We start from the raw sequence: 71,614 nt of genomic DNA, 5'->3' as shown, positions 1-71,614 counted from the left end.
GGATTAGAACACAGTTGTGGTAATAATAGATTGGGCAACGGAGCTGCAGGGTCATTCTGTGTTCCAGGAAAGCACCAACCTCTCTCCTGGTGCTATGAGGAAATACGGGAATTCCTTGGCTCACTGTCCTGATCTTTCTTCTCACTCCAGAAGAAAAAAAAAAAAAGAAAGAACAAACAAACAGCATCCCCCCCCCAAAAAAAAAAACCCAAACCCACAAAAAAACCAAATAAAAACCCAATCAAGCAAAAACAAGGAAAGAAACAACCCCCCAAAAAACCCACAAAATCCCAAACTTTTAAAACTGACTCTCATATAAAAAGCTATCACAAGTACAACCGTCAGCACTGGTTTGCTGATAACACTTCCATGCTTTTTGATGATAAGATCCTGATGCCTTGTATTAATCTGTGATTCAAAACCAATTAATCTCTAGTTTCCATATTGTAGCCATACTTTCATTCATAGAACAATTTTTTAAAATGTTATTTAAATTTTACAGTATCTTTTTCATACAGAACCCCAGCACAGAACAGAATTCCTCAAGGCAAATATCCATGCAAACTGATGAAAGCAAGACAGTCTTCACTTCATTCACATTTTATACAAAGCTTCAGTCTGCTTTCTGCTGGTGTATTCCCCAGTTACACAGGCAGTCAGTTGCATGTTCTCATGTTAAGAACAGCCTTTTGTATAGCTGTGTGAATTAGATGTCAGTGGCTTAAAGCTCCAATGCAAAGATAGACTGAGCATCAGGTAATTAAATTCACTCTAAAACTGCTACTCTAGTTACATAGGTGGTACATAAATGTGCAATTATAAACAAGTTTCTAAAAAATGCAATTCCTGTTGGCTGAGTTCCTTGCAAAAGTGCATGAGTCTGTCATGAGTGGCCAGTGAGATACTCACAAGCCCACCTGGATGCATCAAGAATTTTGCTTCGTTTTCCTTATATGAGTTTGTGTATACTTTTCCTTGTAAAGCTATAAAAGTACATCAGTATTAGCTTCTTAATTTCCAGTTATGAAGTGTACAAATGATGAACATGGTGCTATATAGTGCACTTTAATGCACTATAAAGTGTAATACAAGTGGTTCAGACCTGAGGATCAATGCATATGATGTTTCTGTGTATGTAAAATGGGATGAGGGCAAGAGATAGGAGTCTGCTTTAATGTCCAGCCGTTTCAAGGGAGACCTGCAGTGCTGGCCTTGCCAAGTATTTTAGTTTAGAAGATCCCAAGGAAGCACAGGATATGATCTCTCCAAAAATGACAACCAGCAACCTCAGACAGAGTTCAAGGTATAATTACCCTACCTTGATTTTTTAATCCCACATAACCCTTCTGCCAGAAGCTGTCTGGTGACAATAGAAGTTCATACTTTAGTGTCACCAATGCTGTCTTGATCTCTCAGAAAATAAAACTAAACCTAGTAATGCTCAATAAGCTCAATTCCTATTTGGAAACATCAATCAACTGGCTTCAAAAGCAGTATGCTGTCAAAGAGAGAAAAGCAAAGAAGTACAGGGAACATTCAATACTTAAGTAATCCTTCTGCACCGTATGATTATTTATAGTCTGTCTCTCAGGGTTGCTGAGAGGCAACTGCTAGGCCAGCTGCTTTCTTCCTTCACCCTCCCACCTACAAAATGCCAGGGCTCTGTCATCAATCCCACCAGTAAGAAAGTCCCCTGAAAGCCACAGTGGACTGTATGTCTGGTCTTCAGCAACTCCTGCTGCACTGCTAGATGCTCGAGCTCACTGCTGCATCTTTGCCAGTGTCTGTTACTGCAGCACTCACCGAGCACTCCCATGAGGAACAGAGCACACTTTGGTTTTGCTTACAGGAAAATCTTTTAACAGATATCTCTTGCTTACAGGAACTGGATTTAATTCTTCTGCTTCTTTTTCTCTTGCTCTATGACTTGCATTCTAAGGATAAATCATTACTTAAACAGCAGCGTGATTTACAGGCTAGGGAAAAGAGAAGAAAACAACAAATAGGAAAAAGATTTTATCCCTGCTTCTCAAAGATTAGTTCATGGGCTGGGACACAAGGATACTTGCTGTGCTCACTTCAAAGCATATGTTTGATCCTGAGACCCTCATATCCCAAATAAATCCCTGAGTTGGATATATCTGAGCTACATAGCAAAAATCTTCAGTTATGGTACTTGCAAGCAGGAGAAAACATGCAGGAGATCATTCCCTAGTGGAGACACATTCAGTCATGGAGCCCTTGGGACAAAAGAAAACACAAACCTGAGCAACAGCACTAATAATTTCAAAGACAAAAAAGAATGGACCTGATCCAATCTCACAAGGCACAAGGTGCTCCTCACACTTCCTCTGTCAAAAATGTTGGTGATATTCTTCCACAAATAAAACACTTCAGCCTTTTATTTTTATTTTACTGTAACTTTTATTTTATAGTCTTTACATACATGTGCACAAGCAGGGGTAGAGGAAACTGTTTGTTAAACAACAAAAACACCTATCTGTCTAGTGGGAGAAGCTGAGAGGATGATACCTCAGCCCTCACCTCACATTAGCTGTAAAGCTAACTAACTCTTGACACCTCTCTGAAATGCCCTTCCACTAGTGAGTGGGGAGCAAACAGGTGGAGTCAAAAATCCATCTGCAGGTACAGGGCTAGGAGCTCACCGCAATCACAGAGACATGGTGGGATGACTCATGTGACTGGTGTGCTGTAGTGGAAGAACATGGGCTTTTAGCAAAACAGGCTGGAAGGAGAGGAGAGAGACTTAACCTTTTTGCAAGAAAAGGTCAGGACAGCATGGAGCTCTGCCTGGGGATGGATGATGAGCCAACTGAGAATTTGTGGGTCAAGATTAGTGGGCAGACATTGTAGTGGCTGCCTGCTACAGACCTCTTGACCAGGAAGTAGATGAAGCCTGCTTCGAATAGCTGGGAAAAGGCTCACATTTACAGTCCTTAGTCTTCATGAGGGACTTTAACCATTCTTGTATCTGCTGATAGGACAATACAACAGTGCTCAAATAATCTGCAAGATTTTTTGAGTGCACTGATGGCATCTCCCAGTAAAAGTAGCAGAGCAAAAAGTGTTTAGCTGGACCAGATACTTGCAAACAGGGAAGAACTTGTCAAACACATGAAAGTCAGAGGCAGCAATGGTTGTAGTGTACATAATATGGTGCAGTTCAGGACCCTAGGAGAAGGGAGCAGGGCAAAAAGCAAGATCACAAACTTGGATTCCAGAAGGGGAGATTTACAACTTCTTCAGTTATCAAGGGTAGCCAGCAAGGATTCACTAAGGGAAAATCTTGCTTGACTAATCTGACAGCTGTCTATAATGGCATGACCAAATGCACAGATGAAGGGAGAGCAGTGGATATCATCTCTCTGGACTTCAGCAAGGCTTTTCATACCGTCTTCCATAACATCCTCATAGGTGAACTCAAGAAAAGCAGGTTAGGTGAGGTGCATCAGTAAGTGGCTCGACAACAGAGCTCAGAGAGTTGTAACTGAGTCTAGTTGGAAGCCTGTGTCCAGTGGTGTTCCCCAGGGATCAGTACTGGATCCAGTTTTGTTCAATTTCTTCATCAATGACGTGGATGAGGGGATCGAGTGCACCCTCAGCAGGCTCACTGATGATATGAAAATGCAGGGGTCAGGCTGTGCTGCTATCCAATGAAATGTGGACAGGCTGGAGAGCTGGGTGAAGGCAAACCTCATGAAGTGTAAGAAGGACAAGTGAAAAGTCCTGCACCTGGGGAGGAATAACACTAGACACAGGTCCTGTCCTGCTGGAAAGCAGCTCCATGGGGGAAGACTTTGGAGTCCTTGTAGACAGCAAGTTCTCCACGGGACAGCAATGTGCCTTGTGGCCTAGAGGTCCAAAGGCATCCTGGGGTGTATTAAGAAAAGTGTGTACAGCAGATCTAGGGAGGTACACTACCCAGGGGGGACTACACCTGCAATACTGTGTCCAGTTTTGGACCCACCAATTCAAGAGAGACAGGAATCTGCTGGAGAAATTCCCACACAGAGCTACAAGGTTGATAACAGGACTTGAACATCTCTCCTATGAAGAAAGACAAAGAAAGACTGAGAGACCTGGGGCTGTTTAGTCTTGAAAAGAGAAGGCTAAGAGGGCATCTTATCAATGTCTATAAACATCTGAGGGGTGAGTGTCAGGATGAAGGTGATGGTCTCTTTTCAGTGGTGCCCACTGATAGGACAAAGTAAAATAGGTACAAGCTAGACACAAGGAGGCACTTTATGCTGAGAGTGACAGGGCACTGGAACAGGCTGCCCAGAGAGGCTGTGCAGTGTCCTTCTCTGGAGACTTTCAAAACCCACCTGGATGGGTTCTTGTGCATCCTGCTCTAGGTGTTCCTGTGTTGGCAGGAGGGTTGGACTCAACGATCTCTGGAGGTTTCTTCCAACCCCTAACATTCTATGATTCAGACACTTGTTTGGAAGAATCCCATGGAATATGACCCCAGAGAGAAGAGGGGTCAAGAACAGTTGGCTGACATTCAAGGGTTACCTCCTCCAAGCTCTAGAAATGTCTGTCCCAACAAACAGAAAACAAAGCAAAGTGGCAGGAGGGCTGCATGGATGAACATGGAGCTCCTAACTGAACGCAGACAGAACAACGGAATCACAAGATCATTACTGTTTGGAAAAGGCCTTTAAGATCATTATCTAACTCTATCAGGGCCACTACTACATGGTATTCTTGAGCACTGTATCTAGATGGCTTTTAAATACATCCATGGTTGGTGATTCAACCACTTCCCTGGGCAGCCTATGCCAGTCTTTAATAACCCTTTTGGTAGAGAAGTTTTTCCCAATGTATAAACTAAACCTCCCCTGGCATAACTTGATGCTATTTCCTCTTGCTCTATCAGTTGTGACTTCTGAGAAGACACCAACACCCACCTCTCTACAACCTCCTTTCACGTAGCTATAGTGATAAGGTCTGCCCTCAGCCTTGTTTTCCTCAGACTAAACAACCCCAGCTCCCTTAGCTGCTGCTCATAAGACTTATTCTCAAGACCCTTCACCAGCTTCATTGCCCCTCTCAACTTGATTCTATAAAGACTGGTAGAGAGCAATTACTCCTAACTTCAGGAAGGGCGATAAAGAAGATCCAGGAAACTACAGGCTGGTCTACCTTAAGTCCCTGGAAAGGTGAAAAAAAAAACCTGGAAAGCATTTCCAAAGACCAGAGGGATGAGGCAGTGGACAAGAGTAGTCAGCATGGGTTTATGAAAAAGAAATCATGGTTGACCAACAGGACAGCCTTCTAAAATGAGGTGATGTCCTGTGAGGGTCATGGAGCACTGGAACAGGCTCCCCAGAGAGGTTGTGAAGTCTCCTTCTTTGGTGACTTTCAGCACCCATCTGGATGTGTTCCTGTGTGACCTGTGCTAGATTCTATGGTCCTGCTCTGGCAGGGGGTTGGACTTGATGATCTCTGGAAGTCCCTTCCAACCCCTAACATGCTGTGATCCTGTGATCCCCTATTTCATGAATGAGACTGGGGAAAAGACCTCAGCTTTTGAGAATGTTGAATATCCTTGGGCTGTCCAAGACAGCATACTCTTGTTCCTGTGTCACCTGAACATGTTCCAGGTTTTGCTTACAGTTACACAATTTTTATGTAAAAATACCACCCAGATATCTGCCCCAAGGCTGGACAGTTATGAGTGCAAGGTGTGTGGGAGATTATGGGCAAGTTGCCTAGGACAGCAGGCACTTCCAATGTTTTGTAATTTCACCCCTGAACAAGTGCAGAATTCTGAAAAACTAGCCAAATATTTGGAGAAAAGTATGTTGTTAGCCTGGCAATTCCCAAGCCACACACCATGATGTGCTGGGGCTTTACCAACACCTACAAGGTCCTTTTCAACACTATTCAATGTCTAAGCCTAGGTTTCTAGGCTTAAAGACAGACTGGCAGCTGCCTTGGCTACTAAAACCCCAGCAGCAGGTGCTTCAGCTACACCAAAGAACCAACCTGTGCCAGTATCACCCTCGTGCCATCAAACTATAGAGGGGTTGAAAGCATCTGTATCTTTGGGGTGACAGGGGTGTTCCAACAGCTAAATGTATAGGAAGATTAAGTGAATCTAACTGGGAATGAGTAGCACAATATCCCATTGCACCTGGCCCAGAGGCTTCATGCTGCCTTGGCACAGACTACGTTAGAAGAGGGTAATTCAAGGACCCAAAAGAGTAACAATGGGATTTTGGTATAGCTGCTGTGGAGACAGAGGGAAATGGAAGTTGTCCATTTTACCCAGTCTCTCAGAGGACCCAAGAGGAATCTTCTGTGGTGGTGTTGATGAGGGTTAAAGAACAGCAGGTGCCAATTACTACCACAATGGTGTACCAGTGGCAACATCGCACCAACCAAGATTCCCTGATTCCCATCCATAAGCTGATTTGTTGATTGGAGAACCAAGGGGTGATCAGAAAACTCACTTACTCTTCAACAGCTCATATGGCCAGTGCAAAAGTCTAATGGGGAATGAAGACTAATAGTAGACTACCACAGCCTGAAGGTGGAAGGCTGCTTGTGGAAACCTATACAAATTGTCAAAGCCGCTGAAGGAAAAGGTGAACTGAGTCAGTTTGCAAAAGTGAAAGCATCTAACTGGCTTTAGATACTGCTGAGCAGGAAAGGTGGCCAGTGCTCTACTTCTGTACTGATTCATGGATGGTGGCAAACGCCCTGTGAGAATGATTATAGCAGTGGAAGAAAAGCAACTGACAGTGCAGAAGTAAACACATCTGTGATGCTGAATTATTGCAAGATATCGCTGACTGGGCACTGCAATCAAACAAGACAAGAGGTTAAAGCCTCTGTGGTATGGGGGACAATGGTTGAAATATAAATATGGAGTGACCTGGAAAATTGGCTACATCACAATCCCACAAAGCTTCCAAGGCAAGTGCCATGTGCTAACAATGGTGGAAGCTACCACTGGACAGCTCAAAACCTACCCCTTGCCCCATGCCACTGCCTGGAACACCATCCTGGGCCTTGAAAAGGAAGTCTTATGGTGACACAGTGTCACAGAAATAATCAAGTCAGACAACGAGACCCATTTTAAAAACTGCCTCGTAATACCTGGACTGAATAGCACTGTATTGAGTGGGTGTATCACATCCCCTATCATACAGCAGCTCATGGGAAGACTGATGGATACAATGGACTGCAAAGGGAGCTGGGACCTTTACTAACTAGGACACATGTTAAGCGCAATCCACCTGTTTAGTTAACACCACAGGATCTGCCAGTTGAGCTGGCTCTGCTCAGGCAAGACTCCCACATACTGTAAGTCCCTGTAGTGGATGTGAAGAATATGTTAGGGAAGACGGTCTTGGTTAGTCTTGCTTTAAGTGAAAGCAAAGGATTGCTTTGGCTCAAGGACTTTGCACGTGGTGGGTGATGCAGGAGGATGGAGAAGTCCATTGTGTACCACTAGGCAACCTAATTTTGGGTGAGAACAACCAGTGAATTATATTTTATGATGTTAACTGTTGAATATCTCTGCTGGACAAGACATATGTGGTATGGAATATGGGGAGGATAATGTCCTTGGTTCAGCTAGGACAGGCCTAATTTTCTTCACAAGAAGATGGGCAGCAGCACATCCAGGACAGCCAGCTGAGCCAGCCAGTGGGGTGTGCTCCATCCCACACAACCCCCCCTCATATAAAGGGGGCCAGCATGGGCAGTGGTTGGGGTTGCCTGGCAGCAGGTTTTGACACAGGTAGCAAAGCAGTGGTTGCATTCAGTGAGTGCATTGCGTCTTGCATTATTCATTTTATATATTACTTTTTAAAAAACTGTTGTTGTTATTCTAGTCCTTCATTCACTGCCTTTTCTATTAAATTCTCCTGATCCCAACCCACAGGGTATTGCATTTGCTCCACATTCCTCCTTCCCATCCTACTGGGGCCACATGGGGCTGCAGCTGAGCTGAAACCACAAGAGGTGACTAGCTTGGTGGTTAAGAGGAGAGTAATTAGCGCTTTTGCCTCAGCTTCAGTAAAGCCTTTGATACAGTCTCCCATAACATCATAGACAAGATGACAATACAGGTTAGATTACTGAAAACTGGTGGAACAACCACATCCAGAGTGTTCTGATCAGTGTCACAAAGTCCAGTTGCAAGCAAGTCATCAGTGGTGTATTGAAGGGGTCAACACAGGGCAAATAATGTTTAACATCTTCACTAAGGACCTGGACAATGGGACATAATGTGGCCCAGCAAGTCTACAGACAATTAAAAAAAAAAAAGTGAGTAGTCAGTGGCTCAGGTAGGCCTCAAAAGGCTGTGGAAAAGGGCAGAGAGAAATCTCAGAAAGTTCAACAAGATTAAATCAAAGTGCTGCATCTGAGGACCATATGTCAGACAGCAGTACATGCTAGGGGACAGTAGAGAAGGGAAGGATAAATCTGTTTTGTTTGTCTTTTTGGCTTACAGGAACTTCAGCACCTGGTAATAGGGAAGGGGAATGAATATGTGACTCACAAATAGCTGCTTGGCTGATGAAATGGCATCAGTTATGCTAACCAGGAGTTGGGAGATGGAGGTACCAGTCACAGGGCCAAGGGAGTTGATCCTTCTTCCCTACTCAGCACCAGTGAGGGCACATCTTGAGTGCTGGGTCCAGCTTCAGGCTCCCCTGCAGATGAGAAACATGTACTTACTGGAGGGGATCCAGTGAAGTGCCACCAAAATGATGAAGGATCTGGAACATCTTGCATATGAGGAAAAGCTGAGAGAGCTGGGACTGTTTAGATTGGAAGAAAGAAGGCTAATGAAGAAGAAAACCCTAATGAAGGTGTTGTAACCGTTGTTCCCATACCCGATGGGAATGAAAGAAGCAGCAGCCAGGCTCTTTGCAGTAGTACCCACAGAGAGGACAAGAGGCCCATTGCTTCTTGTCCTGTGAAAACTAAAACACATGAAATTCAATCTGAAGACAGGTGTCATGGGCTGATTTGAATCTGCTAACAATACTCAGTACCGTGCCACCTCATGACAGCGTCAAAATTAAAGTGCTGGCTAGAACAAAGCATCATAGGGCTTGAAGTTCAGATTATACCACGAGAAGTTTTCTGTTCTGGTTGCTGCTTTTGGTGTCTAGGTTTGGGGTGTTGGTCTTTCCTGCTGGGCTGGCTGCTGCATGCTTGGGTTGGGGGAACCCTTGGAGATATTCAAAAGGTGTCTGGACATGGTCTTGGGCATGTGGCTCCAAGTGGCCAGGAAGGGGGTGGACCAGATGACCTCCAGAGGTCCCTTCCAACCTCAGCCATTCTGTGACCCTGTGAATTCAAGCTATGACTTGTCCTCTATATATCTATGTTGTTCCTAACGTTATTACTCTTTTTAGCTTTGTTTCCTGGGGCCTTTAGCTGTTGCACAAAAATGTCACATGAAATTCCCAAAGGAATTCTCCGAAGAGTGCAGAGATTTGAAATCCAGAAAGCGGATGGCCTATGTCACCTAGAAGCTGTTATGTAAGAAATGTTTTGTGTCTTTGGCTATGGAAGGAGTATTCTCAAGTTAAAACCTACTAGGTGCCATTTAGGCAGGTGGACTCTTAGAATGCTAACACAGAGTCGATGAAAAAAAACCTGATTGTGTGTGATTTAAGAACTGACCTTCCTTGTGCTGTTTAAACTTCTGACAGCTAAAGCTGAATTTCCTTTTCAGTAACAATAGTCAGTCTGTGCTCACTCTGACACTTGCTTTATTTTCAGAACTGAAGAATCACTCACGCATCTGAAGACTTCTCTGTTTTATGCAACTATTGACCCCCTACAGACCTTGCCTAAACTCATTAAATCAGCTATAAATTCTTTTTTTTTTTTTAAGCTGGTACAACAGGACACCATTTTGGTTAAATTGATAAATTTTAAAGAAACCCTGGACATTTTTTATTTCTAGACATTTACATTATGATCATGACAATAATAATGAAGTGCTCCACTTATTTATTTACCATAGAAAGGTACTGTTTTACACTGTGCTTCTTTTGAGTCCCACTGAATTAGTAAAGCTTTTTTTTTTCAGATTTCAGAAAACAAATTTAATAATGTAAAACTTAGATCCTAACACATATTTAAAACTAGACAAAAGTATATAGATATAGTATAAAATATAATTTAAGATTGACCAATTCAAACTTTGTGACCTTCATAGGTGAAGGATAAGTATGGTCATTTTAAAAAGTTGGGGTTTACATTTTTTCCTTGAAACTGACAACCAAATTTTATTCTGGCAGCCTCTACATAGAAAGGAAAAAGTTCTGTGTGAGTCCAAGGATTAGAAAAGTTAAAACATGGATGAAGAAGAATAAGCACAAGATTCCCAGAAAAAAATCTCATGGTAGAAGGCAGAGAAAAAGAAGAATTATTAAAAAGAAAGAAAAGAAACAGTGACATACCTGTGGCACATGGCACTGTGAACAAAGATACCAGACTGCATCACCGATGGATGACTGTAACATGACTACAATGACTTTTCAAGTATCTATGTGCTAGAGAAAGCAGTGGCAGAAGAAAAATCACCTGTACACAAGAACAGTGCTTGTCATCTTACCAGCAAATGACAAGGTGTTCCTGGACTTGTGGCAAGTGCTTGCTGTACCTCCTGTATCTATTGGCAGACTTAAATTCTCCTCTCTCCTACCCTGCTTTCATGGCAACCTTCTCTGTGATTTCTATTTCAACATGCCAGTAGGCAGTTCCTTCTCATTACTCCATTTTCTTAGTCCCATTCTTCTTATCAGCAATCATCCTTGTGTTGGTGCCTGTTGTGTTTCTCTTCTTCTGGTCATCAATATTTTCTTTTTTTTTTTTTTTCTTTCCCTAACATAATTTTACAGATACCTTTCCAGATACTAGTTCAGTTTAGGTTGGCCAAAGCCATGTATCTTTTGCTATTCCAAACAGTCTCTGCTCCCAGTGGTTGTCCTGAAGTATCATTTCAATTACAATAACTGAGCCTGTCCATTTGGCTGAATGTGTGGCATACAAAACTATGCAATAAAGATAATTTCTACTGCTTTTGTTCATTCCATTCCCTATTCAAATCCTTCATCCTCTTGGATACATTTCTCATAATTAGCACTGAGGATTGCACGTTTGTCAAGGCCTTTCTTTGATGACTAACAATGATGCCAGTCTAGCTACCCACTCCACAGCTCTTTCCCATTGCACAGCACTGACTTCTCCCATGTGGCACAGTCCAGTCTCCAGTTGCCTCCCTTCCTCCTTGGAAACTTCAAACTAATTTAGTATTTCCACAAAGACATCTCAGTTAAAGGCACTTTTCATCAGGGTTACGTATGTGGAAAGCAGCAAATAAGGGAAAACAGAGGTCTTAAAAAGAGAAGTACCATAGAAAGCATACTTAAAATATTTACCTAGTAAGCAAAAAATACTTAATATAGCAACATAATTCTGTTCTTCCTCCTCTTCCTCTACTAATTACTGTTTGTTTTCATTCACTCCACTTGACTTAAATTAGCTCCCCAGAGTTGCCTCTTGTATTTGTTTTGTAGCTATTATGTCTGACTACATACTGCAATACACTGCAAGCAGGGCAGATGACAGTAGAGAAAAGCAGCTGCTGATAGGTTTCTTATATAAAATGAAGATGAACATCTGGAGCAAGGTCACTAGTGAATAAGTAGCATATTCCTGCAGATGTGTATCTGATGAAAGAAACTGATTCCTTTTAAGCCAGATAATAGAAAACAAGAAACAATTATTTTCTCTGATGAGCCAACAGCCTGCTAACAGGGATGAGGCAGCTCATCTAACTCTTACTTCAGTTTCTCTGGAATATTCTGTACACTATGTGCATCAGCATAGCTCCATCCTCTGCCTGCTGAAATGACTTGCAGGAAGCCCTCTGCCAGGAGCAGGAGCTGGGATTGCTCTCTCCGAGCCTGAAGACGCACAGAAGCTCTTCCCCACAAACACCACGCTCAGTGTGCCGGGGAGGCAGAGGATGTGACCCTGGCGGATGCAAGCTGAAACTGCACGTGTTTTCTACCCTTTGATTTGCGCTCCGACACTGACCGGCCGAGACAACACACAGATACAGTGAATGGAAGGGAAGGGAAGGGCTTCCTGTTGCTTTAGGCATGGGCTGATGGGAAGCTCCACATATCTGTCCTCCGTCAATTTTAAGAACACAGGTCAGCTGCCATTCTCTCTCTGGTCTGGGGAGCAGTTTCTGCTTCCTAGTGGCTACTGCTTTTTGTGCTGTCAGCTTTCTTGGTCTCTGACCTTTAATTCTTATCTGTTCAACAACCACTGCTTCACATTTTAAATTACAGCACTGCAGCTATTCTTTCTCTTATGTGTATTGTATAACAGCAGCAAAGAGTAATCTAAATGTATGCTTGTGCTTTTAATAACTTGAATTGTTACAATGTCACAAATACATTAAGACCCAGACAGGTCTGCAATTAAAATACTATACGAATATTCGCATTCACTTGACCTAATTTAAAAGACAGGCTTTGATATTTTCATTTATGTCTCCCAGTTCTTCAGAGTGTGTATTATCTCATATGAGGTTCTCTTGGATTCAGTAGATAAGTGGAGAAAATATGAGATGCCAGAAACCCTTTCTCAGCTGCCAACTGTGTTTCAAGTTTATGTTCCTCTGCATTCTTTTGGGAAATGAATAAGCAACAACTCCTACTAGTCAATGTAAAACCATCTCCTCCATGATACTGGTATATGAGGTATCAAAACAGCACATCAAAGTTCTACTCTCTAGTGCACTTCCATTTACCCCTGAACCCTCACACACAAACATGTAAACCAAAAACCTTCCAGTTTCCAGACTTCCACTTACAAGTCTGGAAACACAGAAGATTTCACCTCAACATGAGGATAAACTTCTTTACAGTGAGGGTGACAGAGCCCTGGAACAGGCTCCCCAGGGGGGTTGTGGAGTCTCCTTCTCTGGAGACCTTCAAAACCCACCTGGATGCGTTCCTGTACGGACTATCCTAAGTGATCCTGCTCTGGCAGGGGGATTGGACTCGATGATCTCTTGAGGTCCCTTCTAACCTCTGATATATTGTGATACTTGTCTGACCTCACACTCTCTGTACCTGAGCATTATTTTTGACCTTTGCTATTTCGTACCTGGCAACAAAATAAAATCAATACTTTTTTTTCCCAGAAAAGTCATCCCAACATCTTGTTTTGTGGAACAAATTATTATGCCATGATTTGGTCCTCTTGAAAATGCTAAACCTCTCTTTTCAATGGGTTTAGGCATCTAAGGATACAGTTGGCTTCATCTGAAAAACCACATTGAGTATCTTAGTCACTTAAAAGTGTGGCTCCTATTAAGTCTAAATGAGGCTTGTAATTAATATTCTTGAAAATTCCCGTAAATTCACTCTCAAATGGTTTTAAGAAACAGCCTTAATCCTCTGGCTGTTTATTTTAAGAGTTATTAACTTAACCTAATAGCACAATCTCTGCCACTGTAGGAGGCGTTAGGGAAAAAAATAAGTAAAATCACAGGTAGAATTGCTTAAGAATTACTAAACAGAAACAAAGAACCTGTTGGTGTATTAAGGCAAAACCAGAGGCCTAAATTTTATATGCTACCTTAAAGCTAGAAGTAAAGATAACTTATCAGACATCCCTTTTCTTTCAAAAGACTACTGCATTAGACAATCCCACACACTTCTACACAGCTGAAAAAAGGTGAGGAAGACTCAATTTCAAACTCCTTTTTTATCCAAACAGACTGGATTTTTACAGAGGACAAGAAAGTGCATTTGTCCTCTCACTAGCAGTATCTGAGCTTGTTTCTGCTCCCATGGTTAGGTGATTAGATGATGTTGGGTGATAGGTTGGACTTGAGGATCTCGAAGGTCTTTTCCAACCTGGCTAATTCTGTGATTCTGTTTCTTTGGTAATACCGTCTTTATTAAGTGGAGAGCTCCTTTCTCAGGCTTCCAGTTCTAAGGTTACTGAGGTGCAGCATTCTTTTTCTTTGGGGTACATTAGTCCAAATTACCAAGTGCAGTCTTGACTGAAAAACCTCTCTGGACAGATTGGTTACACTGCAGGGTCACGAAAGGAAAATTACATGCCCTCTCACAAGCTGGGCTGGAAATAATGGTAACCATGCACCTGGAACATAATTCGCTTAGAGGACTATAATTAATTACATAAGAAGTTTGGAACAAGGTTCATCAACAACTCTAAAGTTATTACTGAAACCTTTCAGAGAGATTAGTATAATGCAGTTGCAGTCTGTCACAATAAGCAGCACAGACAGATCATTTCTTGTGAAGAAATAATAGTGACATTTTCATAAGTATCCTCTTGCAATACACTCAGTGATAGGAAAAGCAGATAGGAACCTCATAAAGCTAAATAAAAAGAATAATGTTATTGACAACAATTATAAAAGAAATTGTACTGATTGATAATAACAGGCCATAAAGAATTACACACCAAACTAGCCTTCAAGAGGAGGATGTCTGGATTTGATGTAAATTTAAGTTATCATCTAGATGCAGAAACATGCTTTTAGCAGTGTTAGACACCTAGTCTCTGAATTTAACTTCATATAGTTATAAAAAAATTGGGACTGCATTGTATCTCGAACCACTGTTCTAAAATTCTGAAATTCAAAAAATTGTCACATTTTTGTGTTTTACCTTCCCTTGATCATCTTCAGGGTGTAACGTTTAAGCGTGCTTCGGTACTGGAGAATATGGTTATAATTTTATTTGCTACAGGTGGTTGATTTGGTGTTTCCAGGGTCTGTGCAAATACATGATTTTATATTAATAACAATTATTTCATGCATGTCTGTGTCATGTTGTCTTCTACAGCACAGAGAGTTAATGTCAAAGATGATTGGATGTGGTTCATCATCTTGTACCACGGACCATGGAAACAAAAGCGATAATATGGATTATTTCAATAGTCATTTTGGCACCTTTTTTTTTTTTATAATGAGATCTGTGAAGATGATTGTTATTTACACCTGCAGTTATTGTTGACTACAGAGGAGAGAAAAAAAAAACAACAAACGAACAAACAAACAAAACCCCAAAGAAAGCACCAACCAACTGCAATAACCCTTTTTAAAGCAAATATGGTATTTATCAGAAAAGAAACCTCCACCACCATGTAAGCGCAGGCTTATAGACAAGCAGATTTAAGCTGCCAGAGAGCAAGCAAGGGCAAGCTGCTCTGCAGGGGCAAGTGAGCCAGGAGCAGCAGTCAGGGCAGTGACCTCACTGACAAGGGCACACTTTCACAGTACCCGAACAAAAAAAAAGTAGAGCGGGGACAGTAACAGAAAGCAAGGTCAGCCAAGCAAGGTCAACAAAGAGTCCGGGTTTTTAGCTGAGTCTATAGCAATGAGCAGGGCAAGCTGAAGCTAAGAAGTCAAGACAGGATCAGCGAGTGCACAAGCAGGCAAGCATCAGGCACACCTGCAGCACCACTCAAGCAAGGACCCAAGTTCAAACACAACTCCCTAGGGTAGAGGCCGCTGAGGAGGCTCCCCACAGCTCATTGTCACAAAAGCTCTTTTCACTACAGCGCCATCCCATGCTACTTGAGTTCCTTATACCAGAGCTGGCTTTGCATACAGGCAGCCAAGTCCCCAGGGAGCCGCAAAATCTCAAGGTGCACTTGCAGTTCTAACATGAGCTCCTCCACATTCAATGAGGTGCTTAATCTCTTCCTGCACCCTTATCTCGGGAAACATTTTGCTACGAAGCATATAGTGAGTGGATGGCATTTAGAACCCATTTTGAAATCTAGAACAAGGACACAGTTCTGTATTTGGGAGGGTTTGTTTTGGTTTGTTTTATGAGGGTTTGTCTGTTTGGTTTGTTTGGATTTGGGGAAGGGAAAGGGGGTGTTGCTGTTTGAGTTTTGGGTTGGTTTTTTTTTTTTTTTTTTTTTTTTTTTTGCTAGAGAAAAGAAGGTGGAATTTAAGTTTTAGATTTCCAGAGTAGAAGTTCAACTTCTCTAACAAGAATTCTGTTTAGTGTGCAGGCAAAGAAGATAACTGTGTCTGTATGATGTAATTATGTCAGCACCTTCTAAGTTTGCTTTTTGTCAATGTGGAGTTTTTTTCAGAATTACAAATGGAACTGGCTTGTACACAGACTGGCATAAGTTTATCAAAGACTGCAGGTTAACATATGCAAACAAAACTTCTCTCAATTTCTCAGTAGTATTTCTCAATCCTTGCACTACTAACAGGCAACAAATCTGAGATTTTTACATGACGACAGCAGAATGGTTACAAGTTCAAAACAAATTGAACAAACATGATGTCTTAATGCTTTCAATGGCAATTTTCCCCTTTCTTTTGCATTATTTTTATCTATCCCTACTATGGTGGAAATAACATGGTCTCGCTATCAAGCGAGACAAGGTGAAAGGACCTGCCAGGGAAATCCAGTTTCTGGGAGTGCGGTGGCAAGATGGTCGCCATCACATCCCAATGGATGTGATAAACAGAGTCTCCACCATGGCAAATCCCATCAACAAGAAAGAAACTCTGCGCTTCCTAGGCATAGTGGGATTTTGGAGACTGCACATTCCTGGATACAGTCAGATTGTGAAACCTCTCTATGATGTGACTCGAAAGAGAAACAGTTTCCAGTGGGGTCCTGAGCAGCAAGCAGCCTTTGACCCGATCAAGCGAGAGGTAGTCCAAGCGATGGGTCTGGGACCTGTCCGAACTGGTCCAGACATTAAGAACATTCTGTACACGGCCGCGAGTGACAATGGTCCAACCTGGTGCTTATGGCAAAGAGCTCCAGGGGAGACACGAGGACGTCCTCTTGGTTTCTGGGGTCGTGGCTACAGAGGCTCAGAGGCAAACTACATTCCAACAGAGAAAGAGATTTTAGCTGCTTATGAAGGAGTGAAAGCTGCTTCTGAAGTGATTGGAACTGAGTCACAACTTCTTCTAGCTCCTAGATTGCCAGTTCTGAATTGGATGTTCAAAGGCAAAGGTTCTTCACCACATCATGCAACAGATGCTACCTGGTCTAAGTGGATGGCTCTGATAACACAGAGAGCTCGAATGGGAAATCTCGAAAGGCCTGGTTTGGTGGAGGTGATCACAAACTGGCCAGAAGGCACAAGCTGTGCAAAACCTCCAGAGGAGAGAGTAACTCGTGCTGAGGAAGCTCCTCCTTACAGTGATCTGTCTGATGATGACAAGAGATATGCTTTGTTCACAGATGGTTCCTGTCATCTTGTTGGGAACAAGCGAAGGTGGAAGTCTGCAGTGTGGAGTCCAACGCGCAGGGTTGCAGGGGCAAGAGGTGGAGAAGGAGAATCCATTCAGTTTGCAGAGGTAAAAGCTGTCCAGCTAGCTCTTGACATAGCTGAACGTGAGAGATGGCCAAAGCTTTATCTCTACACTGACTCATGGATGGTAGCCAATGCCTTGTAGAGTTGGCTGAAAGACTGGAAGAAGAATGGCTGGCAGAGGAACGGAAAGCCAGTCTGGGCTGCAGATCTGTGGCAAGACATTGCTGCTCGCATTGAGAGAATCCCAGTGAAAGTGAGACACATCGATGCTCACATTCCTAAGAGCAAAGCTCCTGAGGAATAACAACATAACCATCAGGCAGATCTAGCTGCAAGAGTTTCCCAGGTGGACACAAACTCTGATCCTGATCTTGACTGGAAACACCGAGGTGAGCTGTTCTTAGCTCGGTGGGCCCATGACTCGTCAGGACATCAAGGCAGAGATGCAACCTACCGATGGGCTCGTGACAGATCCATTGACATTTCCATGGATGCTATCACACAAGTCATCCATGACTGTGACATTTGTGCTGCTATTAAGCAGGCAAAGCGGATCAAGCCCTTGTGGTACGGTGACCGATGGTCCAAGTACAAGTATGGTGAAGCCTGGCAGATTGACTACATCACTCTTCCTCGTTCTCCATCTGGTAAGCAGTATGTGCTGACTATGGTAGAGGCAAGCACTGGATGGCTGGAAACTTAGCCAGTTCCTCATGCAACTGCACATAACACCATTCTTGGTCTGGAAAGACAAATCCTGTGGAGACACGGAACTCCAGAGAGGATTGAGTCAGACAATGGAACTCATTTCAAGAACAATCTTGTAAAAAACTGGGCCAAAGAGCACGGCATCGAGTGGATATTCCACATTCCCTACTATGCACCAGCTGCAGGGAAGATCGAACGCTACAACGGTTTGCTGAAAACCACTCTCAAAGCCATGGGGGGTGGATCTTTGAGAAACTGGGAGAAACATTTAGCACAAGCAACCTGGTTGGTGAATAGTAGAGGTTCAGTGAATCAAGCTGGACCTGCCCAATCAGATTTGTTGCAAAAGGAGGAAGGTGATAAGAGTTCCTGTTATCAGAGAAAATAATCTGTTAGGCAAAACTGTTTGGGTATTTTCTCCTTCAGGAGAGGCCAAACCTGTCCGAGGGGTGGTTTCTGCTGAAGGTCCTGGTCACACCTATTGGGTGATGCAAGAGAATGGTGAAATTCGGTGTATTCCACAAAGAAATATAACTTTGGCTGAGAGAGGTTAAATTCAGAGTGTTGTGCAGATACAACATTGCGCCCAAGAGGAAAGTCCATGAGATACGCTGATACTGCATGATAAGAGCAAGGTGGTGTCTTCTGCTAGCTGTATCAATCAGATCTTACAGATATTATGCCAGATGCTAAGGGGGTATATTTCTTTGATTTCAGCAGGATTTTACGATCCCATTATCCAGGCTTTAAAATTTGTGTGTGGTTTTTATCAAACATTTTCCTAGATGAAGCAAAGGTTTGTATGCCCAGTACTAGCAGGAATGACCTCTCTGGGGACACTCAGTAGCCTGCAGAGCAATGTATTAGCTGTCTAAATCATCACAGGGTCTAAAGGCTATAGACGTTGTCAGGTGAAACCTATACATTAGCTGGTTGTCAATTTGACATAACCATAATCACAGAAGGTTAGCGATTTAAAGGGATCTTGAAAGATCATCTAGTCCAACCCCCACTGCCAGAGCAGAACCACTAGTGCAGGTCACACAAGAACACATCCAGGTGGATTTTGAATGTCTCTAGTGAAGGAGCCTCCACAACCTCTCTGCACAGCCTCTTCCAGGGTTCTGTCACTCTCACAGTGAAAAAGTTTCTCCTTATGTTTACATGGAACCTCCTATGCTCCATCTTGTGTTCATTGTCCGTTGTCCTATCATTGGGCATCACTGAGCCTGGCTCTGTCCTCCCAATACTTGTCCTTTGCATATTAATCAATATTCATGAGGTCACCCCTCAGGTCTCTTCTCCAAGCTACGAAGACATCAGCCTTCCCTCATGAGGGAGATGTTCCACTTGCTTCAGCATCTTTGTGGCTTTGAACTGGACTCTTTCAAACAGTTCTGTGTCGTTCTTGAACTGAGCATACTGTGGATTTAACAAGCTGGGAAGAGACTGTTATGGGATGATCTAGGGTAGGTAGGACAGGACATTTCATCCTTCATAAAACAACTCCTCTTGTAAAACCCCTGTGCATGGTCCGAGTTCCTCGTCCTGGGCTGACAAGAGGAAGGACTGCAGGTAGGTTTCACAGGCAAGGGCGATGCCACAGGCCTAGGGCTTGGGCATGCGCTTCTTGAGGCAAGTTAACTGCACCACGACCTCCTGCTGCCCCGCAGACCCTTGCCCGCCTCGACACTGCCGCCCCCAACAGGTCCAGGTATGCTCTCAGTCCCCCGCTGCTGCTTCCCAGCCCCTCACCCGAGGCCCTTCCCGCCCAGTCTGAGCCGTGGGCACTGCTGCAAAACCGGAGACAGGAGCGGGGCCGAGGCGACACACAGACAGTTTTCATCAGAGCCGTGCCGGCCTCGCCTCCGGTTACCAGGCAACGGTCTCCTCGCCCCGCCGGGGACCGGCTGCCGTCCTACTCTCACCCGCCGTCGGCAGCGCGCTCTCATTGGCTGCCTCTGCCGAGCGCTCGGCTCCCATTGAGCGCCCACCGCCTCTGCTGCATCCTCATTGGCGCATCGTCCTCTGGCCACGCCGCGTCACTTTCTCACACCATTCCCCCCTCTTTCTCCGCCAGCTGCGGGCCGGCCGGTGGGCGGGATTTGGGCGGTGGCAGCTATGATTGGCGGGAGGAGCTGCCACTCAGGGCACGGGCGGGAGCCCGGGCGGCGGGGCTGTTTAAAGGCGCCGCGCATCGGTGCCCAGTGTTTTCCGCCGTGCGTGAAGACAGTGAGGGTACGGATCGACAACCGACACCGGGAGCCATCGCCTCCAACAGGTGAGGGCAGTCCGCACAACAGAGACCTTTGTGCTGTGCAGGTTTCGCTGCCGGCTCAGCGCCGGGTGGCGACCCCTGCCTCCCCACTCCGACGCGCGGAGTCCCCTGTGTGAGGCGGCAGAGCCGTCCGCGGGGCTTGGTCGGTCTAGCTGGGAGCTCTGTTTTCAGTGCAGGCAAGCAGTGCCTGCAGTGCGGCAAGAGGGGGATGGAGATGGAAAGGAAAAGCAAAAAAGGGAGCAGGAGGAGAGGAGGGGGGTGAGGGGAAGGAAGAAAATAAGAAAGCAAAATTAAGAAGAGCCATGCCTGCCTGTAAGCCCGCATGCCGCTCCGAGAGCTTCCCAGAGCGTCACGGAGCATCGCCTGCGGCGCGGCGTGGCTTGCCGTTCTCCCCGCCCGGTCGCGCCGAACGCCTCCTGAAAGAGCCAGCAGTGCAGGTGCGCCGGCACCGCCCTGCATCCCGGCTAGGTGGCAGGCGGCTGCTGCGGGGCTCTTCCAGGCTCTTCCTCCGGCTTGGTGCCACGAGGAAGCCTGGAAGCGGTGGCGCCTTCGGCATGTATCTTAATCGCTTCTCAGTGTCGCGACATCCAAACAGGGTGGGGTGGAGGTGCGTGGGCGAGCGTGCCCCCTATCTGCGCTACCCCCTCGCCGCGTATGAAGGCAGCCGGGGACTACCCCCAGGGATATCGTCGCCTTCTGTCGCAATAGCTTTTATTGAATCCAGAAGACATCCTGACACCGCATCACGTTGCTAACGGAGCCCCAGTCTCGGAGGTGCCCAGGGGTACACCATGGCAGGGTGGGTGCTTGCGGCTCGATTCGAGGTACCGTGTTTGCGGTTTGGTATTTTGCGCGGTTTGCCTTGTCTCACGCGTAGACTCCACCCCGCTGGGCTAGAAGAGAGCAGGACCAGGGATGCCAACCCGGCTGGTGCCGTGGCGGGTGGCAGCGATTCGGGTCGCAGGGGTGACCTCTCCTGGCGTGACGAGTATCCTACAGGCGCTTAATACCTGTAAATCTTTCCGCTCGGCAGCGAGGTGATGTCATGGCCGAAGCTGCCAGGTCATCACTGTTTAACTTCCGAACCACAGTCTGGAGTGGGCTCTGTTCTCACCAGCCAAGTCCATACTCCTGCAGGTCCTGCAGAGGTGCGGTGCCTCAAGAGGGTTAACAGATGCGTTGCTGGTACCAAACGGCCTGGGGAATGTTGTGGCTTTCAGTCAAGTGCTCTGTATGAATTAAAAGCTTAAGCAGGAAATAAGGAAGTCAGATTATTGATGGGATATTCTTAAATTCTTAACAAAGATAATGGAAGCCTAGAGTTGTGGGAGGACGTGTTCCTGGCCACACTACCAGAAAGTAGTGCCTAGATTATACTGCTCATTCATTCCCTCCATAATCCTGAAGAGACTCAAAGAAAGGAGGCTTCTGTTTTGGTTTTTTTTTTTTTTAAGTTAAAGCATTTGGAGTTCTTAGTCTTTAAAAGTTTTTGTATTTTTGAGAAAGTTTTCATCGTCAGTGAAGACTCAGTAATAGAGTGTTTGTTGATTTGACCAAGATGACAAAAGGCTAACAGCCTTTGTTTTACATTAAGTAAACAGATTTGCCGTAATGACTGACTGACTTTAGATGTCCTATGTCCAGTTTCCTCCAGTAGTCAGAGCAAGCTTATAAAGCAGAGGTTTTCATTGCAGCACAGCTCAATAGCCCTGTGTGCCACTGTGGCATATTTGGTGAGTCATGAGAGTATATTAGAAAGAGCCTCCCTTTACTTGTCTTCTGCAGAGTTTTCTCATGAGACAACCATAGTGAGTAATATGAATTGTCTGTTCTGATTGGAGTTCTGTAAGGAGCAAGGACAGAGCAAAATGCTTTCCTCAGCCCACACCAATAATGCAAGTCCTCTTGGCATATTGAGTTTCCTAATAATCCACTCCCTGTTTAAAAGCCACTGTTCTATTGCTGTTACGGTCAAGCCATGTGCATTGCATTCTACTTGTAACTTAAATCGAGCCTTTTAAGAGTCTTTGTGGCCTCCAACTTTGTTTTCTGGCGCTTGGAGCAGAACTGAGCTCTGCTGTCGGTATAAGGCTTGCCTTTGGGGTGGCATCCAGATATTGCTGAGCTGGCAGTGGTCTGCATTTATTTTTTTGCCTTTTGAAGAAAGTGAGGGGTTTGGTGCCACAGAGACCTGAACCCCAAAGTCCCGTTACCAACTGGTAGAAACATGGGATCATTTGGGTTTGAAGAAACTTAAGTCTCATATCTCTCGATATGCCAAGTCCACCTTTAAATCATGTACCTAAGTACTACATCTATTCACCAGTTAAAAACCTCCAGAGTGGTTGGCTCTGCCACTTCCTTAGGCAGCCTGTTCCAATGCTTGGCTACCCTTTCAGTGAAGAACAATTTTTCCTGATACCCAATCTAAACCATACCTGATTCAACTCAAGACCAACTTGGGAAACTGACACCCACTTTACTAGGGCTTCCTTCCAGGAAATTGTAGAGCTCAGTAAGGTCTCCCCTCAGCTTCCTTTTCTCCAGGGCAAACAACCCCAGTTCCCTCAGCCACTTCTCATAAGACTTGTGCTCTGTACTCTTGACCAGCTTTATTGCTCTTCTTTGGAGATACTCTGTCTCCTCAATGTTGCTTTTGTAGTGAGGGGCCCTAAAGCTTGGTGCCATGGGATCTTGTTCTCACTGCCATGTGTGCTTTCATAGGGGAGCCAGAGAGCATCCTCCTCTTTCCTTGCAATTTTGGGGTAAAGTGCAGCTCTTGGGGCAAGTTATGAACCCCCAGTGCTGCTCTGTGCCTGAAGGAGATGTGCTTGGCTGGCTCGTTGTGCTGCTGAGAGGGGATGTGAATTTGGTATGGGGTGTGTGCATACATACATAGTACACTATCAGGTATGGTGCGGGAAACAACGAAAAATACCAACAACAAACCCAAAAAACCTGAGTGCTGTCGGGTTTTATGTTTTGGTGGGGTTTTTTTTGGGTGTGGGATGGTTTTGTTTGGGTTTTTTTAATTTTTCCCTCCGTGGTGCTGGAAGGCTTTGTCGTTCAAGGTTAAGGCAACAACGTTGTTACGTCTCCGAGCAGACGCCCCCGCAGCGCCCGTCTCGTATCGCTGCCCAGCGCTACCTGCGCACGCCGTGGGCAGGCCGGGCCGGGGCGAGCCGCCCCCGCCTGCGCACTGACCGCACGCTGCGGCGCATGCGCGGTCTGCCGAGCAGGAAGCCGGCCATGGGGTTCCGCAGCGTGTAGGGGTCGGGGTCGCGGTCGTGTGGGGCGGCGGGGCGGGAAGTGATTGGGTTTTGGTGGGCGCAGGCTGAGGGTGGGATGCAGCAGAAGGTCCCCACGCCGCCCTGGTAGATCCTGGCCGTCTTCTCGGCCGGGTCACCGTTAACCTTGAGGCGTTGGCGGAGGGAGCCAGGTGCCCTTAGTGCCCTCAGCGAGGCCGGCTGTGAGTGGGGAGCCGGCCGGCCATCGGCTGAGACCAAGGGCTTCGTGACAGGGGTGGGCTAAGGGCGGACAAGTGCCAGTCTGCCTGAGCGGACTCCCAGAGTGGCGGCAGGGTACACAAGGCGAAATCGGCTGTTTTGCTTAAAATTGTGGCGGTTCACAGCGCGGGTGTTCTGCAGTACGTCGGTAAGCAGCTTTAAATAGCCCGTTTCTCCCGTTTACACGTTTCAGTAATTCATTTTAGGTACGTATAGCTATTGCTAAAAATTCATTAGCGCCAATAAAAATTAATGGCGAGCTATGTGTTTTCAACGCGGTTTTATATAATACTGTAGCTGTAACAGAAAACAGTTTTAATGTTTTCCTCATACTTGTCCTAGTGCACATCCTGTAAAGTAATTTCTGCAGATAAAGGCTTTCTTCCTTTATACAACTCATCATGGTGCTACAGAAGAAGTTGGGTAATGCTGTACTTGCATCTGCATAAAAGGGTCAAGTGCTCTATGACGATGCAAGCAAAAATGGAGAAAGGTAGTGCCTGCCTGGGTAATGGGGCCAGGGTTAAAGTAATTAAATACAGTAGATCCTAGAATGTAGCATATCCTCTGGTCTAGTGACAGTTAAAGGGTTAAAATAAGAAAATCTGGTCCATCGAGGAGAATCCCTGTGTTCATCTCAGACTGTGAAATATTCCTCCAGGCCTGGCCATAGGAGTTACAGAATGCCAAAACCGAGTATGCTTAAAAAAGACCCCAAAATCCGAAAAAAAAAAATCCCAAACAAAAATATGAACCCCTTCACAATTAACAGCAAAAATGTCTCTTTCCTGCAAGTACAAACAAAATGGAGTAACTTGTGTCACTTAGTTTAAAAACAGTTTTGGGAAGTCCTGGCCTGTTTTAAGGCAGAGTTTTCCTGGTAAGGATAAATTGTAAACTTAAGCTCTCAGCTAGCAATAATTTTTAAAAATACAATGTTTTTAGCTTGGGTTTGTAAGACAGATTTCTTGTGTAAGCAAAAGTAGAATAAGGAACAAACATTAAAACTAATTTCTCAGATGCTTCACACTTGCTAAGCCTGTGTTTTGCTTCAGTGAAACAATTCAGGCTTAGCCTATATCTGTTCGTCTCCTTGGATGAAATTTGTGTTCTCACTGAAAAGTACTCTCTTAATATAAAATGTTTTGTGACTTACAATGATGCTTACATTATGCTTAGGCTAATGTCTTTCTGGAGGCAAAGCCTTACCTTTTGCAAATGACCTTGTAGAGCACCTGAAGTTTATGCTAAATCTACAGAAATGGATGTAAACTGTTTTTTCTGGTTTTCTTTCTTTCTTTTTTCTTTTTTTTTTTCCCTTAAAGATCTACCACAATGCCTGGCTCTCTTCCAGTGAATGCTGAATCCTGTTGGCCCAAAGATGTGGGAATTGTTGCACTGGAAATATATTTTCCATCTCAGTATGTTGACCAGACAGAGCTGGAGAAGTATGATGGTGTGGATGCTGGGAAATACACCATTGGTCTAGGCCAGTCCAGGATGGGGTTCTGCTCTGACCGGGAGGATATCAATTCTCTCTGTTTGACTGTGGTTCAGAAGCTCATGGAGAGGAACGGCCTTTCCTATGATTGTATTGGGAGATTAGAAGTTGGAACAGAGACAATAATTGATAAATCAAAGTCTGTAAAGACTGTCTTGATGCAGCTTTTTGAGGAATCTGGCAATACAGATGTAGAAGGAATCGATACCACCAATGCATGCTATGGAGGCACTGCTGCTCTCTTTAATGCTATTAATTGGATTGAATCCAGTTCTTGGGATGGTAAGTTCAGAGTACTTTCTTCCATTATCCTTGAAATGACGGTGTTTATTTTTAACATACGAAAACCAGAGGGTAAACTCTTCTTCTCTTCCAAAGTCTTTTCCTTAAATGTTCTGGACATTTGACACTAGTTGAATTACAGTGGAAAACAATGACATGGCTAGTAATCACTGGTCTTCTATAAATTTCAGAATTTGGTGTGGGCTGCCATGAAATTGAAATGCAGGAGAAAAATTTGGATTGGAGAGCCCCTTAATCTTGAGATCATATCCTCTATAACCCATGCCTAAAAATAACCATTTTTAGTGGATAGTACAAAGTCCCAGGGGCTTGTTCATTTCTCATTATTTCTGTGGTTTTTTTACAGGACGCTATGCACTTGTTGTTGCTGGAGACATTGCTGTGTATGCATCTGGAAATGCCAGGCCAACAGGTGGAGCTGGTGCTGTTGCTATGCTGGTTGGTCCAAATGCTCCGTTAATTTTTGAGAGAGGTTAGTCCCGTGTAAGAAAATGAATCCTGTTCAGCCAAATTAGTGGATCCATTCTGAATCCTGTCCCCTAGTTTTTAAGCATTGCTGGAGGGCTGGATTAGTGGCAGCTAAATTCAGAAATTGTCTCCACTTGTTCTGACTTTTCCAAGTCCTGGTATAGGAGATGGCAAGGAACAACTAGAGATTCCCATATCTGTTATTTCTTTGGAGGATTCTCCCAAGAAAATTGGTGGAGGAGTGGCCTAGAGCTGAACAACACAGCACTCTACCACCAAGGGAAAAATGATGAAAAGAATTTGTTACTTGAGTTTGTCATGCTCAGTCCTACTGCACTTAACAAGCATTGGAAAACTGTGTGAAACATTACCCTAAAGGGCCTGAAGTGCTGTGGGGGTCAAATACTGCTTGTTACCCCATGTGTGTTAAGGGATACATTCAAACTGACTCAAAGCAGCTGAATAGGTAATTTTCCACTTTTGTCAATTTCTGTCTGCCAGGATTGCGTGGAACACACATGCAGCATGCATATGACTTCTACAAACCAGATATGGTCTCTGAATATCCTGTAGTTGATGGCAAGCTCTCCATTCAGTGCTACCTCAGTGCATTGGATCGCTGCTATACTGTCTATCGGAATAAAATCCAAGCACAGTGGCAAAAGGGTACGTAGTGTCATGTGATGATACTGCAGAGTCTGGCAAATTGCACTGACAATGTGTTTTCAAGTTCTAGCATCCAATCTAAAGTCTAGTGTATGTGTCCCTTTATTCATGTTCATGTGTTGCAAGTCAATTCAAATGTTTGCTTTCTCCTGTAAGAAATGTCTTATTTCTGTACTCATATGGCTAAGTACCTGATAGTCAGCAATAGCATTTTGGTGTTGCCTAAAAAGTGTGATGTTCACCCCCTCAACCCAGGCTCTTAACTTATTAACCCAGGTTGTGGGTTTTTGTTTTTGTTTTTTTGCTGTAAATGTTTAGTAATTGCCTGGCTTCTGTTAAGAAGTGTAGGTATGAAGACTGGATAGTTAAATGGAGTAGCCTATTGTGCCAAAATGATGGGTAGAAATATGGAGGTTTTCTTGAACTTAAACCCTGTGCTTTGAGAAGAACGGCAAATGTTCATGCAAAAGATCAGTAAGAAGCTAATTTTAAAATAGAAGTTAGCAGCAGCATTCTAAATGAACTTGCCAGCAATAGTTAATCTTATGGTCTTCTCTTGTTTAATGGCATGTTATGATGACTCATGACCTGCCACCTCCTATTTTATTTTCATAGTTGAAGTGTGCACCAAGCATATATTCTAACATAACAACATTTCTGCTACTTCCAGAGGGCATAGACAGACGTTTCACCCTGAATGACTTTGGATTCATGATCTTTCATTCTCCCTACTGTAAACTGGTACAGAAGTCTGTGGCTAGACTCTTGCTGAATGACTTTCTCAGTGACCAGAACCCAGAAACAGCAAAGGGCGTTTTCAGTGGTTTGGAAGCTTTCAGGTGAGAATGGCTACTGTCTCCCTTGTTCACGTAATCTTACTGTTCTTACAGATCCAAAGTGTGGGGTTTACCTTCTGTTTTTACTTTTTTTGCCAACAGGGATGTAAAACTTGAAGATACGTATTTTGACAGAGATGTGGAAAAAGCTTTTATGAAAGCTAGTGCAGAACTCTTCAATCAAAAAACCAAAGCTTCGTTACTTGTGTCCAATCAGAATGGAAATATGTATACCCCTTCAGTCTATGGTTGCCTTGCCTCTCTTCTAGCACAGTAAGCATAAAATTGGGAACAAAATCATAGCTTTCTGTATGTAAAGTCATAAAAGGTTTTTATTTAGGAAAGCCTTTTGTAAAAGCATCACCTGGGAAACCTTTTCCTACTAGATTGCCTTCAAGAGAAAGTTTATGCACGCAGAAAACACTAAAGTTAATGAGTTAAGCAACAAGCACATTCAAAATCTGTGTTCCAAGCTGATCTGAAACAGCCACTTGCTGCCTTCCAAAGTAAGATCTTATTTGTAAGGTAGCATCGTTTCCGACCCAAACCTGTCTTCTCACCCTGGTGTCCCCCCTTCTGAAAAAAAAAAAAAAAAACAACAAAAAACTAAACCCACAAAACACCCAAAATAAAACCAAAAAACAATGCAAGCAAAAAAAAACCCAAAACAAAATGGCACAAGAATCCCCCCAAAACAGTGCCAAAAAACCCACACATAACCCTTCCCCCAACCCTCAAACCAACCAATACAACACAAACAAACCAACCCCCAAAAAACTTAAACAAAACCAACCGAAAAAACCCCAAAACTCCACCCAAAGTCTCCATAAAACAAAAAAACCCACCCATAAGAAAACCCAAATCACTGCAGTAGATAATAGAAATGGTGTCTTTATTTCACTATAATGCAAAGCCAAATTTAAATTAGCACTCAATTTTTATTTTTTGCAATGACAGACTTTTACAAACCAGTAGTGTTTAATTATTTGCCTTCCATTATTATTCTGAATTTGCCCTCCAAGATGTGGTTGTTTCATTTTAGGCTGTATGTCCCTTAAGAATGAAAACTTCTAAATAATCATATTATGGTCATTTCTTTGGTCTGTTTTGCATAGGCAGTTTAGGAACTCACCACATTGCAGAAGTGTTTGAAACTGTTTTTAACAATCGTTTAAGCACAGAGCATGCTAAACGTGTATTGTAGGCCATACAATTTGCTGACTCACTGCACTTCCTAGTTATTTAAAATCGGAACCTTGGCTTAATTCTACCATTAAACAGTTGCTTGATTTGCAGGTACTCCCCAGAGCAGCTTGCAGGACAGAGAATCAGCGTGTTCTCCTATGGCTCTGGTTTTGCTGCTACACTGTATTCCATCAGAGTTACACAGGATGCCACTCCTGGTGAGTGAAAGGAAGAGATGTTAACTCCTTACACAGCTCTAGTCTAGAAGTTCTGTGGCATTACCCACCTGCATAAGTAAACCTGCAGCACAATGCTAAACTGAAGACATTTCAGCTTCAGGGACTGTTCATCAAACTGTTAATGTTTTGAGTAATTGGGAATATTTGTACATGTTTGTTTCTGCAATGCAAAGTGTTTTGAATAGGCTTGAAATGTTAATGCACCAGTGTGCAGTTGTCAGCACTGGTGCTACCTTACTTACATAATGGGTTTTGTATTGTAGGTTCTGCATTGGACAAAATAACTGCCAGCCTTTCAGATCTCAAAGCAAGACTTGACTCAAGAAAATGTATTGCACCTGATGTCTTTGCTGAAAACATGAAGATTAGACAGGAAACGCATCATTTGGGTAAGGCCTTCATAAATGTAAATAATTTCTAGCCTTACAACAAGATACTCATTGCTTATTTCACCTGACTTTAAATTATTAGAGTGTAGAATGAAGGAAATGTCCAAGCCTTTCTACTTCTGAGTAGCTTGTGTTTGGTGGCCCATGTGGCTGAAATGAAAGTGCAGGCTTGTTTCTGTCTTACTGTGTCCAAACTGTGATGGTTTGTGTTCTGTAATGGTCTTAGCAGGAACCAGGAGCTAACTGTGTTAATGGCTTTTTTACAGCCAACTATATTCCGCAGTGCTCAGTAGAAGACCTCTTTGATGGAACATGGTACCTCGTGCGTGTGGATGAAAAACACAGGAGAACTTATGCACGGCGCCCAGTCATGGGTGATGGACCTCTGGAGGCAGGAGTTGAAGCTGTCCACCCAGGCGTTGTTCATGAGGTGAACGCTCAGCGCTCTTTTAAAGTTTGACATACGTGGTGGAGCGGTTTTTGTTTGTCTTGGTACGTGCATGTATGTTGAAAGGAGGTGGTTTAACAAGTTACATTAAATTCTTTGTTAATGTATGTCACATACAAGTCAGAAGTAAAAACTGCAGCCTGGGATTGAAAAAAGTACATTTCATCATAACAATAATGAAACTACAGAAGAACGAAACAAGAACAAACTGGCTCTTTCCACATAAGCAGTTTGCATGAAGCATGACTGATGTGACTGATTTAAGACCAAGCTGTTCAGTGTAGCATGAATGTTGAGATGCTGACTAGCCAGGAATTATGAAAGTCTGTGAGTGAGAAAACTGTATTTAATGTTGTTTTTCCCTTCTTCTTAGCACATCCCAAGCCCTGCTAAGAAAGTGCCAAGAATCCCTCCAACAACCGAATCTGAAGGCGTTACTGTTGCCATTTCCAATGGGGAGCATTAAGATACCTCTGTGAGGTGGGGAATGGAACAAGATGTAAGGGCAGATTGAGAGAAAGAAATTGGTCACAGTAGTGTTGAAGTTTCAGTGTATAGTAATAACTCATTGGAGCATGGGGAAAAATGTTCAAGCTCTTTGAAAAAAATTGTCACAATATAGTGTGCTGATATTTACAGCATTTTGGATCACGAAAATCATGAATATACTGGAAATGGAGGGACTTGCCAGGGGCTATGTTGGATCTCTTAACATGTCTGAATTTTTTTAATTGCTAAGTAGTAGCTGTATTTCAAGGTCTTTGTACGGAGGTGGGAAAAAATCTGCTTGCTCTTTCATATAAAATGACTTGAAACCTATACTGTTAACTTCTACTTGTACTAGAGTCTGTGGCAAAACAGTTCAAGCTTTTAATGTTGGGGTTCTCAGTGCCTTGACAGTAAGCAGTCAGTCATCTGATTACTGCACTTCTCTTACCCTCTCTCACCTTCCCGTTCTTCTCCCAGTTGACTTCCCATCACCCCACTGTTTCGAAGGTACAAAAACATGTAGTATTTGCTGCAACACACTCTCTCTCTGCCCTGTCAAAACAACTGGATCAAGAACAACTAGACTGGCAGGGGATGTTCTTCCAAGAAACTCTTCCAAGCCCACTGATAGTTAGTACTTAATGTGTTCCAACGTCCATATTTGCATGTTGTACACCTGCGTTATAGATTACAGCAGCCAGGGAGGAAAAAGGGAAAAACAAAAAAGGGAGGTAGTAACTGTTAAAGAAATGGGTTCACTGATTTGACACCTTTCTAGATTGTGTAGTAGAAGCACCTAAGGCAGCAGAATTTTCAAGTAAAACTTCTAGATGGTTCTGGTTCTAATTGGCAAACAAAGGGAGGAAGAAGACTTTATCTGGAGCTCTGACACCTCACTATTCTTTATACATTTCTGAAAGACTATTTCTAACGCAAAATTTGGCTTTGTACTTTGAAGTCCTCCTCACTATGGGTAATGCTATAGGAGCGGGTATTTTTTTTTTCCCAACATGCAAGCTATAAGCTATGTGTTTTGCAAGTAATAGACACATAATACTAATGGGGATTCCTTTCTGGTAGACTTTTTTGAAGCCAGATTAGATATGAACTTTGACATGAGCCTTGTAAGCTTGTAATATATACTTAAACTGAGCTAATGTACAGAATGAAATTTTGTTGAATTTATTTCTTTGCTAATTCTTAAAAGCTACATTATCTAATATAAAGTAGGGGAAATTATTTGTCTGTTAAATTACAATTTTTGGTGTGTGTAATGAAGTGTTTGTATTACCTGTAACTCACTAGGATTTGATAACTTGCTGTATTTGTACAGTTAAGCCTTCGTAAAATAGTTGGTTATTATAAACTGATTAATACTAATCTGTTTCCTCTTCTGAAAATGATGGCACAATGATGCATGATAGTGTGTTTGCAAGTTCGGTATAGGTTGCTCTCATGAAAACTCACCTTGGCACCAGAAAAACAAATTGCTATGGAACGAAGTCCGTTGCTGGCAGTGGACTAGCCAAGAAGTGAGCTACTGGCACAAAGTTAACTACAGGGACCTCACAGTCCATGAGGCTGATCCTTCATTAAAATAAAGGTGGAGATATTTCAAACCTGTTGGAGTAGTGCTGACTTGTTGAGTCTTTAGGATGCTTTTTTGTGCTTTCTTCAACAGGAAATAAAAAGGAAACCCAAAGTTGTGGGTTCACAAGCTGTGTGGACCCTCTGAATCTTTATTCTTAATATCATCCCCTTACAAAATGTGGAAGATAATCTGGATAAACAGCTGGTGCAAGTGCATTATTTCAGGGCTGTGTTTCAAGGCAGTTTAAATATATATAGTGGAGGAATGAATTTCTAGTTTATGAAACACAATTCATCTTTATTACTGTCTTGTGAAAGACTATATTGTTTTACCCCCATATAGAAAAAAGAAGGGGGGTTGGTTCTTGTTTCATACTTACATGAGCCTCAGTCCAGAGTCACTCTGCTGCTCCTATACATTAATTACTCCTTTTGAAGTCAGCTAGCTGATCATCTCATTAAACATCTTAGTAGATAAGGCATCCTGCCTGTAAATTTGAAAGCACCAGCTGTACCTCTCAACTTTTTATTGGTATGCTTGCCTTAACTAAAGCCATACAGGCTTTTACCTCTTGGCTTAGGCATGTCAGCCATGCTTGTTCAGAGAAGGACAGCTACAGCACTTTTCTGCTGTTTCATTGGAGCTGATGGTGTTGGAAGGTTAAAGTATAAAATAAGCCATTAAGGCTGAAAATTTGGAGCATCTATATCTTGGTGATACTTGGAACAACTGGAGCTGTCAGACTATCCAGCTTTTAACTTGCAGTGGCCAAGCCTTTCTGCCAGCCTTTGCCAGAGGTGTAAGGCACGAGTCAGTATGAGCCAGTAATTCTCAGTGTATACATGGATTTTGTTATTGGTTGTATTCAGCTTAGTAATACCTAGTACTAAAGAAACAGTTTAAAACTACATAGGTTTTGGAGTATGTTTAAATATTTTTTTTTAATTGACATGCAAGCACTTGTAGACTGTCAGAATCATGCAATTAATGGAAGGTGAAGGAAGGATAGTAGGTAGTAGCATAATGTTATGCTTTAGGAACCATCAGCCACACGTATAGGGTTAAAGCATCATACCCTAACTTGCTTTTCTGAATTGTGACAAATTGGGAACTGGGATAAACAGCATTGCTGGTGGGTTTTTGTTGTTGTGTTTGGTTTTTTTTTTTTTGTAAGAGAGGCTGATGATCCCTTACCTGTTCCACTTACTGAGGTTTTTGCATTGCCTCTACCGTGTCTCTAGAGCAAAGGACAAACAAATGCATTAGAGCTCTCTATTTGAGTACTTCCCTCTGACTTGAGACATGCAAGGGAGGTGTGGCATTCTTGGTTTATTCAAAAATTACAAAACATGTAACACTAGAACCTGTGAAAGGTGAATAAAACTCTGTGCTGAGCATAAAGCCTGCAGTGCCACTTACAAAACAGAACACAGCTTGGATGTGTGCTTCATCCCACTGTACAAACGGATTCTTCTCAGTTCTTGTTCTTTGGGTTCTGGATGGGACATGATAGGAACACATTCAAGTGCCCTTCTTTTCTGTACTCTGTGCAAAACAATTCTGTAGATCCCTGTTACTGAGCTGCGTGCATTTCTTCCCTGGTTATTTTGAATGTGCTCTTCTGTGATTCCCAGATCTTCCAGAATATTTTTCACTTCCATTTCTTCCTCTTTGAGTGTACTGACCTCTGATAAATAGTTTGGATCCAATTTAAATGGCTGTAAAGGTCTGGGGTACTGTATTCCTTGCATCCACTCACTGTTCATGATGAGTTTGACAGAGTATCGGTCAGTTGGTACAGGCTGAAGGACTCCTTTTATCAGTTTCTGGCAAGTTTCTGAGAGGCAGGAAGGCAAACTGTATGTTCCTTCAAGAATGCACTTTTTCAATTTGGCTACTGTATCTGCCCGAAATGGCATGATCCCCGTTGTCATAAAGTATAGCAGGATTCCCAGTGCCCAGATGTCTACATAAATGCCAACATAGTTTTCATCTCTGAAGAGTTCAGGGGCAGCATAAGGAGGAGAGCCACAGAAAGTATTTAAAGTTTCATCTCTTCTACTTACTGTGCTGAACCCAAAGTCTCCCACCTTAACACAGGTGTTACTGGTATAGAAGACATTTTCTGCTTTCAAGTCTCGGTGAATTATATTATTCTCATGCTGCAGAACAAGAGGAAAATACGGTATTAACTTGTTCACAGGAGAATTCTCAAGTGACTTATCTTTATCAGTTAATTACCACAGAGAAGAAAGGGAGTTGTTTTGGACAAAGTCAGAAATAAGCATTGCAATGAAAATTAGTCAACCAAATTTCACTTAATTCTTTACTGATACAAAAAGAATGGAGATGGGAAGAAGGATGCTGTTTTTTTTTTTTTCTTCTAAGAGTAGCAGTCTCAACTTGTTAACAAATGCCAACTGTTTTCATGAAGTAGATTTGTGACGGCATCATGGCTAATCCTACAAGACTGGATACCTTCCTGTGCTTTTTCAGGGTTCAGAACACTTGCTTTTGCAGTTACTACATTTCTGTAATGATGTAAGTAATAAATAGTTTCTTTTTAACTTAATTCCTTTTTTGTATATATTGTTAGCTTGTGGACTTTGGAAGTGAAAGGATTAAGTTCACCAACTGAATGTAATCACAGATAGGAGAGTTGCTGCACTTTTACCATCTAATGTCCTACGGGGAATTGGTGGTGGCAGGTGAGGAGGGCCACAGAGTTGTGCTTTGCGGTATTTCATGTTGTTGCAGGATGCCAAGTTTAGCGGTGTTTTCTAGTTTTAAAAATCTGACATTAATACATAATGATGTAACTTGTACTTTGGTTTTTTAACTTGGAAGTGGCAGTAGTAGCCAAGGACTCAAACCTGAATTTGCTCTGCTTAGTGGCAATATAAGTGTCTTGAATAGGTAAGAGTTTGGCTTCATCTTTGAAATAACTAGGAGGAACAGATGCATTTAAGCACACTCTGCCCCACCCTTTGAAGTAACAAGGTGAAGGATCTGGGGCAGTAAGGAAGTTATTTCAGCATTCTAAGACTTTTAAACTGAGAGCAGTAACAGGTAGGGATCTCCTATCCTAGTTGTGGGCTGGCAACAGTGAGGTGGGATTTAAGAAGCCTGGGTCTGGTGGCTTAGCAATAAAATGGTTTTAGTCGTCCATGTGTATAGGTGAAGAGTTTGGCCAACTGGGTAGCTTGGGCTTAATGATAAGAAATAGATGCAATCTTAAAATGCAAAATAAGTTCCAGGGGCTGTAGAGTTAGCTGTTCAATGGAAAAGATACTGAAGCTAATCCATCACTTACAGGACATGCAATCATATTGTCAAATTACATTAAACATGCATACTGCTTATGTATGTCATGAGCAGTCTGTAACATGGTATCTAGATCTCCAGCCTGGGAACATTCTTGCTTTTGATTTTGCCTGAAGTTGTGAGGTGCATGTGAGCCACAAGAGAGCACCCTGAGCCAACTTGTACCAAACACTGCTTTTACTTGCAGAGCAGTCTTTGGTGGTTTTATGCAGTTCTTTGAGTATCTTAAGTAACTTAAGAGTAGTTACTATGCAAGGTTCAGAAGATCTCCTGCAATAGTTGATTGCTCCTTGTTTGCCTTTATAAGCTGCTTTGAGCTGTACACAAATAACATCATCCTAAATCCAGTTGCAGTATTGGGAGACTAGGCAAGGGGAAATGACTTGTTGAGTGTTAACTTTACAGAGTGGTGCCAAAGCAAGCACCAGGAATTAACTGTCTCAAGTGCCAGTCTCCCACATTCATTTCTTAGCAAAATGTATGTTTGCAACACCTAACATGCCTGGAAGTGTCCTCTGGAAAACTTTCTTCTAGTGAAAGAGTGATTGATCCTATGTTTTGAAATAGCTGGGAGAAAGAAATGGAACTTTGCAAGTTCGTGCCCACAGCAACTTAGAGCAGACAGGAGAATGCTGTTGCTAATGGGATGGTTCCACCCACCCAGGTGTTCCCAGTTTAATCTCCCAAAAGCTGTCCACAGAGAGACAGCAAGTGGAGGAGCAAGTTAATACAGCTCATCTCTATCCTTTTTGCTCCAGAAATATGGGCTTGAAATCTTGGTAAACAGTAAACATTCTAGTTGAAAAACCAAGAGATAAACTGGCAAAATTTACTAGGGTAGTGAGGGGCAAGATGCCTATGGAAGAAGTGTGACTTACCATGTGCTTCACAGCAGACACAATCTGGGAGAAGATTATTTTACACTCTGTTTCTAGCATCTTCCCTTCTGTACTGATTTTGGTGAAGAGCTCCCCACCACCTGCGTACTCCATCACCAGATACAGTTTTGAGAATGTCTCCATCACTTCATATAGTCTGATGATATTTGGGTGATGCAGTTTTTCCATGCTGGATATCTCACAAGATAGCAAACGTTGAGTCTTCCGGTCCAGCTTTGCCTTATCCAAAATTTTAATTGCAACTTTCTCTGAAAAGAAAAATGCTTTTCCATGTTGTGAATGCAATAGCTACAAGTGGTAATACTATTTACTTACAACACTGCCTGATTATAGAAGCATGGTAAAATTTCACCTCTGATGAGCATAAGCTAAGCTACAGAGGCTGCAAAGCCCTGCAGCCTTTCACACACACTCATGCACCTTTCTGTCTCTGACATTCTACTCACTGCTGAGGTTGCTAAAGGCTGGTAGAGTACTGCAAGTGCTAATCAAATCATCTGCTGTCAGGCTAATACATGTCTGATGGCCACAGTTACAGCATCTGCTCTCAGTGTGTAATACTGGCAAAGAAAGCCTGCTTCCTCTTTTATTGCTGCCTTTGTTTTTGAAGTGAGCTAGGCGAGAGCCTGGTGCCTGTGAGTAATGGAGGTGTCAAATTTAAATGCTTTGTTTCAGAACAGACAGAAAAACCTGCGGGTAATTTACAAGCTCTGGCTAGTTCCACAAGTTCATAGTGCAGGGGTGTTTTAAAATTGGTGTGACTTACAGAACTCTTCCCTCTTGTTATCCCATACCCCACAAATACTCAGTTACCAAAATCAACGTTATAAAGGTTTGCCTCCCTCAGAATTGCTGTACCACTTTTTCCATCATGCCCACTTATGGGTAGTTCATTGTGCCGTACAGAATACAGGAAAAATTTTATGTCTGTATGCCATAATAGGGTATAAATCCACATTAAACATAGGTTTCATTTTGAGGAAGGGGAAAATAAACAGTGAAGTAAGTTGCAGGGATCCTGTACAGCAGCAAATCTAGCCGTCTTAATGCTGTGCTACTAATGCAAAGCTGCTGTTAAGTTTTTCTGTAGTGCATTCACTGTGACACCAAGGCTTACAAAACACGTATCTGCAGTGGCACTGCACCAGCAGGGTAGCTCACAGCAGTATGAATAATAGGTCAGTCACAATTCCCCTTATGTTTCTGTATCAATTGGTAGGTTACAGCTTTTCACTGTATTGAATACAGCTGGCATTTGAAGGATTAGTCTGGTTAAAATAGGTTTAAAGTACCTTTGTATAACTTGTCAGGACAGCAACGTTAAACTGGATCAGGACAATAAAAACCCTTCCCTTATTCCCTTCCCTTATTCTTGGGAAGAAGGGGTTGGTTTGTTTTGTTTTTGGTTTTTTTTTTCCTAAAAAAATTGTCCCCCCCTTAAAATGTTTAAGATATTTACAGATTTCTTAACGCTTTTATTGACCCTTTCAGGAAAAAGCTTCACTTTTATTTCTAGTACATAAGAGCAAATTTTAAAGTTAGTATTTTTTTACTTGCTGCTTTAAGAGACAAGTGAAAAGGGTAATACTTGTGTCCATCTGTTCTGGTATAAAAGCATTAAAAATGTTCTTACTTAATGTTCTACACTTCACTTGTAAGTATTTCAGTGTATCTAAATGAAGAGTTAAGGATATATATGCTTAGGTCTATACGGATGAGGAAAACTCCATGTTCAGTATCTTTACTTTTCCTAGTAACACACATGCATAAATTGATCTCCCTACTGAAGTGCAGCAGGTACTCTAAGCAAATGTGAATCTTGTTAAGCATACTGAACTTCCTTTGATGTGCTTGTTTCCAGAAGAAGCCCATGCTGGCATAGGGCAATCTTCCCACACTGCTTCTCTCCAACCTGTTCCATGCTTTCTAGTGAGTCCCTTAGGACAGTGGGTACCTACTCCTGCCTGTGTGGTGTGGTGAATCAGGAGGAAATGCAGCTATCAAATGGAAACAGCATATAACACTGATCCTGGCAGAACTCTGACTGCTGACCTAGGGGTGAAAAATGTGACCTTTGTCACATTGGTAACTGATCACCTAAACCAAGATCAAAGAGCATCAGCTGGCAGTGGGCAACATTCACACAACTAAATGCTTACATGCCACAAGTATAACAATTCTTGCAATCTGAACTACACAACTGCATCATTACATCTTGGTTTATAAAAGTTGTGGGTATTTAGGCTTTAAAAAAAACCAACTCAGTTAAATTCCTTCCTTTTTCCTTTTGATGGAAATTGCTTTTTTTTTTTCTGGTTATTTTTTTCTGCAGAGCTTTAAAAGAAAATGAAGGGAAAAAGAAAAACAAACAAGATTTGGAACCTGATCCTGTTCACACACCAATATAAATCAGGACTGAGCTCCTTTATATGTACATCATTGCAGTTGCATATGAATTATATGCAAAGAAAACCATCTCACCTAACGTCAAAAAACCCAGGCACCCTCCTTTTTTAAACACTTGTTCCCCTCTACTTCTAAAAAACCAACAAACAAAAAAAACTTGGGTTACAAATCCTGTATAACTCTAGCATGGCAGCAGTGCCGAACTTTTGTTTCTTTGCTTTAGAGCATTTTTAGCAGGCATCTTATTTACCAAAATACTGAAACTGAGTAGCAGGAGATTTTGATTGATGACACATGATGTATGCTGAGGTTTGAAAAGAGCTAGTTGAATTATTGAATCAGGAAATAATTTCAGGAAGAAGTGATATATGCTATGATGGTAACAGAAAACAATACAAATAGAACAAAGTTAAAATTGCTTAAAACAAGCAGCAGACTTTTGTAGTGGTTGTTTCACATTAGACTGTTTTTTCACTAGCTGTACATTTTGAACTGCCTCTCTACAGTTGGAAGGTAAGTAAAATAAAGGTAGCCCAGAGCTTAGAAACCTAACAGTCCTTAGCAAGAAAAACTCCACAGGAAATCTCTGCCAAAATTCAGGTTAATGAATTCAGGCAATGCTCCTCAATAACCCAATACACAGCTAACACCAAAGATTGCCTCTAGGCAATGAAGACAGTCCTTGTGAAAGAAACAAGGTTCTTCATCCTGTATGAGCCAGCAGTTTTTGCCTCTCTCCCTCTAGAAAACTTTTTTCATGTATCCTGCTGTGACAGATCATGATGTTTGCCAAACACTGCACAGACGTAATTGTTACAGAAACTCAGCAAAGAATAAAGTTGTTTCCTTTTTTAATATACGGTGACAAAAGGTAAGGAGAAAGACCATACTTAGAAATTAACACTATGCAAGAACTGAAGATCTGAGCAGCTGCCTCACACATACGCCTGTCCCTTCCACAAGGGCCCAAACAGCATTAATAATGAAGCCTTTGTACATATGCAATCAGTAACCCCCCTGAACTTGGGCTCATTAGAACTTGACAGGAACATCATTACCAACACAGTGACGTGAACAGAATTGTCTTTGTGGGTGGGGGTGTGTGTCTGTATGCATGAATGCATGTTCCTATTCTCCTATCCACATACTGTATTTTATGAGGACAGGTAAGCTCACAGGCAGAGATGAGTCAGAAAATGCTTGTCTTTCATCCTTCCTCCCTCATGACAGTTGCACACTTAGTACTGAGAATTTATCTCCTTGTCCAGTGTATATTCTAACAACAACAAAAAAAACCCTACTAAAACAAACCAAAAATAAATTTGAGAGATTTCTGATGGAAAAAGAACCTTTTCAAGGAAAAAGAAAATATTTTGGTATTTAGTTTGTCCAAGCTTACTGTTCTCACTGGAGTTAAAAAAATTTCAATCAGTCAGCTCTGTTCACATGCTAAAGCAACCTGTCTCTTAAGTTTGACAGGCAAAAAGTTCATTCAGATCAAGTGTATAACTTCCTTTCATTGGCGTTCTTTCTGTTGCCAAGTATAGGAGCAGAATTTCCTCCAACAGTAAACACAAGGCAGCTTTCTCTGGAAGAAAAGATATAACAGAAGAGAAGAGGAAATAGCTTGCTCTGGGCTTAAGTAGGACAGTGCTTTTCTGAAACAAGCAAATCCAAAAACTTCCATATCCAGTTAAAGCAACCTCTAGTCCTATGCAGGCTTGAATTTGGAAAAAATAAATACCATCATTTCCCTACTTTAATTCCCAGTGCAACAACTGCTGCCCATGAGGGATAAATGTGAGTTTTCACACTTCTGTAGTCTGAGCTGAAAGAGGCGGTTAGAAAAAATACTACATATGGCATGAAGGCTCTGACAGGTATCTCATTGTCTCCTCTAAGATAATGGAGTCAAGGAGAGTCAATCAAATTGGAAAGGAAAGACTATGAGAAAAAAACATCAAGATACTAGTGTACAAAGATGCAGGGAAATCTATTAATCCCTGCAGGAAAATAGGAACAGTTTCTAGTATTGTCAGCTACCCAGAGGCAAAGAAACAGGACAGAGGAAGACAAGTTCTTAGTTAACTGAAGTATTAGCTGTAGTTACTTATCCTTTCTATTTTTCCTAGAAGCAGCATATATGGTGCCTTTCTGTACTTAAAAAAAAAAAAAGTAACTGACAATTCAACACAAATCCCAGTTTGGCTGTACTAGAACTGAGTTCCCTGCACCTGCTCAGATCACACCTAAAGCTCTGTACCAGCTTTCTACAGTAATGAACCACCTGTAAATGAGTCAGTAAAGCAGGATTAACATTTCTCACCAAAATTACTGTAATGAAGTAAAAGCTTCATCTGTTTGTGATGAAACAAAGCAAGCCTTGCTAACTTTGGCTGAGGGCAGGAGTGGCTGCTCGGGGGTTCACCATGTATAGCCCTGAAGTTTGTGAGCAAGGGTAGAGAAGAAGGCAAGTGGACAGGATGAGTTGTAGGAGGGGAGGCACACCACCATGTTTCAAAAAGTGTTTGATTCACAGAAATGAGACATGTTAACACCAGAAAGTGCAGGCAGAAACTTTTCTTTTAATAGCTGCTGTCTAGAGACTATGTTTCTGGTTTAAAGTCTTTAAAGCCTAATCCAAACCTAAGCATTTATCTGTGACCTTGCCTATAGATTCACTCAACAGCACCCAAAAGACACATGCATACTCTATGTGTATTCAAGATTCAGACAGCATTTTGCTTCCCTTAGAGAACGATTTGTATTCATACAGAACTAAGACACACATCACACAGGTGACCCACATATCAGTGCCTACCTTTGGTTAGGGAATGAATTCCAAGCTTCACCTGTGAGAAATTCCCACTTCCTATTTCTCCTTTGACTCGATAGAAGCCAATTCTCTTTCCAAGGGTTAATTCTTTCACCACTTTTTCATTCTGGGACATATCCTGCATTAGTTTCTCAAATGGGCTCAGCCTGTGCTGCCTGCTCTCTTCATCTCCTCCATAGCACTCTGGGTGCCCATCATCATCTCCACTGTCCTCACGATGCCATCTGGAATAGCGCTGTTTTCCAAGACCTCCTCCATTCACATATCCTGTTGTCATAGTCTATAGGGTAATCACTTCCCCATTTAGCAAGATGTCCCAATAAGGAGTTTCAAGGAAATAATTCTGTATGAATATGCAGTCCTGCATATAACAAATACTGAGACAAACTTAGCAAAACAAGCAGATGACTTAAAGTCCACGGATTAGTTTGGAAATTACTTCAAGCCCAAATCAGGCACATCTACATATTGCAGTTCTGTTCATAATCAGAGGTAAAACCGGAAGCTGTTTACAGCCATCTCTCACTAACAGATTTACTGTGTCAGGAACTTCATCTACAAGGTAAAAGAGGCTTTGCAATTAAAACTGTAAGATTTGCAAGAAAGTGGCAGGTCGCTCACCGTCTATGCAGTACGTTTGACACATGCAAAACATTTCATGTAAATTTTCAGGCTTTAGCTTGCTGCTTTGAAAACTAACTTGACAGATAAAGGTTAAACAAACAGTTGATTAACTACTCAATAAACCCAGATGCTTCCCGATACTTTTGAATACCTGACCTTAAAAGCATAGTTCTCCTTGATTCTGGTACCAGTTCAAGAGCTGAATGTAGGCTTTGCCTTTGATTCATTCTTCAGCCTGTGAGTTTGTCACTGTGCCTTGCAAATGTCACTATGCCTTGAAGCCTTGCTGTAAAAAGTTAATTGCTTGTCTGTTTCCTCCTCGTGGCAAATTTAACGAAGCAACTGATCCTGGAAGATGATAGGAAAAGAATAATCTGTGCGCAAGGCAAAAGAAACACTGCACCTCAGTGTCCCTGCAGTCACATGGCAGGACAATACAGGATTAAGTAACTGCATGTCACGTTAACCCTCCTTTATTTAGCTGAGCTTTCTTTAACGCCTTGAGCCTTCTCAAAATTTTGCCAGACACATGGTGTTCCTAAGCAGACAGACAAAGAAAGTCATTAAAACCTTTACATAGCAGCCATGCACTTCGTTAAATGACAGCACACATCATTTCACCAGTTTAACTCTGGCAGCACAGATGAGGAAGTGCTAATTCTACTACACATGCAATCATTTACCTTTAAAGCATTACACCATTTATTTCTTCTTTGACCTTGAAAAAGAGTTCAACAGCAACTGCTAATCGTGCAGACATGTCTGAGTAGGGTGAGCTGGGCACAAAAGCTCTGAGAGAGCACAGGCAATGGTGGCAATGCTCACCTCCCCTGCTCTCAGCCTCCAGGACTACCTGACTGAAGGACTCAGAAGAAACCCTCCTGCTGTAGTGTACAGATTCACCAGACTGAGGGGAAGAGAACTGGACCAATGCCTGGAGTTTAGGAAAGGTAGACAGTCATCTAAGGTGCTGCACTAGAAAAGGGCATGTGATGCTGCCAGGTGGAGCTGCCCTCTAAACCCCAATCTCTCCTAAGCAGGAGGAGAGGCCAAAGGCACCACACAACAGCAAAGGCAGCTGGTGATGATTTCATTAAATGGTAATTGGAGAGGCACAGAAGCATTCAGCTGCTCCTGCAGAGACTGAGGCAAGAGACCCAGCCTCTGGGAAGCAGCTATTTGCCCCGAGATGCATCTAAGTGATTTTACAGGTTGTTTCGTCTCTGTGTGCTGTGGCCATGTCAGCTCAGCCAGGGCAGTGGCAGACAGCCTGGCTTTGCCTCATCCTCAGGGTACAGCACAATCCATAACTTCTCCCTGTCACTTCTCCCAGGCATGGTTGCTTCTTGCTGTGCGTGCTTCAAATTTATGGCTGACAGAGTTTATAACTTGAACAGAGGGAGAATGCATTCCTTCCATGATGCCTTTGAACTCATTACTCTTCTAGTTTTAGTTCTATTTTAAATTCTATTTTAAGGATATTTTCATGGTTGACAGAAAAGTATAAAATAGTAATACATAATCATATGTTATTCTCTAGATCACTGCTGAGGCAGAAGAATAACAAGGAGGTGATTTGGTACAATCAACACAGCTTCACCAAGGGAAAATCATGCCTTACAAACCTGGTGGCCTTCTATGACAGAGTCACAACATCAATAGACAACAGAAGAGCAGCTGACGTAATTTATCTGGACCTGGACAACACCTTTCTCACTGTCCCACATGACATCCTGGTCTCCAAGCTGGTTTGATGGATGAACCACTGGGTGGATAAAGAACTGGCTTGATGACTGGACCCAAAGAGTGGCTGTCAATGGGTCCAAGTCCAGGTAGAGGCCTGTGACAAGTGGAGTCCCTCAAGGATCAGTACTGGGACCAGCCTTGTTTAGTATCTTCATTGGTGCCATGGACAGTGGCATTGAGTGCACCCTCAGCAAGTTTGCTGATGACACCAAGCTGTGTGGTACAGCAGACACGCTGGAGGGAAGGGATGGCATCCAGACAGGCTGGAGTCGTTGCCCCATGCCAACCTCATGAGGATCACCAAGACCAAGTGCAGGGTCCTACATCTGGGTCGGGGCAATCCCAGGCACCAATATAGGCTGGGCAGTGAATGGCTTGAGAGCAGCCCTGAAGAAAAGGACCTGGGAGTGTTGGTGGATGAGAAGCTCAACATGAGCTGCCAGTATGCAATTGCAGCCCAGAAAGCCAAACATATCCTGGGCTGCATCAAGAGAACCATAGCCAGCAGGTCGATGGAGATGATTCTCCCCTTCTACACCACTCTTGTGAGACCCCACCTGGAGTATTGCCTCCAGTTCTGGAACCCCTGTTACAAGAAAGATATGGATGTGCTTGAGTGTGTCCAGAGAAGGGCCATGAGGATGGTCAGAGGGCTGGAGAACCACTCCTGAGAGAGTTGGGGTTGTTCAGTTTGGAGAAGAGAAGGCTCTGAGGAGACCTTATTGTGGCTGTCCAGTATCTGAAGTGGGCCTACAAGAAAGCTGGGGAGGGACTTTTTTAGGGTTTCAGGTAGTGATAGGACTAGGGGGAATGGATCAAAGCTAGAGGAGGTTAGATTTAGATTAGATGTCAAGATGAAATTCTTCACCATGAGGGTGGTGAGACCTGGAACAAGTTGCCCAAGGAGGCAGTGGAAGCCCCATCCCTGGAAGTTTTTAAGGCCAGGCTGGATGTGGCTCTGGGCAACCTGATCTAGTGGAAAGTGTCCCTGCCCATGGCAGGGGGGTTGGCACTAGATAATCCTTGAGGTCCCTTCCAACCCTGACAATTCTGTGATTCTGTGAAGTCAAACCCCTGACAAATACTGTATCTGTGTAAAAACTGTCATGGGCCAAATCTTGAAACTGTTACTAGGGGAGAGGCTGAATGGCAGCTGAACAGTCTTCTGCATTCTTTCATCAAACTAGACTCACTTATCACCAAATGTTCCCTTCAACTTTATTACTTGATATCAAGAAAGAAGAATCTATGTGGAAAAACACTTCACCCCCAAGCAAACAAAAACCCCACATAAACCTGAACTTTACATTCTGAATTTGTCCCCTTTCTCCATTTCAGAAATGGACAATTTCTTGTAGGATTGATCAAATTTTGGCTCATAGCTGGTTTTTTGTTTAACCTGTCATTTGTAAGAAAAATATTGACTTTTTTTTAAACTATCTTTGAAAGTCCACTTACTACATGAAAATACCTAGTTTATTCCTAATTTATTATTTGGAAGACCTATCTTTTATAAAAGATCAAAGCCCAGAAGAGCAGTCCCCAAGACCTGTACCGCAGATAAAAAATGACGCAGCCATACACCATGTTCACTAACACAGGGAAAGTAATGCCTTCACTTTTGTACTTTTGCTCAAGTAATACTGGTTTAGGGCATGGCTACTCTGGCCAAAGGAAGTCAGTATTTGCTAGATTTGGTTTTAGATTTGAGTAGGAAAATCTGTCAGTGCTATTTTTGTGAATGCCAGAAAACAGAGTGACTGTATAAAATATGCACCCCGGAGTTCCACGTGAATTGTTAAAAAAACCCAAGATTCAAAAGACACACTGCACAGTTACAGGCCAAACACAGACCTGTATGTTCACAGCTCAGGTAGGAGAAAACATGAACAGTGCATCAACTGAGTAGAGCCTCAAGAAACAATTTCCTCTCTCTGCCCAGGCTCGTTTGCTGCCCATCCCAGTTTTACTGCTGTTAGCATAGCATTAGGTTTGCCAATTAATGTTTGATGAAAGCCAGACATGAACAACATCATTCTTTACCTTATAAAATCCTTAACATGACACTGTCTTTCTGAACACAGAATATTAACATAAGCAGCAGCCCTGGCCAAAGCAATGTAAGACAACACTGTACTCACTTTTATATCCACACACAACCATACAAGTGGTTTACCAGATGACAGTAAGAGCTGTTTAGGGCAGTGTAAAAGGGGGTCAGACCCTGCCTATCAGATTATACATAAGCTCTGTGACGCCCAGATGCATTCCTATGTGGCCTGCCTTGGGTGAACCTTCTTTGGCAGGGGGTTTGGACTGGATGAGATCCAGAGGTCTCTTCCAACTCCTACAATTCTGTGACTTTGAGATTCTGTGATTCCATTTAGTTTTCCAGTTAGAAGACAGCCTGTTTGTTTGATACTAGATACACACCAATACTCTAAATGAATTACTGTAACAGGCACTGTAACAGGTTACAGAAGTTACTCCCTCCCATCACTTCATTTAGTGCACTTTATGTTGAGATAAGGCAGAATGGTACTAACATGTCAGTGACTACCCAAGGGTCCCACTGTAACAGCAGATCTTCTGACAGTCTAATACAACACCTAGAGGTTAGTCAACTTCATCTCCTCCACAAACCTCCCAGTGATGCCACACATCAACCTGGGTAATTCCAGTCACTTGTGGCAAGCTGCACCAGCACATCAGCTAGAGTCAAGTCAAAGCACTGTGTTGTCTTCTATGCATACCTTAAACATGCCACAGATGCAAGACTACCTACAAGATGACAAAGCAAAGGAGAAAAAATTAAAGATCATAGACTATTATTTTTTCCTGCTGTGCATTACTTGGTGAAGCAGAACACAAACCGTTTCAATTGCTTCTGTGCAAAACTTCACTTGATGGCCACAGCACCAAGAGTAAGCAGGAGGAGGTTACAAATTATTGTATTGTATTGACACCTTAACCACAACAAAAGATCTATTCTACATGCTGGTGCCAAATGAAGAAAATAAGAAATCCTAGTGTCAAAAGGAAAAACAACAACAACAAAAAAGAAAACCAAACACCCTGGAACACATTAGCCTACAGCTTATTTTACAGATATAACAGAAGACAACAGAATTTGCAACCTAATTTGGAAGTTTAATAGGCCTAATCCTGTATACTGAAGCAGAATTCGGGTGGGTTCCTGATCAAATGTTCCCCTCAAACTGATCAGAAAGACTGAAATCCTCATCTTTTGGGTTGATCCTATATTTATTCTGGGATGGACCCCTAAAAACAAACATGGGTATTTCCCTTATAGAACCTGAGCTCTCATGCATGTGTCTTACCTGACTAGCCTGCTTCCAGAGCCACTGTTGGGAGGCGGGCACAGGCATGGACAGGATCACTCAGCCCAGGTCACTGTGGCATAGTATTACAGTTCCAAGTAAGTTCCCATTATCATTTAGTCCAAATTCCTTCTCACCAAGTGCAGAGAGAAGACAGAGAGGAAAAACCAACAGGTGTGCCCTAATCTGTGATCTACCCCTAAAAGTTGTCACTGTGATATCTCATAGGTGGTCACTGGCTGTGTCCAGGGAATGCTGCAACATGGCCCACGAAGAGCCACTCAGCAGATGCATCATCAGACTGCACTGGCATAAGCACACTCCTATGCTAGGCAATGTGTACTAGCATCTGAATGACAGCAGCAGGCCAGAGGAGCCCTGCAGAGCTACTGACAGACAGTTCACACAATCCTGGCATCAAGATGTGGCACACACTCACCTCTGCACCTCTGCAAAGTGTTACCTGCTGATGGGCTGGAACAAGCTGTTGGGTGAGAGCATCAAGGAAGACAGGCCACACAGAGCCCTCAGTGTTGAGGTGTGATCGCCCAGTTCCAGCTGAGCTGAAGCCAGCACAGGTTGGGTGCAGCACATCTGGTGGACTCTGACATCAAATGCAGTCTGCAGACTGTATGGGCTATATTGAAAAGCAAATCAATGCATAACAATTAACATAACACAAGCTATGATAAGCTAATACATTAAACCCTGCAAAGTAGAAATTAAAACAGAGAGGAAAATCTCTTTCATCTTTTTGGTACATAGCACGATAAAAATAGCTAGAGAGAGAATTAATTAGTCTTTGAATTTTGCAGAAACACATGAAAAGCAAAGACAAAAGAAGAATTTATTAGTAGAATCCATTGATTTACCAGGTCTTTGAAATACATGGGGATTCATTTGAAATCTGACTGAATTTTGAAATAAAATGTACCCTCTTGAAAATTTAAGCTTGATAGTCACTTTTATTTCTTTCCTCAAGGTATAATGAAAACTGGTCAGTTTGCCATGGAATTATTCTTCCAAGGTAAAACTAGTTTCCATTGAACATGTATTCTGAGACAACAGAGACACAACAAAGTCTTTATTAGGCTTATAAATGACTTGACAAAATTTACACCTAATTCAATTCCTTCACTAAAAATTATTTGACTCATATGTTTTTCAAAGAAAATAAAATAAATGGGTAAAAGCAAGCTTTAAAGTAGAAGAAGCAGGCCTACTGAAATCACTGAGGAAATCAGTGACTTTTTTACTTACTTATTTCAGGAAAATTTGGTTTAGACAGATAAGCACTGCCAAGCAGATGGCCTGCAATAAAATCACTCTGCATGACTTGCAGGAAAGAGAAACTTAAATGTATTTCCATACAAAGGAAAACAGAAAATGTTCAGATTTATCACAGGTTTATTTTGCTAATCCCCACATATGTATCAGATGGGCCCTATCAAACACAAGTAACTCTGATTACCTCTTTCAGGTCATCAAGTTTAATTGGATGACTATATAAGCAATCCTAAAAGTATTGAATAGTAAAAGATTAAGGTAAAATTTAAATGGATCTGGGCAGAAAACAAACAGCTGCTATTCTGGTCTAAATAGTTATTTGAAAGAATATAAATCCTGCACAGCACTCTGAAACATACTTTATACTGCCTGGCATTTCCATTTTTTTGATGTAGTATCTGAGACACTTGATATACACCCTGAATCATCACAAACAAACCACTGCATTACAGGAATTACATTACTAAGCCTGACTAAAAGAAGGTGTAGATGTAGACATACAATACCCACATAGAGGCAGCAGGATCCATGAAGAAACAGAGCAACATCATAAAGACTGCTTGCTTGGTTTTACAAATGCTGAAGAGCTATCTCCTCAAAGTGTCATTTTAACTGCTATGCCCTTGCCAATTTTACATGTCCTAAAATGAAGGCAGTACTGGGTACTTTCAGAACATTTAGAGAAAAAAAAAAAAAAACCTAGATAGAAAGACATATTTGTACTTTTAATCTAATTGACAATTAGAGTTGAAATCTTTATGAGGCACCAGAAAATAACACTGAAAAAAGAAAACAGTCCTGGTCATATTTCTCTAGCAATATACAAGCATGCCACCTTCTCAGACTGATGTGGTCATCTTACCATGCAGACCCCTGCTCCTTTGACTGGCTCCTGCGTTTGATACCATGTACCAAGAACCCCCTGCACCGGCCAGTGCACTGCCTCCAGGTCTGCTGTTTGTCCTTCCCGACCTCTGTAGGCATAGAGCCATGCCGGAGAATAAGCACAAGCCTGCCAGAATCACCGAAGCTTCAACTAACCTCTGGAAACTGCTTAAAGTAAGTCTTCAAGACTCAGCAAGAAGCTTATCAGGAAGCAATCTGATCTTATTTAACATCCTACATATCATAAATAACTAATCAAAGAAACACAAATCAAAGAAATGTTGCCATTAAAGATTCCATTTTCACTGGAGTGAGAACAGAAGTGAAATTAGGATGAGGATATTTGAAATCAGGATTGAAAGGAACAGTGTAATGGCAAGAAACAACATTCAGGACAGCTTACTGTGAATTGGACTGCTCTCTCAGCTTTAGCTGCTGTGGCACATATTAAGGATCCTGAGCAAGGAATACTAATCTTACTGAGATTTGTTGAGCATCTGTCCTGGAACAAAGACTATCGCTCTTCTTTTCCCCTCCCCCCACCTCAGGCAAACTGAAGACTTAAATAAACTACATTCCATTAGAAAGAATAGTGCAAATTTGAGTATCCAGCAGCATTAGGAAACCACTTGGTGTTCTTTAATTTTTCTAATTAAATTAACTGGAAAAGGAAGCATTGTTTCAAAGAAAATTTTGGAATGTAAAATTTACTACATAGAAAACCACGAAACATCTCAAAAGCTAAGACATATTAACAAGATACTACATTCAGTGTTCATGTTTGGGGACCAACTTTTGACAAACACGCAGAAATAGAAATTAAGTCAAACTCTATGCTATTACACAGATACAAATTATATTCTGTGATTTCAGGCAGCATAGGTTAATTAAAGAAGTAAAAAGCTAAGATACACAAAAGCACACCATAAACCAACCTTAGAACCTCTTTAAACTGCAATCTTCCCTGCAAACGTCCACCCCTCACTCTGATGCAGTTACATGTGTACTTTCAGAACCACCATTCACATTGCATAATTCAAAATCCCAAGTTTATGCAAAAGCCTAAACGTAAGATAGTCCACTTCCTCACCTTCCCTCAATTATCTCCTTGAAGAAATCTGCAGGAGAATATCAGATTAGAATACAGAAATGCAACTGAGAAGAGACACACTGAAAAGTTTATAAGGTATTTATATTAGACTAAAGTTCTGAAATTGCATTTTGTTTTTAAATAGATGACAATTTAATGCTTCTAGCACTTCATTCACTGAATGATCTTTCCAGGATTTGCTCAATGCTCTGCCCTCTTCTAGCAGTCTTCTATCTACACAAGAAAACAGCTGTCTGAATGCAACAGAACTCAATGAAAGGGAAAAAAATTCTCCAGCTTAATTTTCTTTATAAAGTGGATGGGGAAAGCACAGGAAAACAATCAGTGCAGCTAGTTCATAATTAGTATTAAAAAAATTCAAAGAAAATGTACAGTGTCAATATATTAGAAGAGCCTGTGCCACTTTAATGGTGATAACTTCTTGAGCACAACAGATCTTTTCACTTTATCATTATAACAAAGCTGTAACATTTATTGAATGAGGGTTTTGTCAAGAATGAAACTGCTGTTTAAGTGGTATGCACATGAAATTATATTCCAGCAGGAAAACATACCAAGAAAAAAAAAGAAAATAAAAAGATTACATTAAAACCACAATTGTATTTTTGTGTAATACCAACACACGTTACAGTGTCACTTGCAGTTTGAGTGATGTCACATTTCAAAATATAAAGTTAAAAGACTTGCTAATGTTTCTAGAACAGCTTTTGTGAATAGGAGAAAGTGGGAGCAAGAGATACAGAAGAGCAGCCTGTTCAGGTTTTCCAGACTGAGCAGCCTAACACCATGAGGCCAGCAAGGGACCAGAAACGCTCAGTGTTGCCCTGCAATCTGAACAAAGCAGAGCTGGCAATCCAGAAGGTCACATTCTCTCAGGACAAACTCTCTGCCTTGGTCAGGTGCTGGACAAGATGGTAGCCTGGGCATGGCCAGAGCCTCTGGCAGTAAAAGGCCAAGATCACATGTGATGGATGTGTCACTGCTGAACTCAATGCCATAATGGCAACTCTTTTCCTGAGATGGGCACTCTTCCACAATCCCAATTATTAAAAAAGTGTATGGCAAAAAATTGTAAATTCAAGATCAAAACTTCTTATTCTTCATAGCACATTACAAATGTCATTACATTGTTTTAGTATTACAAAGTGATAGCAGAAATTAGGTCTGTCAGTGAAGACAGAGAGAGAACTGCAGTATTTGCAGTGACAGCTGTATTTACAGCTAAGAGAGGAATTTGACTTGTTTGAGCTCCTACACCATCACTCTAGAAATCACGCTCCATTAAGAATCAGAAACCTCTCGGGAAGCAGACTCATGATAGATCCTGAAGAGATAGAAGCAACTCTCCAGCAAGCAGCACAGAATACACATGACCCTGTCTTCAGTTTTGCCTGATGATGCTCCACATATGAACAGAGTCAAAACTGTCTTGAGCTAGAACTGCCTACTTTGCTGCCAGTAAGGTTATTTTCTCTAGCATAAAGATTATGATATTCTTCTGAAACTACCAAACCTTGGTCTCTGACTGAATCTTCATCAGCAATACTTACTATCCTGTCACTCCACAGTAGCAGCACTTCTCAGTGCCACAACATTATCACAGTATCACAGCATATCAAAGGTTGAAAGGGACCTCAAGAGATTATCAGGTCCAACCCTCCTGCTAAAGCAGGATCACTTTGGGTAGTCCACACAGGAATGCATCCAGGTGGGTTTTGAAAGTCTGCAGAGAAGGAGACTCCACAACCCCCCTGGGCAGCCTGTTTCAGGGCTCTGTCACCCTCACCATAAAGAAGTTTATCCTCATGTTGAGGTGAAATCTTCTATGTTCTAGTTTGAACCCATTGCTCCTTGTCTTATCACTGTGAACCACCGAAAAGAGCCTGGCCCCCTCCACTTGACACCCACCCCTCACATATTTATAGACATTGATCAGATCCCCTCTCAGTCTTTTCTTCTCAAGACTAAACAGCCCCAGGGCTCTTAGTTTCTCTTCATAGGGGAGATGCTCAAGTCCTCGTGGCTCTCCGTTGGATTCTCTCCAGCAGGTCTCTGTCTCTCTTGAACTGGGGAGCCCAAAACTGGACAAAGTATTCCAAGTGTGGTCTCCCAGGGCAGAGTAGATAGGTAGAACTTCCCTAGACCTGCTGGACACACCCTTCTTCATACATCCCAGGATCCCATTGGCTCTCTTGGCCACAAGGGCACATTGTTGTTCCATGGAGATCTTGCTGTCCACCAGCACTCCAAGGTCTTTCTCTGGGGAGCTGCTTTCCAGCAGGGCAGCCCCTAACCTGTCCTGGTGCCTGTTGTTATTTCTCCCCAGATGTAGGACCTTGCACTTGTCCTTATTAAACTTCATGAGGTTTGCCTGCACCCAGCTCTCAGCCTGTCCAGGTCACGTTGGATGGCTGCACAGCCTGACAGGTGTCAGCCAACCCCCCCAGTTTTGTATCATCAGTGAACTTGCTGAGGGTACTCTCAATCCCCTCATCCAGGTCGTTGGTAAAGATATTGAACAAAACTGGACCCAGTACTGATCCCTGGGGGACACCACTGGCCACAGGCCTCCAAGTTGACTCTGTGCCACTGACGACAACCCTCTGAACTCTGTTGTGGAGCCAGTTTGCAATCCACCTCACTGACCAACCATCCATGCCACATCTGCTGAGCTTTTCTATGAGGATGTTATGGGCGACAGTATCAAAAGCTTTACTGAAATCAATACATATGACATCCACTGCTCTGCCCTCATCTACCCACTTGGTCATAACTTCATAGAAGGCTATCAGATTAGTCAGGCAGGATATCCCCTTGTAAATCCATGTTGGCTACTCCTGATAACATTCTTGTCTTCCATGTGGTTAGAGATGATCTCCAGGATGAGCTGCTCCATCATCTTCCCAGGGATGGAGGTGAGGCTGAGTGCTCTGTAGTTGCCTGGGTCCTCCTTCTTGCCTTTTTTAAAGACTGGAGTGACATTTGCTTTCTTCCATTCATCAGGCACCTCTCCTGTTCTCCAGGACTTTTCAAAGATGATGGAGAGAGGTTCGGCAACAGTATCAGCAGATCTCACAGTACTTGTGGATGCATCCCATCAGGGCCCATGGATTTGTGTGTCTTGAGATGGTATAAGAGATCTCTAACCCTGTCCTGACTGACCAGCAGAATGTCCACATCTCTCCAGTTCTGCTCCCTTGCTTCTAGAGACTGAGGTTCCTGACGGCTGGTCTCAGGAGTGAAGATGGAGGCAAAGAAGGCATTCAGCAGCTCTGCCATCTCTGCATCATCAGTTACTGTATCTCCCCTCTCATTCAGCAGTGGGCCCACCTTTTCCTGTTCTTACTTTTATCACTGATGTATTTGAAAAAACTCTTCTTGTTCTCTTTCACCCCTCTGGCAAGATTCAGTTCCAGGAGGGCCTTGGCTTTCCTTGTTGCATCTCGATATTCTCTGGCTATATCTCTATAATCCTCCCAACTGACCAGTCCTTTTTTCCACATACTGTAAACCTCCTTTCTGGTTTTGAGTTTTACTAAGAGTCCCTTGCTTATCCATGCAGGTCTTCTGCTTGCCTTACTTGATTTTTTTTTTCGAGGGAATACATTTCTCTTGAGCTTGGAGGAGGTAATGTTTGAATATTAACCATCTCTCTTGGGCCCCCTTTCCTTCCAGAGCTCTAGTCCACTGGATATTTCTAAGTAGAGTCTTGAACAGGGCAAAGTTTGCCCTCTTAAAGTGCGGGGTTGAACTTTTACTTATCACTCTGCTTCTTTGTCTATTGATATTAAACTCTAACATGTCATGGTCACTGCAACCAAGATTACCCCCAACCTTGACATCTACAACCAGTCCTTCTTTGTTTGTTAATATCAGGTCCAGCATTGCACTCCTCCTTGTTGGTTCTTCAACTACTTGTAGGAGAAAGTTGTCATCAGCGCACTGCAGGAACCTTCTGGACTGTTTGTACTTGGCTGTGTGATCTTTCCAACTAATATCTGAGTGGTTGAAGTTGTCCACAAGCACCAGGGCACTTGATCTTGAGGCAACTTCAAGCTGCCTATAGAAGGCCTCATGAGAGAGGAAAAGGTGAGAAAGAAAAAGAAAATGCATGTCTTTTGCATCCTCTACATAAAATTAGCACTTAAACCCAGCTAATCACACCACTTAATCTGGTGACAACATGCAGAGCTCAACAGGACTGGAAAGAGATTATTCTTATAATCTCAAGCCTGGCATGAGTGAGCAGTTTCTTACCACCGTTTACTGGAAGAACAAACTTCATCCATTTTTGTCTCTTATTTTTAAACTTAGGAGTACTACTAATTACTCCAAAGGCAATGGTATAGTCATGTTACTACAGTGATCATGGTAGTATTCAACATAAAAAACAGAGAAAAATCAATCAGGAAGCCAGCATCAAGCCTACATCCCCCACAGACTGAACCTCTCCATAAAGAACTCCTGAAATTTCCATAGACACAATACAGAATTGAATTTGTAAAGCATTTCTGGGTATTTTAAATCAAAAGTAAAGCAAAAAGACAATCTCTCCTTCAATGATGTCTTCTCTTCTTGTTCAGGAAGATAAAATCAGATGTGCATAAAGACTAACTTCCTGTTCACTCTAGGCAATGTCACAGTTCCTGCTTACTACTGATACTCCTCATATTCCTTTAAGATCTTTTTCACGTTTTCCATTTATAACAAACTAATTCACATAATTACTACTTGTATGCACAGTTCTTCCTGGAGAAGTGAACAGTTTCTGAGTCATTACTGTATGCCTAATGAATACAAAGTTTCATAAACTGTAGGAACTGAATCCAAGATTACTGAAGGAACAAGGCTGCAGGCCTGATGGTTGAGATATAAATAAAGGAGTCTTATTTCTGATGAAGGTGGAACATGTTCAATGTTTTCTCTTTTATAACCAACATGGATTGTGTAAAAGAGTCCTGGCAATACATTTGCTAATTCCGACCTTGTATTATAACATCAAATTTGAGGCAGAATTTTGATCTTTGAAAGAATTTTGATTTCTTTGAAAAGTTCTGTAATACTGTTGAAGCAGGTTACAAGCATTTATGATGGGACTTCTAATATGGGCTGATGAAGCCGAGTTCTCTTCCTTTAGACCATATGGGAATCTGAGCTCTAACACAGCTTTATTTCACTTATTATTTCAGATAAAATTAGATTTTAAAATTCTAATTCTGACATAACTAAAGGAAGACAGAAAAAAAAAAGAAAAAGTAAAAAGGAAGAGTTTTTCCACCGTTTCTCAGATGTTTTCACCTGATCACCTAGTGTTTGCACCTAAGATTCAGCTAAAACACAGACATTTTTTGGGCATCTCCCTATCCCTTCTGTACAGAAACACATTTGTCAACCTCTCTATTATCACAATGTCTTACATGTGAAAATAGCAGATGTAAAACTTGCCTACAAATACAAACAGAATCAGAGTCCATAACAGTTTAAAATTCAAGAGGCCTTGGCAGTCAGTGCCTGCTCACAGCATCTGAAATCCCTTACACACACCATGATCTACTTACTGTTGGGAGGACTACCAGGAAGGCTGCTAGGAAGATCTGCCTGGTCTTCCCTGGCATAAACCAAGGAGGCTACAGGGCTGAGATCTAGCAGATATTCATTACAGGATGGGAAGCCTGAAGCAGCAGGTTGGAAGATTCCAAACAGTATGGCAGGACTCTTCATGCCTCATCTCTTCTGTTTTCTATAGGCAACTGAAACTTCATCCTCATTCCTCATTTGAGGGGCAATGGCTTTAAGATGGAAGAGGGGAAATTTAGACTGGATATTAGAAAGAAATTCTTTACAGTGGAACAGGTTGCCCAGGGAGGTTGTGAATGCCCCTTCCCTGGAGGTGTTCAAGGCCAGGTTGGATGAGGCCTTGAGCAATCTGGTATAGTGGAAGGTGTCCCTGTCCATCAAAGGTGTCCCTGCCCATGGCATGTGGGCTGGAACTAGATGATCTTTAATGTCCCTTCCAACCCAAACCATTCCATGATTATATGACTAGTGGAGGCCAAAACCAGAAGTGAACTTCTAATGCTAAAGCTGTCAAAATTAGGGTGTCTTCACAAAACCCTTCTGAAAGATAAAATGTTTAATTGTCACTAATTGTCATTTCAGCATCTACCAGCTGACACACAGGTAGGTCCCTGGTGGAAAAAGACTCTGAGAAGAGCATGGAATTGTTTCTTATTTTTGTGCTGTAGCAGTCAGAAACCAGGCTCTTCTGTAGCACCATTTTGTGTACATTGCCAGTCATGATATCAGTATTGTTGCTGAGCCTGCAACAAAAGGCCAGACATACTCAGTGAGTGTGTTCTCCGAAACTAGGTCTGCCTTTCCCAGCATTTCTTCTCATGTTTGCAGATAATTACACTTGTCTCTAAGGTGACCTGAACAGTAACATCAAATCAGAAAAAAGCCTTGCTCATTGTGTGGACAGATGTCAGAGAAACGCATGCTCCTTTAACGGAACCAGTGAAAGAAAACTGATCAGGTGCAAATGTATGACCTCAAGGTTTCTTGATCAATTTTTTTTTTCTTGATCAATTTTTTTTCTACTGTACTACAGCCCTGAATTCAACATTTCCATCTCACATCCGTTTGATCCCAAATTCAACTAAATCTTACAGTATACCTACCAAACACATATATAGGCAGATAGCCATCACAGGCTCACATGTGCAATATGCAAGGAAAATTGGGATACTGGAGAGAACTGGGGATTACAGAAATGCCTCTTCCACTAAAGCACCTGCAATTGCTACGACTGGTTTATCACTCCTGATAGACTGTCAGTGTTTGTTCCTCGTTTTCCTGAAGAGAGCAATGCATTTAGTGGAGATTAAAGGAAGCAGCTTGTCCCAGATGTGGTAGAGCCAACAGCTGCAACACTTTTCAACTAAATACTGCTGTCACTGTGGGCAGCACAGTGTAACATGGCATATCCGAAATTATTTCATGTTCTCATCCAGCCATACAAATGTTTTTATTACTAAGAACTCCTCAGACCAGACTGAACAGAGAAAAATAACCAAGAAGAAAACAAGGAAATTGCCAAGACAGGCTTTTCTCTGAAGGAGACAATTTCCGAAGGAACACATCTCTTATGGAAGCTACATTCTTCCTGTGAGCTAGTGTTGTGTTTCAGTTTCATTGATACCAGCATCTTTTCCCTCTGAGTAGTGTAAGAGTCAGCATCCCTAGACAATTTCTTCATTTTGTAAGTCTTCTGTATTGCCTCATACGTTGCTTACATGGGGCTGACAAAGATGATTCTATTTCTCTAAAGAACCTGACGTTAATTCCACATCTGGTCTAAAACAGCTTTTATATGTTTTTACACAAACCCAAACAAAATCAACAGAACTCATGTTCAAAGAGCTACCACAAAGCAGCCTTATGACTGGAGCCCCTACTCAGACTTTGGTGGTGTTATCAAATTCCTGTCCTATATCTTGAAGAAGTGTTTCAGACAATCCTTTGCTGTACAGGAGAATGGTATCACTGTTCAACTATCCTACAGGTGTGCCTTGAAAACTGTAAGCATCATTAAAGCAAGGTTCTAGAGGGGTGTGTGGAGGACAATTCTGTATTGCAGACCCATACAGCAATTTATACATAACATTTATGTACCAGATTATCACCCCCTTGTGTGAAGAAAAGTAAAAAAAAAAAAAAGATTCTGAGGCTCATGGGAACAGCACTATGCAAGATACCCAAAGGAAGTAATGTGATGCTTAGGACGAATTAACCCCCAGTGACAACGTGTTTGTTCTTACCATTGAATTTAGAAGTTTTGGCAACTCCAATCTATATTCCCATATGCATTAAATATTTTGCTTGATGACTACATTTTAATTTGAAAGTTAAGGTAAGTTTCTTGGTATCTCTTATCCTCAAGCTTTCATTTGTCTGCCAAAGATGCTCAGGAAGTCAAGTCCTGGGTCACCACAGACCAAGAGCAGCAAAGAGGATGATATAATCTGCCTCTGGGAAAAGGCCAAATCCAGCTCTTAATGGTGCTCCAGCATTTTGATTCCGATGGAAACCTACATCTTTTTTTTCTACTTAGCAAGACATCAGTTGTATCAAGTGACAATCAAAAGGGGCTTAGGAGACAAAACAAACAAATAAACAAAAGATTAAAACAAAACAAAACTCAATGAAGAATAAGCAAGAAGGTTCTGAAATAAAATATTTTTCAAAAATCTTCATTACTGATGCAAGAAGTTGTCAATATTAATAACAACTGAATTACTGTCAAAAGAAATCTCCACCAAATGGAGCTCATTACACTTCAAATCTGATCCTGCTAGTATTTGAGCAGTTTCCAAGATACTGTGAATGCTCCCAGCCTCAGGAGAGCACACCAAGTGCATCCTCAGCCTCTAGATGACACTTGCAGAAATTCCAGTGATAAACACAAGTCCTTAAGAATGGGAGTGCAGCTGTCTTCTCCCCCTGCTACAGCAGCACGGATGAAGGAAGCTTACAGTGAATACAGTTCCCTCCAAGCAGAAGGATGTAACACACACAGACTCAAAGGCCTGCAATGTTTGTATTTAGTGTGGTAATGTAGTTACGCAATACTGCCACACATAAACAAGCTATGGACTATATGACAAGGACCAAGTTCTCAGTCAATGTCTTACAGCTTTTCCCAAGAGCTGAGTAGCTGATCATTCCTGGAGAACTCAAATCCCTTTGTCCCTGTGGCGTGCTCTTTAGTAGCTCAAAAAGCCTTATGTACTGCTGAGAGTAAGCACTAATTCTCAAGAGATTTACTGCCTGGCTCATCCTAAGGCTGTGCTATTCAGGAGGGAATAGAGTTCTACAGCACAGGTCTAAACAAGAAGAAAGCACAGCAGATGCCATTTGCTCTGAAAGCTTTAGCTCTTTAACCAGCCAACCTGCACACATTACTAGTACCTACTATCTTGCACTTTCTTGTCTTGAAAGTGATGGTCTTTATGAAGGTAACACCAATGAGAAGCTAATAAAATGGAAAATACGGAACAGCTGCCATTGTGTACACAAGCATTCCAGACTTTTGCTCCCAAAACACTGTGTTTCTAATAAGACCCATCAGAAATCCACATCTCAGAGCTACGGGCAGAGGATTAAAACAATTGTTTGAGAAAGTTTTCTCTTTCCACCCAATTCTTAGAAAGAAAGCTCTAAAATATTGTAAACCCAAACTCCAAAATTTAAGAATAAACACTGACCAATGTCATTATTTCCCATGCTTCACTTCCCTTTGCAACTGAAGCTTGGGTTAGGGGCAATTGCGGTAGTACACATCTCAGGGTATTTCCAAAGGTCAAATACCAACTATAGAGAATAAAAACACGTATGCAAAGACAGGTATGTAAAGAGTAACAACACTTAAAAAATACAAAAAAATGTCTTTGCAGCCTAGCATCATCCAAAAGGAAGCAATGCTGATGTGGAAGCAATAATGTTAGATATTTTTATTTTTTTACTTAGGAAATTGAAAAATTATTAAACTGAAGAGCTATCCTGATTGAATACTAGTGCTGGGAGAGCAAACACAGGCCTAGCTGCTGCATACGGTGGCCCAGGGACTCATGGAGTCAGGCAGCTACTGCAGTGACAGGTCTAAAGGAGTATCCAGTGACTGCCTCTTCACCTGAACTCATTCCAGGCACCACTCCCAGGCCCAGGGGTGCAGTGGTAAAACTGTCCTCGTTTTGCTGAGACAGAATCCTAGGCCAGCCATGGGCTGCAGGCCATTAGGTAGTTTGGCATTATCCAGGACAGCTGAGCTGATTTGGCTCACAGGTGTACCCCATATCAGAAACACCACACTCATTACAAAGGGAGAAGTTTGCTGAGGATGGGGTGTTCCTATGGACTGGTTTCCTGTGTATTGTGACTGCTGTACACTTGCTAGGTTGAGTATAGCTTTGTATACTTTTTATTTGCGTTGTTACTAGTTTTGATGTTTCATTAAACCTGTTTTCAAGCCACAGGTCTTCTCTCCTTTTCCCAGTTCCCTCTCTCTGCTGGGGAGGGGTTATTGGGTGATAGAGCAACTGCAGTAGTTTAGTGCCGGACACAGGCTAAACCTAGACAAAAACTAAGAGGTGATTTCACCATATGGTGCAAGAGCTGTGTGAGCAAAATGATGGACAGTCTGTTTGTAAAAAAATGGTACAGGTTTGGCATGATGAAGATGAAAAATCAGCAGCAAGAGCAATTTACAGAGGGAAACCTTACAGTAACAGCTGACAGCAGGTGTTCTGCACTTTACAGATCAAAGTTAAGCACTTAAGAATGGTTTGGGGGTGGGGTTATGCTTAAGGTCAAGGAAAAAAGCGTACATTTATTCATTAACAATTATTAATATTAACATGGTTATGGGATCAGTGACATCTGTACACTTTGTGGGTGAAGCAAACAGAGTGTGGGAAAATGCAGTGGAAAGAGCTGCCTACAGAGGCAGCCTCAGGAGCCTTGGGGAGAGCAGCCCAAGGCCCCCAGAACATGCTGCAGCATGACATCCCAAGGAAGGTGGCAGAATGGGAAGTAAAAAGAGGACTTTTAGGGTTTATCATCAGGCTGGGACAGCAAAAGTATAAACAGTTTCCTAATGTTCATTCCTGCTTCTCTTATTTGTTTCAATGCTTCCCTATTAAATGCTAATGAAAATGAGCCACTGGGATTTAAACACTGGCTGCTTTTTTAAAATGCTACATTTATTAATGCTGGTAAGAATCATAATTGCTCTCCTTCAGACAGAGCAATTTTGCCATGCTTGGCTAGAGAAGGGAAACTTAAGAACAGAGCCCCACGCTCAATTCTACAGTGTAACATTTGTACCTTCTGAATACAGGACCAGACTTGGGCACGAGGTGGCAGTGACTCTTCAACCTGATTTTTGCAAACCCAAGTTTCTAAGTGAGGATTCTGTGGAACCTGTAACCAGTAAGAATAAAAACCATCTACACAACTCTGTTGTGTATAGAAACAAAACTGAAAATGAGAAGCACTACTGGATTCTCCCTCTATAACTATTGGCACAATTTTGTGCTGTTCCTCTCAGACTAGAGTTAATTCAGTTTACAGTGGCCTAGCTGTAAACTGCCTAGCTGGGCAGAGAAGATAAACCACCAGTGCAATCAATGCCTCCAGAACTCTGAAAAGCTGATTCTTTCAACTGTGCTGTATAGAAAAGCACAGTATATATGGGGCTATTGTGGAGGAGAGGATTGTCATTTATACAAATACAGCACTTCAGAAAGCATACCTTGAACCTTGAAGGGACCTGGACAGGCTGGAGAGGGAGGCTGAGGAGAATTTAATGCGGTTCAATAAGGCAAAGTGCAAGGTTCTGCACCTAGGTTGGGCAACCCTTGGTATCAGTACAGGCTGGGGGATGATGAAATTGAGAGCAGTCCTAGAGAAAAGGACTTTGGGGTACTGGTGGATGAGAAACTGGACATGAGCTAACAATGTGCACTTACAGCCCAGAGGGCAAATCACATTCTGGGCTGAATCAAAAGAAGCATGGCCAGCAGGTTGAGAGAGGTGAATCTGCCACTCTACTCTGGTGAAATCTCACCTGGAGTACTGTTTCCAGCTCTGGGGTTCCCAATACAAGAGAGACATGGACCTGCTGGAGTGGGTCCAGAGGAGAGCCACCAAGGTGATCAGAGGGCTGAAGAACCTCTTAGACTGAAAGAATCGGGGCTCTTCAGCCTGGAGAAGAGAAGGCTCTGGGGGAACCTACAAGAAGGCTGGGGAAAGACTGCTTAAAAGGGCTTGTAGTGATAGAATGAGGGACAATGGCTTTAAACTGGAGCAGGGTAGATTTAGACTGAACATAAGGAGGAAGTTCTTTATGATGAGAGTGGTAAAATACTGGAACAGGCTGCCCAGGGATGTGGTTGAGACCCCCATCTCTGGAGACATTCAAGACTGATGTGGCTGTGAGCAGCCCGATCTAGTTGAAGGCGTCCGTGCTCACTGCAGGAGGGTTAGACAAAATGACATTGGAGGGTCCCCTACAACCCAATACAACCTGAGAATCTGTGAACACGTGAACTGAGCCTGGTTACCTTGGCTTCATGAAAACTGTCACAAACACTTAAATTCAAGAGTACATCTGAGCAAACTCTACAACAGAGGATCATTTCAGACCAGCACTAGGTCTCCTGAACTGTTTGATGGCAGATGAGTTTTCAAGTGTACTCCAATCACTTCATGGGGAATATTTGCGTTTTCCTATTTCCTTCCAGATTAAATGCTTTCTCATTTTGCAATGGTAGCTTTGGAATTCATGACAGTACCAGCATTCATTGTTGCATACTGCAATAACCAGATTTTCTTAATGAGGGATTAAAGATTTTGGCAATCTTTAAAACATATATTACATAATAATTAGACTGAGAACAATGTTTTGTTATAAACACCTGAAAAATATTAATTTTGGGACATTAAGCTAAGTCAGACACTGCTATTACAGCAACAAACTGCTTCATAGTTTCACACTGTGTCTTTCCTAAGGATCTGGGGCTGCATCGGTTGGACTCTGGACTCTATTTTAAGAGAAAGGCATGGAGGGCATTTAAACCAGCTGTTATCTAATTTGGAAACTGGATTAAACTGAATGGATCATCACACTGCTGTACAGTTGTATGGATTTATGGTTGTCATGACAACCAGCAGAAAATGTATCCCATGCAGCATTAACAAGACTTATCACTAGCACAGACACACTTACAGCGACTTCGTTGCAGATTGACAGAAACACTCCCTCCAGCTTAATACACCAATTCACAAACACAGAGAAAGAGAGGCTTAGCTTTTGAACAAATGCTAAATGTAATGAAACATCCTTGGATCTTATCTGAAATGTATAATATCTTAGAAAACATTAGTGTTTTCCCATCGGTTTTTCAGGATACTGAGTGTGCAAATACACATTTATTTTATAAATTGGAAGAGACTATTACCCTATGCTTCCAACATTATCAGAGTGCTCTTATATTTCAAGCAAGAGACACACTGATTTCCATTTTGGAGTTACCTTCTCAATAACTTATTTTCCTCACAATGAGTTGTCTTTGGGTTTATGCTTCAGGAAAGCCAGGAATTTGGATAGTGTTTTCCATTCTGCTACCGCTTGTTTACTCTGTGCAATCATAAGCATGGAAAAAATACAGAAAAAAAGAAAAACAAAGAAAGAAAAAAAAAAAACAAGCAAACAAAACCAAACAAAAACACCCAAAGAAACAAGAACAACAAAAAAACAAATACAAAAAACCCCCACCAAAACCAAGAAACAAACAACCCCCAAACATTTATCTACTTTATAGGAACAGTTAAAGGCTGAGCTACTCAATATTTGCCAAGTGTTCTAAAAGAGAGCTGTTTATGCCTGAAAGTCTACTTTATTCCAAACACAGAGAGCATGCTGGAGAGTTTTCTCAGTTTTAGCCAAGAGTTTCAAAGATTGAAATTGATTTGAAAAGATTGAAAAGAAAACCCTCCAGACTTCTAGGGTTCTGAGGTAACATTGGAGACGAAAATTGGCCACAAAAAGTTATGTTATGTTTACACTTGTAAGGAACTAATCCCATTGCTCATCAGTACGGTTCAAATGTATGTGCTTTCATTTGTTCTGTTTCCTACCCCATTGTAACTTCATCTAAAAAACAAACAAACAAAAAACCCCAAAAAACCCTGCACAGGCACAAACCCTTCAATTTCCTCTGCAAAGAACACCTTTTGAACATTTATTTTAGAACCATCTTTGCCACTTGTGCTTCATCCAAAGTGCCACAGTTGCTATGATGCTGTATCCACTTGGGTCAGTACTCTCTGTGTCACGGAGAGGGAACTTGTAACAGCTCCACTCCCAAGAGCATAAAATTTCCCCAGTGATGAAACTCTGAAAATCCTCTCATGAAGTTCTACCTACAGGACCCAAAGTAAAATCCATTTTAGCAAAGGGTTAATTTATTGTAGTGTGGCTAAATTATGGGAAAACAGTTATTTTCCAGTGCAGCTTAACTGCCTTCAAAACAGAATCACTGTATAAGACTGTACTGTAATGAATTATTCATATTTGCAGTATTTCAGACCCTGTGTTTGCAAAATAATTTTGAAGAGTTTCATATGGCAATGCTAAGGACCCCACACCTGGACAACATTTTTAAAACTACCTCATAAGCTGCAGCTTTTAAAACAATGCTCTCAAATGATCACAAAGAAGTAACTATGCCTAGTAAACCTAGCATATTCAAGGTACCTTTAGTTCCAAATTCCCAAACAGACCAGTTATCTAGGATCAACTAAAATCCTGAGGTCCTTGCACCTATTTGTGGAATAAGACACTATTTTGAGAAGAAGTGTGTGTTGAATTAAAGGTACTAGAAGATGGATGATAATATTTAAGTACTCAGAAGAAATAAACTCAACCAAATGACACACTCATTTACAGCCATAGGATTGATAGGTCCTGGAACTGCTTTAGAACTGAGAAAATACTTAAAAAAAAATTAGCCAGTGTAAGACAAAATACTGTATATGCAGTTTAAGGAACCTTTTATATACTTTTAAAATTAGTTTTAAAAGCTATTTTTAAAATACTTTTTAAATTAGTTTTTTTGCATGTACGAACACTCGTCTCTCCCTGGAAATGAGCGCCCTTTTTTAGTTTTCCTCCTGAAATGCGGCAGAGAACAATCTGAACATGTTGTAACACATGTGCACCCATGATGTCAGCAAATCTCTTTGGTGTGAATCAACTGAAATTTCGTCTACATCCTTAAAGAAGAAAGTCCCCAAATTACAAATGTCTGATGACATCTGTTACATGTCTCACAGTAACTGTGCCAGCCATTTATAAAGCTATATGAGCAGATTACCATATATAAGGCATAGTACCCAACCCAGAAAACACATAAGTATGTCCTAGGTCCTTCCATGGAATTAGTCATGTATTTTGTATGTTAAACACAATATGGGATTTCTCAGACTGAAAATATTTTGGCTTTAGGCACCAGCTAGTCCTAGCATAAAAAGAGGCTATCAGATAAAACACAAATGTCTCAAATAATCTTCATTTAAACACTAATGAAAACCCACCCAGATGAGGCCCGTTCTTGGCTGCTCCATTTGGGCACTGAATGCCCCCACAGCAGCCCTGCTTCGAGGCCCTGCCTGCCAGCGTCGGTGGGCGGCTCTGCTCCTGCCCCACAGCCCTGCTCGCCGAGTCACAGTGGGAAACACCTTATTTCAGTTAGTTTGAAGAAAGGTCTGAACCAGAAAAAAAGTGGGATGTTATACCAGTAACTTTACCGAGAAAAATAATTCATTTTCGCCAGCATGCTTCCTCCAGACAAATCAATGCACAAATCAAAGCAGCAGCCACAAAGCATTACTGAAATTATTACAACTCCTTCAGCTCGATCACATTGGCGCCAGTCTCCCCGCAGCCCCGCCGACCCCCGGTTAAAGTGCAAGGAGGCACAGAAACACCAGCTGCACTCCTTGGCAAAGGCTGACAGATTCGGCTGCACCGTAAGAGCAGGTACCTGAAAGCCAGCTCCCTGCCGCTGCCTCCAGCCCCAGCGCCTCGAGGCGTTGCCGCCCCTTCCTCCGGCCCAGACCCGGATCGCGGGCCTCAACGCCGCCGCAGCCCTGTGAACCCTGCGGGTCGCCCGCCATTTGTTCCTGTCAGACGGCCCGCCATTTGCCCGCCTCCCTTCCACTGCCGCGGCGGGGACGGCCCTCCCTGCCCCACCGCTCTTGTCTGTCCTCGGAAGAGGTAGGGAGCCTGTATTGCGCCTGGCTACCCGGCTGAACGAGCTCGAAGCCCCTGCTGAGGGACTTGGCGGCAGTAGGAGCTGAGGTGGCTCCGCGACAGCCTTGCTTCCACACCTTGGACAGCTCCGGCAGCGCGATAAGCTTTTACGTTGGACAGCCGGCCGGCAGGCACAGCTCCCCCGCACGCCCGTTGCGCCCTCCCGGTACTCCTGTCCACATTTGAGACACGCACCCAGGGGCACCACACCGCACCTCTTTTACTTCAGGGTCTTAACAGCACAAAAATACTTCCTCAAAAAGCCTCCAGCCCTCATTTAAAGGAATGGGGTAGATGAGGCCCAAGATGTCAAGGCTCCAGGCAGAACGGCTGGCAGGCAAAAAGTACCAGGGCACTGCACGACCATCCCGCAAAGCCATAGTGAGAACGCAAACACAAGCACACTCACCAAGTTGCGTCCAGCGGTGGCTGAAGTTGGGATAGGTCCAGTATGGTGCTCCAACTTTTGCGGTACCAGCCTCAGCTGGAAGTTGTTTGAAAAACTACAAACTACTGGTATTTTCATTATAAACAGGATGCTTTCTTTTAAAAATTATTTCCCAGCGGCAAACACTACAGTTTAACAAAAATGATGAACACCGACTGCACATTACATTTTAATTTTCAAGAAATAGTTCAGTCTTAAAAATAAGCAGCCAAATTAAACACCTTATGTTTCCTCACTGAAAATAATACTACATTATATAATTTGTGCAAGAGTACCATTAGCTAATTAAAACTTGTGCTGTAAGCAGGCAAAACAAAGCAGAGGCTGCACAATTCACCTCTTGTGATCACTCTATGAAGGACCAATATAGAATCCTTGAATGAGTTAGGTCAGAGACATTAACGATCATCTAGTCAAACTTCTCTGCCTTGAGCAGAGAAACCTCCCACTAAGGTAAAGTTGTTCAAAGCTCCATACGACCTGGGGTTGAAGACTTCCAAGGAAGGGGCATCTGTAACTGCTCTGGGTAACATGTTCCGGTGTCTCACCACTCTCAAGGTTTAAAAAAAAAAACCCCACACAAATCTTACTAATGCATATTCTAAATCCCACATTATTAATCTTTATAAATATGTAAAGGGTGAGTGCCAAGAGGATGGAGTCAGGCTCTGGTGATTGGTGATGCCCAATGAGAGTACAAGGGGCAATAGATGGAAGTTGAGGCATAGGAAGTTCCGTGCAAATGTGAGTTTAAAATTTTTCACTGCAAGGGTGATGGAACACTGGAAGAGGCTGCCCAGGGGGTTGTGGAGTTTCCCTCTCTGGAGATACTCAAGACCTGCCTGGATATGCTCCTGTGTGATCTACGCTAGACGATCCTGCTCTAGCAATGGAGTTGGACTAGATGATCTCTTGAGGTCCCTTCCAGCCACAAACATTCTGTGATTCTGTGTAAATCTTTTAGTTTAAAACCTTATCCTTATCCTATTACTACGGGTCCTGCTAAAAAGATTATCCCCATCCTTCTTATGAGTCCTTTTTAAGTATTGAAAGGTTGCAACTGTCTCCATGGAGCCTTCTGTTCTCCAGGCTGAACAACCACAACTGTCTCAGTCTGTGCTCATATGGAAGGTCCTCCAGCCCTCTGATCATCTTTGTGGCCCTCCTCTGCCTTTTTTATACTGAAGACCTCAGAGATGATCCCACTGCGCACAGGTTCTCACAAGAGTGGCGCAGAAGGGCATTTCTAGACCTCTTCTTTAGCTGTAGTTTCATTTAGTATAAATTCAAGCACACCCCATTGCAAGGTAATACAGGGCTCTGGAGACTGGCACTGTATATGTATTTATATGGAAGAACTCCTCCAATGGTGTGTATGTAACAGAGTTCAGAGAGGTCAGTGTGTCTATACAGACATTTGGGACAGAAAAAGGATGACAAGGTGGCCATTCTAGACAGCAGCCAGAGCTTCTGACTACTTCATCTTCCCTCCCGCAATATCAGCTGTTGCAATAAGGAGGTATGAACAACTTGACCAGTGGGAGCAATCTGAGCTTCAGACATTTGGACAGCAAACAATCAGGAAGAGAGGATGCAAAGGGAAAGGCCGTCCAGCAGTTATTGCTTAAGGGAAGCCTTTCACCCTGCCCCTGACAGGGTGAAAAGGCAGTTGTTCGTGGTCCCACCATGGCTCAGTGGAAGCTTGGAGGGGCAGCACTGCATGCAACAGCAGAGCACTGTTTCTGTCCTACTGAATTAATGAACTGCTGTTGAGAAAGAAAGATCAAACAAAGAGTGAGCTCAGCCGTGCTTACCAGACCACAGTTGTACTACCAATTCCCTGTAACTGCTCAGCCTACACTGGACCTCAAGTTACCGAGGAGTTAGTTGCAGTGGTTAGACACACAGCCAGATTTTTTCCTTTAATCCACAGACACAGATATTGGGTCTATATGCACAAATACATAAAAAATTAAGAGTTATCCACCTAAGCAAGCAAGCCTGTCCCCTCTGTGTTATCAAAAGATGAGCTTCTTCTCAGAAGCCAGGTATAAATACAATAACCAACCTTTACTTTCACAATTAACATTAGGTCACATTCTTTCCCCTGCACATAAACTCATCACATATTACTTGCATCTTAAAAAATACAAAAGAAAAAAATAATGCAAGTTACGTTAAAGAAATTGTTTGAAATTTTAATTGAGGTCCTTTGACAGGTTGTCAAAGGCTATGACAAAACACAAGAATAATTTCGAACGAGACTAAATAAAGAACAAATCCCAGAAAACAATTCTGCATTTGGAGAAGACTGAATAGAGAAGCCTGATTTCAACTAAGAACTACATGATTACCAAAAGAATTAGGGAATGTCTTTGCAAGAATTCTTCCCTTTGGTTAAGGCTTTGAATAGAAAGTTTTTCAGAAGCTAGACAATAATTTCTAAACAAATCTGAACTTTACAGTAAAAAAGCTATTATCTTATTAAAAATGAGATTGATTCCTACCACTGGGAGCTGGCACTGTAATTGCCAGTCACTCAGTTGTTCCTCTTTTATTGGATGAAAAAAAATAATGCAACATTTCATGGCTGGTATTGTTTTATTGTCTAATATTGATTATTTACATTCCTGTGTTTCAACCCACAGATTAGCACTCATTCCTATGGCTTTTATTTTTATGTGTAGTATATATTTGCAGCATGTCCAAATTTTGTTTCAAAAAACAGGAACCTGATACCATATAGACAAGTTATCTCTATAATTATGATTAAATATAATAATTTTAAAAAATGACAATTAAAAAAAAAGAGTTTGCTGCTTGTTTCTTCCAGCTCATGTTTATTACTGTGGCAGTTTAGGCTGGGTGCTCCCTGCCACTGCTGCATGAGATACACCTCTGGTGTCCTGGGTGCTCACCCAATAGGGGTGGACACAGGAAATGGCGTATTTCTACCCATAAATCCTGCACCCTATAAAGCCATCTGCAGAGTCATTCTCTTCCTCTTTCTTCCCTCTCTGCTCCCCTGGGAGATGTCCTCTCTTATCGGGTAATGCCGGGGGAGTATCCTCAAGGCCTCTTAGGCCTGTCTAGGCCTAATGCCAGGAGGAGAATGGAGGGGGGGGGGCAGTCTCGGACCTGGCCAGCCTGAGACTTGCCTAGCAGGGGGAGGGGGAAGAAAGAGCCCTGGGGGGTTTGGGTTTACCCTCAGGTGGGAAAAAGGGAAGAACTGGGAAGCTTTTGGGAATTCTGTGAGGGGTTCTGTACGCTTTGTGATACTCTTTGCCACTATGCTTTGTAGTTTGTAGTTCTCTGTAGCTTCACCAATTGCTTTTCCATTTAAACTTTCCATCACTCTCCAATCCGTTTGTGTGAGTCTCATTCTTTTGTCCCTTTCGGGGCAAGAGACGATCTGTCTGGCCCCAAACCAGCACAGATTTTTGTTAGCAGAGGATGGTTGCTGTGCTGAACTCTGCAAATTGGATTGGAGAAGAGCAGGGGTGGAAAAGTTAAAATGGTATCTGGGCGTTGTTGGTTTTTGGTGGCTGGGCTCAAGGCTTTGTGCTGGGGCGACCGTGTGGGCGTTTTATGGGTTCTGAGGGGACACCCTGGTGCATAGCCGTGGAGTGGAATCCCTCCTGCTTTTCCGAAGCGGCAGCGGTGATTCTATAGCTGCAGGCACTGGGGAAAAGCTTAAGAATGCGCTGCCTGTCCCTTTCCCTTTTGCTCCCCGCGGCGCCAGCGGCGAGCAGAGCGGCGCGGAGCCGAGGAAGAGGGAGGGACAGTCGGAAGCAGACCAGGGTCGGCTTGTCCCGCGGCGGTGGGGGCTAGCCGCAGCGGGGCAGTGAGCGGTGGCTCCCGCAACTCAAGAAGGCGGGTGGTGGCTCCAGTTCAAAAGCTGCTTCCGAGGACCCAGGGAGCGAGTATAGCTTTGGCTGGAAAAGCCGCTCTTGTGGCCCGAGGGGTGGCGGCGGTTTTGATCTGTACCGCGGCTGCAGAGGTGACGGCGGCTCTCGCTGTTATCTCTCCCCTGATTTTGGGACGCACTCCGAAAATGGCGCCTAGCACCTGGCTCCGCCTCTCTTCTCGGCGGGTTGTGATACAGCCATTCCCTCTCCGGGGGAGGGCTGTGTAGCCGGATGCCTCCATGCCTTGGCATGCATATGCTCAGGGGGAGCAGTGTGCCTGTGCATGGTGTGCATCCGTATTAGCCTCGGGCCGCGGCTGGAAGCGGTCAGCACTGGGCTTGGGAAAGGTCCGTGCAGCTTTGGAAAGTCTCAGCGTGATGTTGCCTGCAAGGGGTGGAAGGAGTTGAGTTGAGGAGCCTGATTGTTCTGACTCGATTGCCCCGAGGGGTGGAAACATGCCGCTTGAGTGGATGGAGAAATGTTTGGTTGAGAAGTTATGAGGTTGTTTCCAGGTGGCCAGGATGCCACATCGGATCCATGAAGAGTTCACCGTGCAGAAGAACGAACTCTGCGTTGCTGGGAGGTTCCACAGGATGAGGGAGAAGAGCTGGACTGAACTGTTACCTGAGCCCCAGGGAGAGACTTTTTGGAAGGATGCCCAGATGGAGACTTGGACTTTGCCAGACATGTCATCTAAGGACTGTTCCTGATTTGATGATATGTTTTGGGTGCAGGAATTATGGGTATGAAATAAGGGGTGGAATGTGGCAGTTTAGGCTGGGTGCCCCCTGCCACTGCTGCATGAGATACACCTCTGGTGTCCTGGGTGCTCACCCAATAGGGGTGGACACAGGAAACGGCGTATTTCTACCCATAAATCCTGCGCCCTATAAGGTCATCTGCAGAGTCATTCTCTTCCTCTTTCTTCCCTCTCTGCTCCCATGGGAGATGTCCTCTCTTATC

At 42.7% G+C, this 71,614-nt stretch overlaps 2 protein-coding genes across 3 annotated transcripts; one reads left to right on the top strand and one right to left on the bottom strand.

Annotated features, from left to right (window-relative positions):
- Positions 1–23,587: 23,587 nt before the first annotated feature.
- Positions 23,588–32,061, top strand: HMGCS1 (3-hydroxy-3-methylglutaryl-CoA synthase 1). 2 transcript variants are annotated; one of them, XM_054397318.1, is made up of 10 exons: positions 23,588–23,607; positions 25,173–25,630; positions 25,998–26,123; positions 26,621–26,785; positions 27,456–27,624; positions 27,724–27,894; positions 28,918–29,024; positions 29,309–29,434; positions 29,701–29,864; positions 30,256–32,061. In XM_054397318.1, the coding sequence occupies exons 1-10, from the start codon at positions 23,591–23,593 to the stop codon at positions 30,346–30,348; spliced, it is 1,596 nt and encodes a 531-aa protein (XP_054253293.1). In that variant the 5' UTR covers positions 23,588–23,590; the 3' UTR covers positions 30,349–32,061. The 2 variants fall into 2 exon arrangements, with proteins under 2 accessions (XP_054253293.1, XP_054253292.1); XM_054397317.1 differs by lacking the exon at positions 23,588–23,607 and adding an exon at positions 23,969–23,995.
- A 1,316-nt stretch (positions 32,062–33,377) lies between these two features.
- NIM1K (NIM1 serine/threonine protein kinase) lies at positions 33,378–41,704 on the bottom strand. The gene is made up of 3 exons (XM_054398111.1): positions 41,413–41,704; positions 36,165–36,433; positions 33,378–34,124 (listed from the first exon to the last, which is right to left on the bottom strand). The coding sequence occupies exons 1-3, from the start codon at positions 41,702–41,704 to the stop codon at positions 33,378–33,380; spliced, it is 1,308 nt and encodes a 435-aa protein (XP_054254086.1).
- Positions 41,705–71,614: the final 29,910 nt, after the last annotated feature.

Source organism: Indicator indicator, chromosome Z (assembly GCF_027791375.1).
Source record: "Indicator indicator isolate 239-I01 chromosome Z, UM_Iind_1.1, whole genome shotgun sequence".
Taxonomy (NCBI): Eukaryota; Metazoa; Chordata; class Aves; order Piciformes; family Indicatoridae; genus Indicator; species Indicator indicator.
This window is presented reverse-complemented; position numbering and strand designations above follow the sequence as displayed.

Coding starts and splice junctions, on each gene's coding strand:
- NIM1K (XM_054398111.1), bottom strand. CDS start 41,704: ATGACAACAGGATATGTGAATGGAGGAGGTCTTGGAAAACAGCGCTAT. Junction 36,434..41,412: donor AATTCATTCCCTAACCAAAG/GTAGGCACTGAT, acceptor TTTTCTTTTCAG/AGAAAGTTGCAATTAAAATT. Junction 34,125..36,164: donor TGTCTGCTGTGAAGCACATG/GTAAGTCACACT, acceptor CTTGTTCTGCAG/CATGAGAATAATATAATTCA.
- HMGCS1 (XM_054397318.1), top strand. Junction 26,124..26,620: donor TCCGTTAATTTTTGAGAGAG/GTTAGTCCCGTG, acceptor TCTGTCTGCCAG/GATTGCGTGGAACACACATG. Junction 27,625..27,723: donor AGTGGTTTGGAAGCTTTCAG/GTGAGAATGGCT, acceptor TTTTGCCAACAG/GGATGTAAAACTTGAAGATA.